This window comes from Vicia villosa, linkage group LG6 (genome assembly GCF_029867415.1).
Source record: "Vicia villosa cultivar HV-30 ecotype Madison, WI linkage group LG6, Vvil1.0, whole genome shotgun sequence".
Classification (NCBI taxonomy): domain Eukaryota; kingdom Viridiplantae; phylum Streptophyta; class Magnoliopsida; order Fabales; family Fabaceae; genus Vicia; species Vicia villosa.
Window position 1 is genome coordinate 163,762,737 of NC_081185.1, and position 66,517 is coordinate 163,829,253.

Sequence of the window (66,517 nt, forward strand, 5' to 3'; positions counted from 1 at the left end):
AGTTTGTTAAACTCTAATGACGATATATTATACAACCATTTCTCTGTGTAGTTTTGCACTAAAAATAAAATTAGCACTCCATTGTGTAATCAGAGTATTTAATACTAGTGAGCTCTGATAAATGTATAATCTATTTTTTATGTTGAATCAGTGGGAGTGCATGTGTACACAATTATATAATATGAAAACCTTTTAGATTATTATTCCCACATTGTCATTTATTTTTGCAGGCAGTATAAAATATGACATATTCTAAAAAGACTTCAAAATATACAATAATTTTAAGAAGTCTTATTCTATTATACCGAGATATATATATAATTCTCTTAATCTCAGGAATCATCATAACTTGATGTTTGGATCGATATTGAAAAGACACAATAATTCTTTAGCATGCAATAATATTGTGTTATTGTATCTTCAATAGTCCACTTTTTTCAGGTCATAATAAAAAAGTACAAGTAAATATCAATACTCCTATCGAGTATGATATTGTATTATGAATGTACTTATGGTTAAATGTAATTACTCTTGTAATAGGGTATGTCTATATGTAATTACTATTTGTAGACCTATGTTGATATTCTATGAACTATAATTTAAAACTCATTAGTATAATCACTACTCAAAGACCTATACACATGAGTAAGTCTTATGATATTTTTTGGGTTAGTGGGAGTTTATTATTAGCATATTTATATACTTTGGTCATTCTTTATAGCATATTACTCTTAACTTAAATATGTTACTCTAAATTCATCGTTGTTGATATAAGTTGTGAATTTTAACTTGTATGATTTGTCTTTCCTATCGGATACAATTTATGCAGCGTTGAAATTTACTTCTCTTTGGATTGATTAGTGTTTTGACCATTATTGATACTCTAATATTAGAATCAATATTTTTAATAATTAATTATTGTCATCCAAGTGGGAGATTGTTAGATTAATTATTTAATTAATCAAATATGGATTGAAATAATTAATTATTAATTATTATGTTATGATCAATATTATTAAACACTAATTATTGATGAATTATTTAATTGGGCTTTATGCCTGAATGGAACGTGATGGGTTGGACCATTCAGTTAAGCCCAATGAGAGGTCTCTGCCCTCACCTGTTTAGCTATTTAAGTGTTTCCCCATTAGACGATTAATACAATGTGAAAACCCTAAGCGGCAATGAGGATAGTAATCCTTTCATACTCTCTCCCCTCAAAGGCAATTTCATCAATCTTATAAGGTACACCATTCTTATTATTCTTGATTAATGATTGAATAAATAATATGCTATAATATGCCATCATGTTCATCAACACAACACACTTAGGGTAAAATCTAAACTAATGCTTACACCATAAGTCATTCTCATGCCTTCTTGTCCACCTTTTTGGTTATGTCATCTTTTTCTCCCAAGATGGAAAATAGTTTTGACTGCCCCCATCAAAAGATCTTTCACTGTAGTTCCACCACCAAACTTATTAAAGAGAATGGTAAAATGTTGTTCTATTTTATTCCTCAGCTCCAGGCTAGTTTATATAGTGGGAATACCATAAATTATATTAATTTTTTCTTTAATGGAGAATAATGGAAAATAAAAGAAAATAAACGGAAATAATAAAATGAGAAAATAAAATATTTTCCAACACCCCTCCCCCCCCCCCCCCCCCCCTCAAGTTGGTGCATAGATATCTATCATGCCCAACTTGTCTATCAAATGCTCAAAGGTAGGACTTGCCAAACTTTTGGTCAGAATATCCGCAGTTTACTGACTTGGAGTCACAAAAGGTAATCATATGATTTCAGCATCTAACGTCTCCTTTATGAAGTGTCGATCAATCTCAATATGCTTGGTTTTGTCATGTTGAACTGGGTTATAAGCTATGCTAATAGAAACTTTACTATCAGAGTATAATTTTAATGGAAACTCAATTTCCATCTTAAGTTCTTCTAGAACTATAAGGATCCATAATCCTTCACAAATACCTTGAGACATAGCTCTAAACTCGGCTTCTGCACTACTTTTTGCTACAACTCCTTGTTTCTTGATCCTCCATGTCACAAGATTACCCCAAACATAGGTACAATATCCAGTGGTTGATCTTCTATCTGTGACTGATCCTTCCCAATTAGCATCGGTGAAGATAGACACATTTCTTTCACTAGTCTTCTTAAAAAAATTAGCCTTTTCCAAGATTTCCCTTCAAATATCTCAGTATCCTATTGACAGCCTCAAGATGTTCCTCAAAAGGGGAATGCATAAATTGACATACTACACTAACTGAGAAAGCAATATTAAGTCGGGTGTGTGACAAGTAAATTAGTTTCCCAACAAATCTTTGATATCTTCCAGTATCAACAAGAACATTAACATTAGGATCCATAAGGGTGTCTGCAAGATGGCATCCACTCGTTCATATTTCTTTCAATAAGTCTATAATGTATTTCTACTGTGAAACCACAATACCATTATTTGACCGAGCAACCTCCATACCAAGAAAATATCCCATGAATCCCAAGTCCTTGATTTCAAAGTCTACTTCCAATTTCTCTTTTGCTCTTGCCATTTCCATCGTATTGTTTCCAAAAAGGACAATATCATCAACATAAACAACCAGGGCAGCAACTTTCCCATCGTGGGAGAACTTTGTGAACAAGGTGTGGTTTTGTCTGTCCTTGAATGTATCCTTGTTTCTTCATAGACTGAGTGAATTTATCAAACCAAGCTCTAGGGGACTGTTTTAATCCATACAAATACTTATTTATCTTGTATACATTTGATCCAAATTTGTTTTTAAAGCTAGGAGGAATATCCATATTTACAAAGTTTGTTACTCATAACAGGAGTAGGATCAGATAAAGAATCATGGCCATTTTTTATTGGTGCAGAAGTATAAGTCTCAGAACTTTGTTGTATAGGCAAAGATAAATTATTTAACAAACTCATGTCCTCGACTTGAAATGAGTCTTCCTTTATATCCCCCTTGAAGATGAGTGTCATAAAAAAAAGGTTTATTTACAAAGAATGTAACATCCATAATGACAAACATTTTTTATGTTTTTTGGATCAAAACATTTATACCCTTTTTGGGTTGGGGAGTATCCAACAAAAACACATTTTATAGCACATGGTTTAAGTTTTCCAATATTTTTATGTTCATGAACAAAAGCTGTCCAACCAAAGATTTTTAATGTCAAGTCAGTTAAAATACGACTACTAGGAAAACATTCTTTGAAGGTATTAATTGGAGTTTGAAAATTGAGAATTTTTGAAGGCATTCTATTAATTAAATAGGAAGATGTTAAAATAGCTTCGTCCCACAAATAGTTTGATACTTTATTCGAGAAAAAAGTAGAGCTCTAGCAACCTCCAATAAATGTCTATTTTTCCTTTCGGCAACTCCATTTTGTTGAGGAGTATTAGGACATGAACTTTAATGTACAATCCTATTTTTTAGATAAAATCATCTAGGATAGTATTAAAATATTCTTTGCCATTATCACTTCTAAAGACTTGGATATTTGTTTGAAATTGGTTCTGCACCATTGTAAAAAAATTCTTTACAGCCTAAAAAACATTTAATTCCCCTTTAACAAGTACACCCAACATACTCTTGTATGGTCATCTATAAATGTGATAAACTACTTTTTGAGAGAGAAAGAGAGAGAGAGAGAGAGAGAGAGAGAGTACTTGTATGGTTAGGGATCCAAACATCACTGTGAATAATAGAAAAAGGTTTTTATGGTTTGGTTGTATTCAAAATTGGGAGCGATGATGCTTTGCAAACTCACATGCTTCACATTTAAACGAAGAAAAGTTATATTATGAAATAACTTAGGAAACAAATGTTTTAAGTAACGTAAACTAGGATGACCTAATCTTAAATGCCAAACCATAATGTGTCATCTTTATTATTCAAAACAGAAAAGGACTCAAAGTAGGAACTTATTATTTTTGAAGGTAGTTGTGATGCAGATCCAATGTCAAGGTAGTAGAGTCCTCCACTCTCCATAGCACTGTCAATCATCTTCCCCGAATTCAAATCCTGAAAGGCACAATGAGATAGGAAAAAAATAGTTTGACAATTTATATCTTGGGCTGATTTCCTAACGGATATTAAATTACATGATAAATTTGGAACATAAAGGACATTTTTAAGAGTTAACATTGGAGACAACACAACTGACCATTTACATGCAATAATGGCTGAAAAAGAGCCATATGCAATTTTTATTTTTTGATTAAGTGCACATGAACTATAAGAAGAGAACAAAGTAGATTCACCTGTCATGTGATCAGAGGCACCTGAATCTACTATCCAAGTATGATTGGGACTGACATTAAAAACTGCAAAATTACCTTTTGTTGCTATAGAGCAAGAAAGAGTTAGAGACTCGAGGAGTTTGTACAATCTATCTAGTTATTCTATAGTGAGTGGAAGTTGACGCGAAAAGACTTGCTTCCCTTGATCAAAATTACAAGACTGAAGCGACGACAACCTTTCTTCTTCTAGTTAGGAGGTTTGCCTTTGAGCTTCCAACAAGTTTCACGCGTATGTCATTCGTGTTTGCAGTGATCACACCAAGGAACTTTGTCTAACCTTTTTCCCTCGTCAAGGTTCCTAGTAGCCAAAGTTGTGTATTCAGATTCTGAGCTTCTTGGTGACTTGCCCATCATAATACCTTGTCGTGCCTCCTCCCTTCTTATTTCTGCAAAATTTTCACGAAGAGTTGCCAATGTTATTTTTCCTAAAACTTTACCTCTTACCTCATCAAAGTCTTTATTGAGCTCGGCGAGAAACATGAAGACACGGTCATTTTCTTGCCTCTTGAGAAACAAAACACTATCTTTTGTACACCTCAAATCGTCATCATAACAGAGATCCAACTCTTGCCACAGGGTCAACAACTCATTATAATAAGCAGTTACATTCCCATCACCTTGATTCGCATGCCATAACTTTGATTTTAAACCAATAATTTATGAGGAGTTTTGAATTTCAGAGTATGTTTCCTTAACAGCTTCCCATACATCCTTTGCAGAAGGAAAAAACATATAAGGCTTACCAATTCCAATTTTCATAGAGCTTACCAACCACACAATAATCAAGGAGTTTTCAAATTTCCATTGTTTGTAACGAGGGTCTCCTCCTGCCGGTTCAGTTACTGCTCTAGTTTAAAAATAAGCTTCTCTTTACTATCTAATACCAGAAGAACAATTTGGGCTCATTCATTATAGCTATTCTCATTCATCTTAGGAATATTGACCTTAAGGGAGTATGAGGAACCCTCTTGGTCATTGCCGCCTATATTGGAAGTGACCATCAATAAATCTTCTAGTATGCCATCTCCCCGACAACCGTTGTCGCCTCTGCCGCTGCCATTTCTGCGGTTGCCACCCGACTCTTGTGGTGTTTGTTCGCCTTGGTTGGATCCGGTGTAGGCCTGTGCTGGAGAGGGTCGCATGCTATTGTGATTTGCCAAAGGAGGTTAAATAGGCTTGTGAAACGGATCGGGTAAGAAAGCAAGGCAAACAAATAGCGGGTTTGGCCTCTAGGGCTTACACTAACAATCTCCCACTAGTATTGGCCTTTAAAGCTTACACCAATCATCTTCCACTAGTAGTGGAGAGCGTTACAGTAAACCTAGTATTGGCCTTTACGGCTTACACCAACAATCTCCCACTAGTTGTGGAAAGATTTACAGTAACCCTAACCTAGTGCTCTTAATACCATATTAAAGAGAATGGTACGTAAAATGTTGTTCTATTTTATTCCTCAGCTCCAGGCTGATTTATATAGTGGGAATACCATAAATTACATTAATTTTTTCCTTAATGGAAAATAAAGAGAAATAAAAGAAAATAAACGGAAATAATAAAATGGGGAAATAAAATAGTTTCCAACAAAACTTCTTGAAATTGGCATACAAATGTCTTAGAAATAATCTATGTTCCATTTCTTCAAATATCTTTTCAAAAACACTCATAAGTCCTTGAAACTTAAGCAAACAATAAGTCATTAAAACTGTACCTTTTGGTTTTCTGAGATAAAGACATATTTTCTTTTTGAACTATTATCTTCAATAAGTAGTTGTAAAAACCATCTCCAACTTTCTTTTGTTTCTATCTCTACCACACGAAAAGCCAAAGAGTAGTACTGGTCATTTATATCCCTAGCCACAAACACCAATAATTTCCTACCATATTTTATTTTTAAGTGACACCCATCTACTCCAATAAAATGTCTACATCTTTTATTCTTTGTTTTAAGCATTTAATTTTATTTTGAAGAACTAGGGTTCTTCACGTTTTCTGCAAAATTCTCTTCACTCAGAACAAATAAATTGTTCATGAATGAAGAGACATGAACGATGAAGGAATGTGAAGCTTACATGATGTTTGTTTAGGCTTAAGATTCCAGTTCACGAGACCCCTACAAAATGGATTGGACGGAGGTTGAAGATGAAGGTCATCGTGCGCTTTGGAGCGAAATTAAAATGTTCCAGGCAATGACGCGCTGACACCTCACTTGACAGTTGCCACTTAATTTTATTTTTCTATTTTATTCCTTTTAATTTCCTTTTCTTTCAAAATTAATTAAAAATTGCTCCTAAATGTTTTTTTTACTCCATTCTTTCTATAATTTCCTAAAAATATTTTCAACCACATATGTTTTTTCAAAATTTAAAAATAATTTTAAATATTTTTTTAGTATTTTTCCATTATTTTATTTTTAATTCATTTTAAACAAATTATTTCTCCATCATTTTCAAATATTTAATATCCAACTTTCAAGATATTGTTTTTCATAATTTTCTTGACTTTCCATAATTTTCTTGATCATTTATTTGATCATCTGATATTTGTTTTAAATTTTCCTTTTCATTTCCATTTTATTTCATTTAAAAATCTTTTAAAAAAAATTTTAATCTTTTTCTTTTGATTTTAATTGGTTGTTTGCTTCTAACTTTTGGTTGACTTGGTCAATATTGGTTGGTTGAAGTTTCATCTTGTTCAATTGGCTTTGGATCAATCCTTGATGAACTTTCATCATTTCAAATCTACTATTAAGTGATCATTTTTAGTATTTTGGATTGATGATAAGTTTGTCTCATGGGATCATAAAGAGGTTTGGTTGAAGTAATGATCTCATCTCGTTTTTCTTAGTGCTTAATCAATTCTCCATTATCTTCACTTCTTCTTCACCTCTTTCTTTTGATTTTGTTTTGACTTGTGCTACTTATTTTAGGAGAATGATCTCTATCATTTCTATAAAAAGTATGATCAGTATTTTAAAAACCGGACTAGGCATCAAATCGGTGAGGGTACTGGATCACTAGTTTATTGGTCGAATCACTGGGTCACTAGTCGAACCGCGTGACTAAACCAGATAACTCGGTTGAATAGACCGGTCGTTAACAAAATTATATAGGTATAAAACCTAATCTAAATTTAGGTATCATGTCATAAATAAATTCACAAGTTCATAATTTAAATTCAAAATTTAAACATATGTATCGCACATAACAAAATAGTGCAAAATTACAAAGTATAATTGCAAACAAAATTTAATTGCAACATAATCTAATTGAATAATTTATAACAAAATAATTTCATTTTCTACTAAATTTAATTTCAAGGAAGGAAAAATTATTTCAATGTTGGTATCTCCTTAAATATCAAAATCATCTGCAACAAAATCAATCGAATGTACAACATTTTTATTTATATTTTCAATTTTCTATTTTTTTCTTTTATTTGTTTATTTTAATTTTTATTAAAATACTCAAAACGACGTCGTTTTAATTTTTTAAAATAAAAAATAAAATAAAATGCATTTAAACCGCCGATTTTTCCAATTTTAGCGGTTTACACTGGTTCAATAATATATCTGATCCAACAATTGAACCAGACTGATTACCTGGTCGGTTCTCGATTCGACCGACTGGTCCGATTTTTAAAACACATAGTATGGTATATAAATTTTTATTGACCAACCTCTTATAGGTGCTACTTCTACATAAGTACACTTACGATTGCTTAACATAGTGTTAAATTGTCCCGAATCGGTTGATTGATCATTAATGACTAACATTGACCTATAATTGTGATAACTTTACTTTTATGCACTTTATCTTTTAATATCATTTACATTAATGTCATTTATCATTTTTCCATTTACATATCATGTCATTTGTTTCTTGTGATTATGTTTATTGCTTCTTGTCTTTATTGCTTTATTATTGCTTATCAAAAGACCAAAAACATTTAAATATAACAAAACCCTAAAAAGATTCTTAATAATGTTTTGTGGACTTGATGTTACTTTCTCATGCTTATGGAGTTTGAAATTTGGACTTAGACTTAGAATGTTTTCCCCGTGTTTGGAGATTCATCTGACACTTTAATTCATCTGGACCTTGAACTTTCATCTAAGAACTTGGCTCTTATCTTGATAAATAGTTGAACCTTTGAATTTGGGATTTCATTTGGTGTTCTGTGATCTTAATGTTCCTCTAATACACTTGTGATCTTGAATTTCATCTGATGTTTGATTCATCTGAGGCTTTAGATTCATCTGATCATATTGATTTGCATGATTGTTGCTTCTTATGGTTAAACTCCAAAGAGAAAGAAATGCTTATTTGGACCAATATCAAATGCTTGCTCCATCTTGTGATTAGTTCACTTGCACACACTGTGACGCTCGTAATATATATTTAATTATTTCGCTTATTTTGAATTATATAGTGAAATTAGGAATTCTTGGTGTTTTATATAATTATTTTATGTTTTAATAATAATAATAATAATAATAATAATAATAATAATAATAATAATAATAATAAGAGAGTAGTAGATAAATAGTAATTGGGCCGTGAACGTGAGTTAGCATGAGAATGTGGGGAGTGTAAGTGTTAAGCCCAAATAAAGGGAAATACTTAGTGAAAGATTAATAAAAGGAGGGAAATAGGGAGAGTTAGTGAAGAACAGGACTTTTGAAGAGAACGTAGAATAAAGAGAAAGAGGAGAAGAGAAGAAAGTACAACCTATAACGAAAGAATTTTCCGGTTGAAGGTTTAGAATCACCAAACAAAGTAAGGGTGGGGTTCTAACCTTATAAAGGGTTGTATAATGGTGGGGAATGGTAGAAATTAGGTTATGTGAATTGTATGCCATAAGTTCTCATTATTTGTCTTATGAATCTTTGAGGTTGTTGATTATGATGTCGATAATTGCATTGAAAAACTATGAATTTTGAAGATTTTCGTATGGGAAAATATGGATTTTTGGGGGCTTGAGGGATGAAGGTTCGTAGCAGCAAAAACAATCATTTTTGGGTCTGCTACATCGGGAACCGGGTTCCCAAATAGGGGAACCAAGTTCCCAGACTCTCTGTAGCATAAAAATTGAACTTTTAACAGGGGGAACCGGGTTCCAAAATGAGGGAACCGAGTTCTCATGAAACAGAGGGTGTGGGGAACCGGGTTCTCAAATAGGGGAACCGGGTTCCACTGAGTTGAAATGATTTTTTTTCTAAACTTCAAAGAGCCATAACTTTTGACTCGGGTGTCCGTTTGACGCGCCGTTTCGACCATTGAGAAGCTAAAACTATTTTCTAAATGATAAAAATCAGTTTGATGACAGTAGCTCAGTATTTTACGGGTAGGGATGTGGTTTATTACTTGGGTTGCAGTGTTATGTTGGCAGTGATGTGGTTTATTACTTGAGTTGTAGTGTTATGTTGTCACATGTAGACGATGCATACTTTGCATTAATTATGACGACGACGTGGCCTGGATTGGCAAAGTGACGTGAGCTTTGGCTCGATTATGCCCAAAATTGGCAAAGTGATGTGGGCTGATGCCCTAGGTACCACATGCATATTAGGAAGTCGGTCTCATTACATCATCATTGTTATTACTATCGGTTTGATAATCGTGATTATTTGATGTGGATGTATATGTATTGGTAGGTTGTAATATTTTATGACGAATGTAGTAAACAAATGGAATAACATGGATTATGATCATGTGAACTTGTATTTCGATCTGCTTATTATGTTACGATATCTCACCCCTTCTGTTTGAATGTTACCTTATGTTGGTAATGTGTAGATAATCCGCAGTAGCTTGAAGAGGCGTTTAGCGGAGGAATTTCCTTGCTTTGCGTAGTTGGGTCGGTGTCGCTCTGATATGTAACACTTGGGGTTTTTCGTGTTTGTTTTGTATTTTTGGGAGTGAAACTTTATAAATCCATTGCTGAATTTTTCTATTGATACTTTATGTTGGTACTTATTCTAAAGACGATGTTGTCAATTTATGTTTTAAGTTTGATGCTGGAAATTCGTGAATGATTCATACTATAATTTTCCGCTGCGATTAAGAGAAAAGAATTTCAGACATGATTAAATTGTGTTATGTGTTGCGTACCTACTTTACGAGCTTTTGTGGAATTATGAAGGTAGCATCCTAAATGTATTTTGAAATTACATTTTAGTTACTATTAATTTCCTATATATTGACGTGGGGCGATTTAGGGTGTTACACACACAAAGGCTTTTTTTTGTGATACCACTACAACAAAATTGAGCAGAATTACAAATACTTTGACTTCCCTATTGCACAGAAGAGATATGTAGGCATAAGATGTGACGTTTTACCGAACACTAAAAAGTCAAACATTTTTTTCTCATCCCATCAATATTTTTGCAAACTTTAATCCTTTAGTCTAAAAACACATATTTTCAAAAAGTTCTCATGAAATATCATTAATATGAAAGGTGCTAATACATTCCCCTTCCCCTTGTAACAACAGTAATAACTATATAACAAGAAAGAGAAAGGATTTTTCTCTTGTTTTGTGCAATTGATTATTCCATTGCTTAATCGTGTCACCTCCACTAAAATTAACCCTGCAAGAAGTTTCATTAGTTATATTCCAAACTTAGCACAAAGCATGCGTCTTGATAACATCAGCTACCACTAAACCCTTACTTTTCTCCAATAATTATATATATCATGTTTCTTTACTCTCAAGAGCTGCCAATAGCGAAGCTTCAATCCAGATTTTTTAAATTGCTGTTTTGCCATCAAACTTTAAGTGTTAAAATACAATTTGCCCTCTACCCAATTGCATCTTTTTATATCTTGATGATGACTAAATTAACTAGTTTTATATTTTCTCAAGTGGTCCACCACTGCCTATATAAACTACACAGTGCCAAATTATTTTTTTGAAAAATCAGAAAGCAATATTCTGAAAATTTTATATTTATTATTGAAATTTAAATATGATAGCAACATTTCTGAAACGTATTCGTTACATGCAACATAAGAATTAGAGTTGCCTCAAGTTTTGTGAAACACTTGTAAATAGGCCCGGTCTTGCGGAGGAGTAAGAGACTCTGTAAAGAGGATCTCAAAAGGGCCCTCAAATTTTAAAAAGTTCAATTTCTTTTACATTAATATTAATAAATAGAGATAATAGTTATTTTGCCCCCTGTTATAGGAGTGAGGTTTAAAAAACTCCCTATAAAAAAAAGTTTGGATTCGCTCCAAACATGAAGATTTCTCTGTTTTGCCCCTTCAAGAAATTCAATCATCAGAATTATTGACGTGGCAACCTTTTTTTATATTTTCAATTTTTTCAATATTTTTAGTGATGTGGCAGGTTTAGTTGGAATTTTTTATTTTTTAAATTATTTTTAATGGCGTGGCAGACTTAGTTAGAATATATATATATATATATATATATATATATATATATATATATATATATATATATATATATATATATATATATATATATATATATATATATATATATATATATATATTATAATAATTTCTAAAAACATGTTTACTAAATATTTATTTAGATCCTTATGTTTTAAAATATATTTTATTATAATTATTAACTAATAATGTTTTATTAACTAATATATTAAGTAATTTATTTTTTAATATATTAGTTAATTATTGTTAACGTTATTAATTAATATATTAATTAATTAAATTATTAAATAAATTAGTTAATATATTATTTAATTAAATTATAAAATATATAAGTTTAAATATAATAGTTATATTATAGTTATTAGTTAATATTAGTTAACATTATTATTAGTTAATACTGTTACAATTAATATTTATTTTACTGTTAAAGGTAATTACATTATAAAATATAAACTAAATTAAATTAAAGTTAATTAAATTATAAAATATAAAATAAATTAATTTAGTTTTAATTTAAATTAGTTTAATTTAGTTTTAATTTAGTTTATTTTTAATTACATAAACTAATTTAAAAAATACTTAACCAAATTAATTTAGTTATGTTTTATAGGCTATGTTTTATAAACTAATTTAAAAAATACTGAACCAAATTAATTTAATCATGTTTTATAGGCTATGTTTTAAAAAATACTGTTAGTCATATTTTATAGGCTATGTTTTAATAAAAGAACGTAGCTTTTAAATTAATGTAATAAACTAATTTAAACTAATTTATTAACATTATTTTAAATAATAATTTAAATATTTAAATTTATTTAAATATTAACATTTTTAAATATCAATGGTATTTAATATTTTTTAAATATTTATGTTATAATAGTTTAAATATTAACGTTAAATATGCAATTCATGTAATAAATATTTAGTAAATACTTTTTCAGAAATTATTATAATATATATTTAATGCAAGAATTAATACAAAAGAAGCAAATAGTCTAGTGGTTTGTGGTGCCCCCTTGCAATTATTAAAAATTCCAACTAAACTTGTCACGTCATTAAAAATAATTAAAAAAATAAAAAAATTCCAACTGCCACGTCATTAAAAATAATTTTAAAAAAATGAAAATATATAAAAAAAGTTGTCACGTCAATAATTCTGATTATTGAATTTCTTGAAGGGGCAAAACAGGGAAATCTTCATATGTCAGGGGACGAATCCAAACTTCTTTTTTATAGGGATTTTTTCAAACCCCGTCCATATGCTAGGGGAAAAAATAGCTATTATCCCTAATAAATATATAAATTAATATAAAAAAATTTAATAAATAAAAAATTTTAGAATAAAAATTCAATACAATTAAAAAATGAGATTGATAAAAGTCTAAATAATTATAATTAAATTTATTTTTTAATACATTATTATATTTTATATGTGCTATTTTTATTTATCATAATTGTATTTTTTTTTTTAAATTTGAACCCATTTTTTAATTTAGAACGGGACTTTTTGCTTGATTGGGTCAGGCCTGCTTGTAAATTAGTTGCAATTTAACCAGAGCCAACTTAGTGCAGATGCAGGTTGTGCTATCGCACTGGCTCCAAATCTTGAAGAGCCTAATGATTTTTTTTAATCACTAAATTAATATATTTTATGCCTCTTTTTAAAAATACATATAAAATTATAATTTATTTTAAAAATCTATTTTACACTTCTTTATTTGTAAAATTATAATTTAGTTTTAAAATCTATGATTTTATACTGTTTTTAAAAACAAAAATTGGTATAAACTATACTTTTTAAATTTATTTTTTAAATTAAAACATAGTTTCAAAATTAATTGGGTCGGTCTTGAGTTTAATCATTACAAAGCAAATGAAAATCTTATATAATTATAATTTAAATGTGATAAATATTTTATAAAATCTCTATTTATTCACAAATAAATTTTAGATCATATGCGGTTGTCAGTGATACGGTTGTCAGTGATACACTAAATCAAAATCAACAATGACTCTAATACTTAATAGGGTCATTCATTATCTTGTCAAATATGACTCTAATACTTAATAGGGTCATTCATTATCTTCTTTCATTAAAGAAGATAAAGAGAGGGTATTGCTTGAATTTAGTATTTAAAATGAGGATTCCATGAGGTAATCTAAAGAGTACAAAACAAACTCATATACAAAAACTAAACAGTAGTCAAAAAAGCAAAGCATTGCTTTATGCATTCAATAGCACAAATGCATCAATCAACAAAAAGAAATATACCTTGTACACCACCTACTCTTGTCTTAAACCGGGACCAAGATATAACTATAAAGTGGTCCAAGAAACATATCAAATTAAAAATAGAGGAGTTTCTAAATTTATCATCTTATATTGCTTTTAGGGATGAATATTGAAAAAATCTCATAAAAGTTATATAATAGCACTTTAAAATAGATCTCATAAATGTTTTTATAAAAGCTTTAAAAGGCTAAAAAGATAACACAAAGTTGCCCTTTCTAGAGATCAAATTCAATATTACTCCTACTTCTATAAAAATGTATCCCTTATGGAAAAGATGGATTAGGAATCAGATAATCAATGTGGCATATTACTTGGTCAACACAACAAAATCTTTGTAGTGCACACAACACAAGTAGTCAAACACTTGAGCTTTTGAGGGGCCCACACCATCCAACATGCTCTTATTATGACAATGATACATTCAGGCCATAACCCACTCACTCTCTCAACATTTACAACCGCCCAGGATAGTGACATATTGACTCCAACTTGATTCACTTCACAACCATTCCACACTTCAAAATAAGACAAAAAATTAGGTCTTTTTGTAATATTTAAAAATACCACAAGGGTACTTTCAATAACCAAGTGGTTTATATATTGCACAAAACTTGCACCTAATTCATTTACAAATAAACTATTAACCATATTATCTTTTCTATCAAGCAAACCCACTAAAGAAAAAAAACATGGGAAATTGCTTGGTGCTGCAACAAATTAATATGATGAAGATCATAAAAACTGATAGGAAAGTTCTTGAATTCAAAGTACCAATCAAAGTTGAAGAGGTTTTGCCACTTCCACCTCCAGCATCACCAAAAGGGGTCAAGAAGGTGAGGTTTGCAAATCCAGAAGTTCAAGATGTACATAAAAGTAGTGTGGTTAGGATTAAGCTTGTTATTAGTAAGCAAAAACTGCAAGATATGTTGGATAATGGAGGGATTTCAGTTGACAAGATGTTATCTCTTGTTCATGGTGAAAAGGGAGTGGATGGTGAAGATTTGTGTAAAGAAAATAATGATGATTCTCTAGGAGAATGGAAACCGGTATTGAAAAGCATACCTGAAGTAATCTAGCAGTAGGCTTCAAGTTACAATATTTTTGTTTCTTTCTTATACTGTTTAAGTGTTAGAGTTTTCCTTTTTCTAATATGTACTATACAATAGTGTAATAAAAGAAGTAATAATCATGGTTTTAAATTGCGGTCGCGGATGCGGTTGCGGGAGTTGCTGTTGCGGCCAATGCAATTGCTGCGATGCGCATTGCGGCCGTTGCGGCGTGAATTTTGATCGGAAGATATTTGAAAAACACCATTAAAAAACTCTTAAAGTTAATATTTTACATTACAAATCACATGTAAATTGAGTTTTTTGGGTTCTCAAATGTTGAGTTATGATGAAAATATGTTAAGAAACATGGGTGAAAGTGTTTGATGCGAATTTTAGTGTTGTCGGATGTGTGATTTCAAATCACAACGCAATTGCGGCCTGATGCGGAGACTACCACGTGCGCGCATCAGCAATATTGCGGCTGCAATTGCGATTGTGGATCGCAATTTAAAACCATGATATAAATAGAGGATACCAAAGAAATATTCTGACTTCAAGTTCAGCATATATTCTTTTCTAGGCTAACATTTGTATTTTGCGTGAATCAATTGGCCGGCCGAAAAACACTCGTATCACATTAAATTTTGATTCTTATAGCACATTTTCTATTAGTTATGAGTCTCACATCGGACAATATATGACCTGAACATGTGTTCAAAAGTAGGGGCGATTTTCGCCTTACTAGCCGATTTTATAGGGTTGAGTTAGGCATAATCATATTTCCTAACATGATATGACAGCCTCGTTTAAGATTCAATGAGCTTATAAGTGGGGGTAATCCTCACCCTACTAGTTGATTTTGTAGAGTTGAATATTTATACTTCCACAAATCTTCATACTTCTAAGTCATGTCATCATAGTTTTAACATCCTCATTCAAGTTATACTAGGATTTGCAGGTTAGAAGACTTAAGAAAATTCAAGCCTCGACCATGATTGTGCTTCAATCTCATACTTTGTTGACATAATTCTTCTCAACGCTCACCACACCAATTTATTGTGAAATTAATGCCAAGAACAAAGCATAATAGGTTTATTTTCTTGGTAAGAAACCCACAAGGGTAGGAAAGAGGGAAGCAAGCAAGAACACAATGAAATTGGCTATAAACGGTTATTCTTTACTTTCTCTTTGAAACAAGATTACAAGTGTTACAAAATAACAAATAACCTTCTCACCCTAATTAGAATTTATAGTATGCAATGATGAGAGACTAATATGCTATTCATAATAAAACTAACACACTAAACTAATGAGCTTCTACACACATACCTATTACACAAGCTAACTTAGGGAACAAACTAACTTAAACAATTAGGCTTAACAAACAGGCTCAATTCGATATGTTAACAATCCTAGTATACTTCGAGTACAACATGAGAATAGACTTCGACGACATGCTATGATTTTGTCGAATTGTTGAACCAAGAAGCTACCATTCGATCATACTAGAGTTTGATCCAATATCTCACAATTCTCCACCTTGGAACAAACTCTATAACATCAAGGGAACAAACTAGCTTTCTTCTTGCAGCTTTATCAACTGCAATTGCGCAAGGTATTGGTGCTCATATCAGCAACATTATGATCTTTAGAAATCTTTAGCATTTGGACTTCTCCACGCTCGATTACCCCTCTGAAGAAATGCAGCCTTACATCAATGTGCTTGATCCGCTCATGATAGGCTAAATTTTTCTACAGGTGTATTGCACTTTGAATATCACATTTAACAGTGATAACTCGACCTTGAAGTTTCAGCTCTTTAACAATACCTTCAAGTCACAATTCTTCTTTCACAACTTCACTGAGGAAAATATATTCTTCTTCAGTGGTTGATAAGGCAACAACCTTATGAAGTGTTACTTTCCAACTGGTTGTTGTCCCAAACATAGTGAACACATATCCAGAAATAGATTTCCTAGAATCCATACAACTTGCATAATCAGAGTCGACATACCCTTTGATTACTGTTTTACTATCTTCACCACATGCTCCACCAGAAATTAGGACTCTGTTTAGAGACCCATTTATGTACCTTGGAATTCACTTCAATGCTTGCCATTGAGCCTTTCCAGGATTCACCATGTACCTGCTTACAAGACTTGCTGCATATGTTATGTCGGGTCTAGTACAAACCATTGCAAACATCAAAGAACCTACTATGTTAGCATATGGGATGATATTCATATATATAAGCTCTTTCAACCTCGGTACTGGGACACTGATTTATACTTAGCTTGAACTGAGGATTTGTTAGTGTCACAACATGCTTTGAATTCGACATACCAAATTTGTTGAGAATCTTCTTCAGGTGTGTCTCTTGAGATAAGCATAATCTCAACTGTTTTCTATCTCTTCGGATGTTAATCTCAAGAATCCTGGATGCAAGTCCCAGATTCATGTCGAACTCCTTTTTGAGTTCAACCTTCAGCTTCATCACATCCTCGATATTGTTGCTTGCTATGAGAATATCATCCACATAAAGCAACAAAATAACAAATGAATTTCCATGTCAAAATTTGAAGTAAACATGGTGGTCGAACTGACTTCTAATGAAACCTATGTGTGCCATTAACTTATCAAATCTTGTATTCCATTGTCGAGGAGAGTGTTTTAGTTCATGAAAGATATATTCAATTTGCACACATGATCTTCCTTTCCCTTTTTCTGTATACCCTTCAAGTTGCTTCATTAGGATTTTTTCATCTAGATCTTCATACAAGAAGAAAGTCTTCACATCCATCTGTTCAAGTTCTAGGTCGAACTTCGCCACCATAACTAACAACATTCTGATGGAGATATGCTTTACAATAGGTGAGAACACATTATTGGAATCAACACCTTCTTTTTTAGTAACCTCCTTACGACCAATGTTGTCTTGTATCTTTTTGACATCGCTCCTTCAATTCCTTCCTTAATCTTGAAAATCCACTTACAGCTAATTAACCTGACCCCTTTAGATTTCTCGATCAGCTTCCATGTGTTAATATCATGAAGAGATTTCATCTCATCATTCATGGCTTTCAGCCATTCAGTCTTATTTCGACTCCTTATAACTTCCTTATAGTCTTTAGGTTCTTCATCTAGAACCTCACTTGCAGATATTAAACCATAAGGTATGAGATCTTCATACCCAAGTCTCTGAGGTGGTTTGATGACTCTTCTCGGCCTATCTCTTGCTAACAGGTAATCATCAATAGTTTCCTCATCTTCCTCGGTATCTTCAGCATCTTGTGGTTCTTCTTTGACTTCATCTGGGATATACAATTTAGCATCGACATGCTCCACCTTAACAAGAATCTCTCCCTGTTCCAACTCTTCAGACATTTCTGCGTTTCGACCAACGTCGTGAGTTTTCTTGAAAGTCATTTCAGCTTCATTGAAAACTACATCTCGACTAGGGATACAACTATTTTGACCTGACTCTAGGCACCATACCCTATAAGCTTTGACTCCTTCAAGGTATCCCATGAACATGCATCTCAGATTTCTAGGTTCGACTTTGTCTTGCCTAATGTAAGCATAGGCTGTGCAACCAAATACTCTAAGTTTGTCAAGATATGGTGAATGTCCCGACCAAACTTCTTTAGGTGTCTTCATATCTAGCACAGTCGAAGGACATCTGTTTATCAGATATGTTATTTTCGAAACAACATCTACCTAAATCACCTTCTTTAACCCAACACTAGTCAATATGCATCTACAAATCAAAGAAGGATTAAAATATTTATCAAACTATATTAAATATAAAACATACGACAAAGTAGAACTACAAAAAAGAATCAAATCAAATCTTCCATAGTCACAAGAGTAAGGATACTAGTCTTACCTATACTAAAAAGAAATATTAATTTTTTTGATTAAATGTGGTGTGAAAAACGATGTCAAGAACAAAGTATAATGGAAAATTATGGAAGACAAGCAGAACAACAAGGATTGGTTATAACTGCTATTCTTTTACTTTCTCTTCAAACAAGATTACAAGTGTTACAAGAATAACAAATAACCATCTCCCCCTAAATTAGGATTTGCAGTATGCAATGATGAGAGACTAGTATGTTATTTATAATAAAAACTAATATATTAAACTAATGAGCTTTTTCACAAATACTCATTACAAGCCTACTTAGGGTACAAGCTAACTTAAATAATCGGACATAACAAACAGACCCAATTCGAAATACTAACAACCCTAGCATTTCAACACCCACATACTAGAACACACTTCGACTATAATATGTAGGTGTTCGACACAATCTCTGTCAAACCAGAAGCTACCCTTCGACACACTAGAGTTCGATCCAATTCTCACAAAATGTTTAATAGTAATTCGATCTAACTCTCTAAACATAAAAAGTAAAATTAATATTTTGTTAATAAATTTAATTGGTATACACCGACAAAGTAAAACAATTTTATACTATCATTTAATTGTGACAGTCATATTTCTGAATGATTGTGATGCATTGACTGTGTAAAAAAAATTTTAGAAAGACATTGTATTACAATTAATCTCTTTGTTAATATATCTAAGAAATTAATATTTTAGCTTGTAACCATACAAGAATATTCATTAAAAGAAATGAATTAGTGGATGAAAAATTTGCTTGTTCTAATGATGGAACAAGAGTAATAACTATATAACTAGAAAGACAGATGCATTATCTCTGTTTTGTGCAATGGACTATTCCATTGCTTAATTGTGTGTTTCCTAACTCCACTAAAATTAACTATGCAAGAAGTTTCATTAATTAAATTCCAAAGCTAGCACAAAACATGCGTATTGATAACATCAGCCACCACTAAGGCCTTTCTTTTCTCCAAGTACTCCTCCAATAATTATTTTGTCTTCTTTGCATTTCCCTTTCAGGGTCATGCTAACGAGTGCCCCAGAGACACTGGTTAAGGATTCCAAAAATAAAAGTATTCTATAAATAAATAAAATATTTTAGTTTACAATGCATTGAATACAAGTAGTTTTAAGAAAACATACCTTTTATTTCTTAGAAAAGTCAATTATTTCCATTTTCATTATATTGAATACAAGTCTTTAATAATCTAAACATACCTTTTTAAATCCTTAACCAGTGCCCTTGGGGCACTCGTTAGCATTTCCCTTTCATTAAATATATAATATACTCCCTCCGTTTTTTATTATAAGTCGTTTTAGACTTTTCACACAGTTTAAGAAAAATAATAATTGTTGTATGAAAATGAGAAATTATGAAGGTTTTTACAAAATTATCCTTCATTAATGACATATGGAAGATAAATTTATATAATTGAAAGGAGAGAGAATAATAAATATTTAAGGATATAATAGGAAAAGTAGCATTAATTATTCATTGGAATTGTAAAGCGACTTATATTTAAATACAATTTTTTTTTCTAAAACGACTTATAATAAAAAACGGAGGGAGTGCTTTTTACTCTCAAGAGCTACCAATAGCTAAGCTTCAATCCAGGTTTTATAAATTGTTGTTTTGCCATCAACCTTTTTAAGTGTTAAAATACAATTTGCACTCTACCCAATTGCATCTTTTTAAACCTTGGTGATGACTAAATTAACTTGTTTCATATTTTTCTCAACCGGACCACCACTGGCCTATATAACGACATAATGCCAAACTATCTTTTGGAAAAATCACACCACATCCAATAGGAGCCATTCATTATCACCTTTCACTAAAGAAGATAAAGAGAGCATATTGATTAAATTTCATATTTAAAATGAGGATTCCATGAGGTAATCTAAAGAGTGAAAAAACAAACTCATATACAAAAGACTAAACAGTAGTCAGATTAGCAAAGCATTGCTTTATGCATTTATTTTTTTTTTATAATGATAACGAGATATAATTATAAAGTAGTCTTTAAAAAAACTATTGAATTAAAATTAGGTGTTTCTGAATTTTTTTTTTTTTGGGTTGAAAGTTTCACCACAAACTACACCAATTTTTTTATTAGCATCATTACCTACGAGACGAGTTTTATATCGTTCAAAAAAGATATCATATTTCTTTTCATTTTCAATAAGAGAATATATTCTTCCGCGTGATCGTTTTTTAGTTACGGTCATTTAATGTATTAATTGGATTGGTAGGTTAAAGAGAGGCGGAATTGGGTGTGAAATTATGATTGTTGAATAGGGTACGAGGTTTAAAAATTCTATGTTGTATTTGGGTGACCATTTGAGAATAATGAGGTGAGATTTTTGATGAAATTGTTTTGATTGTAGGGGTAAGATTTTGATCAATAGATTGATTTGAGATAGTAGAAGATGTAGGTGTTGGTGAAGAGGTAGATGATGATGGATTTTGAGAGGTAGCATAAAGTGTGTTTTTGGCCATTGAAACTTGATTTTGTTTAGGGGTGGGATAGGTTGTTTGGGTCTCATGTGTAGATGTGATTTGAGTTAGTTCATGTGTGTTGAAGGGAATTTCTTATTGCATCCTTAGTAGTGCTCACACACTTTTGTGAGAATACAAAAATGCCTCTAAAAAATGGAGATACATCTTCGGACGCACCAAAATCGCATAATAAGTTTGAAACTGTATATATGGAAATTGTTGTGATTGGAATACCAGAAACATATGCATAATGGGAATAACAATATAAATTAACATCAAACATTGTTATGACATACATTAAAAATTTAGTATTACATAGATAATCGTAAACGTAAATCTAACATTATCTTTCATCATTAATAGATGGTTGAGAAAATTTCAACATCTTTAGATTATATTATGTTGATCTCGCAATCTTTGCATCCACCTCGATCAGACCTTTTATTTTGTATTGGTGAAATGTACTCCACATAACAGTTAAATCTTCATTCATCTTTAGCTTAAACTTGTTGAGTTGTATCTTTTTTTTTGTCAATCGAAGGGTGAACGATAATAGAGCTTCACAACTCTTTGATTGCCAAGGTAGTGTAACAGATTCTCTAGTGTAGATTTTAGATCGACAAGAAAGGTAATCTCTATGAACCTAAATTCAAGAGAGGCATTTGGTCGTTGAAGTAGACAAAAGTGAGATATAAATATTGAGACTATGTGTGTGATTTTGCTAACAACGTGAAGGATACCCATGTCTATACAAATTTTAGATAAATATGGGCCTTAAAAATCCAATCTTATCTCAGTGGATATTCAGGTGATGTACTTCGGGATTAACCTTGTTACGTTTAGTAAATTAGGGTGAATACAAAAATGTAGTTATGAATTAACCCTTATTAGAATTTTTTAGAAAACATGGTGCGTCTGGAAGTACATTTCTAAATTTATCTCTCATAGTAACAAATCCTGATATGGAAATAGCAACTGTTATGAAACACAAAAATTTAGAAAAATAGATTATATTAAATGTATCAAAATGTTTCCAGTTTACATCGTTAATATCAATCCAACGTTACATATAGAAAACAAGTCACCACTTAAATAAATTGTTAGATAAAACTAAAATGTATCATAATACGTGCCACCACCTATATCTATATTTGTGGGTTGTTCCGCATTTGACTTTTTCTTATTTGATTCTTTTTCAATCTCGCTCAACTTGGTGAATTCTTCTATCCTATCCAAAAATTTATGTGGTCTGATTTCAGCTTTCTTTATTGAATGAGTTTTCCACTTCGATGATGTATGTCGTATAGGACATCCCGATTTTCAAATAAACTAGAAAAAATGTAGTGATTTTGAAAGTCTCCCAATACAATAATGTGTCTGGTTGGATTTTGAGGTGCACCACTCCGAAGTGAAAAAAAAATTTCGAGTAGCCATATCTTGTCATATTAATACACACCCTATTATATGCATTTGCTATAAGATGACTCATCTCAGGAACGCATGTCCATTTTTCCTCTGGTGTCAAACCGCTAACACAAGGAATAAGACATGCATGAATTGTATTGAAATGTTTTTTTCCTTGTATAGTGTTGTGTATGATACCTTAGGCATCTTCAACTCTGATAAGTTGTTGATGAGTAAGTGTATTATTCTCCTCTTTTTTACCAAACAAATATGAAACAATGTGATAACTACACTTACCATAACCCTTAATATCTACACTTTGCTCAATGTATTGTGCATTAAAATCGACATCTCTTCAATGTGTATCGTTTTTGGTAAAGGTGGTGAAGGAGATGGTTTGCTAATGCGAGCACCTTTGAAAACACTTTTTTTTTAGATTTTGAAGTTGAAAAATCTAGAAAATATGTGTCAACATATTTGAAATAGAATGAGACCACGTCGTTGAATTCTCACTCTGTGTTGGATTGATCTTCTTAGGAGCACCCTTTGTTTTTATTGATTATGAGGGTGGTTTCAAATATGTGGCTTCAAGATATGCAATCTTCCTCATTTGCTCTTAGATGTGCAATTTAATGATGTCGTCAGCTTACAAAAAATCTCTCTTGAGTCACTTCCCATTCAGTCACGATAGATATGTTCAATTTACTATCCTTCATCACATCATCATCATCGTCATCATCATCAAATCAGATCCTTCTCCAATACATGTAAACCTCATCCATTTGTATGGGTCTATCCATTTTCTTCTTTGAAATTAAACGAGAACATGGAAGACGATATGTCTTCTTAAGTACACAACCACATTTTGAGTCATTTGAACCTACTTTCTCTGTTTGTTTGACATTGTGATAAATAAAATTCATCCTCGATTAAGATATATTATACATTAACTGTGAATAAAGATTGTTGTCTCTGAATCTGTGTTCGAATATTATAATGTTGCAACCAAATGATGTTTGCATCTCGTTATGCTGATTTTGGATCATTTGGTTCACGGTATCTCAATCTCTATACAAATTACCTTTACTATTTCCTAACCAATTATGTAATATAGCATTAGCAGATTCAACTATGTTAGTTGTTGTATTTCTAAAGTATTTTAGTTGATCGATCCAAGAACATATAACTCTTCCGTAGAAAATTTTACTATAAAATTGCAGGCATTTATTGTGCATTCCAATATCACACAAGCTTTAATCATTTTCCCATCTTCATCCTTAATACGTTTGGTCCCTCCTGCAAGCATAAAAGTCTACTATTCTCACATTTATTGTTATGTGATACCTAAAAAGTAATGCATAATATGTAGGAAATACCTTTGCAATCAAATTCATCATTGTGGTATCGCGATCGGTGACAATGACATTTGACATATTTTTTTGGTCCTTCAACATAGCCTGACACACTTCTAAATCCCGAGTATCATTATCCTCTTTTTCACTTCCAATAATGCAACCCAACTGAAAAAGTTATCTTCGTAGAAGTAACACTAACAATTTCCAAATGTGGAAGCTTGTACTTATTGGTCTTATATGTAGAATCAATAATGAGTACAGTGGAAATCTGTAGAACAACTTGATGGAATCAGGATGATTCCAAAATATATCTCAAATAATTTCTACATCCTCACACACTTTATACTTAGATACATAATGGTCATAATCCAAAATCTTTAACAGTTGTGCATTTCAGTTCTTGGACCTCTTATCGCCTTAATATTTGAGACATTTTGAGGTATGTTCCATTTCAAAGTTGTAAGTATGTTTTTTCAACTGCACTACTACAAAAAAAACACATATAACAACGGTCGTGAAAGGCCTATAATAACGGTTGAACAATCATTTTTAGGTAGTGAGTGGTTGTAAGTGGATTATTTACAATCACAGTATGTTACTCATGGCAGTAAATTGGATAGCGTGCTACATATAACCACGGTTATATTAAAATTGTTGTTGTATGTCTTTTAATAAAATTAATAAATGCAGCAGTAGAACAACAACAACAACAAGAAGAAGAAGAAGAACAACAACAACAACAACAACAACATGAAGAACAACAACAAAAACAACCACAACAACAAGAACAATAAGAACAACAATAATAACAACAACAACAACAACAAGAATAACAACAACAAAAAGATCAACAACAACAACAACAACTAAGATTGCTAACTTGAATCCATACTTTCCTTGTCTCATTCAAGTTGGAGAAGAGATGATGGAGTTCTGAAATTTGTTAATGAAAGAAATGATATTTTCGAATTTTGTTTATGAAAGAAATGATGTTTTCGAGTTTGGTTTAGTGGAGAAATAGAGTGTCGTAAATGAAAGATGGCGTTTGGTGGTAGAAGATGAAGTTTGTCTAAATTGGAAGTTCGTCTAAGTTTTAGGTTTCACGTGGATCACTAATATTAGGGTCTTGAGCGTTTATAATCAATAAATAGACGGTCAAGATTTGTTTAAGGACACTGAAGAAACTTAATAAGCGTGCTACATACAACAACGGTTATATTAAATAACAGCTGTTTTATGTCTTTTGATAAAATATATAAAATGCAGCAGTAGAATAACAACAATAAGATTCGAACTCATGACAATGTGTTACATACAACAACAGTTGTATTAAACAAAAATTGTTGTATGTCTTTTGATAAAATATAAAAAATGCAATAGTAGAACAATAACAACACCGATTCGAACTCATGACCAAAGTGCCACCTTTACCACTGTTGGAACTTCCAACTGTGATGAAAAGTGGCTTAAAAGCAAATAAAAAACAAACTTGTAGGTACTAGGATTCGAACTCATGACCATGTGCCACTTTTCACCACGGTTGGAAGTTCCAACAATGGTGAAAAGTGGGTTTAAAATGTAAATAAAAGAAAAGCACCTAATTGAATAGATTCTACCACGGTGGATCTTTTGGCCATGGTGAAGTAAAATTCGGTGGCGTTACGAAAGGAACTTTTTGTAGTAGTGTCCATCATGTTCAATGTCTTGGCAGAAACAGGTTCTTTCTCTTCATGATTAAGACAACTTGCATTGGGATGATCGTCTAACTTAAACACATCATGATTATGTATATCACAAATCATATTAAATGTTCATGTATTATTCGCCATAAGTTACCCGCGCAACTTAAAATAACACTCACATCTCCTCGAACCAGTGTCATCATGTTTCAACTTACATATATGTTTTGTGTATCTGCCACTTTTTCGCGTCTTAGTCTCACAATGTTTGTCTTCTATCAAAATCATTATCTGACCCCCCCCCCCCCTTATTACTACGCAATTTGAGAGCCTCAGTGTGGATCCATTGAAACATATGTTCACGAACAGCAAACTCATGTTCATTTGTAAATTGCTTACCCTACCTTAACATCAACCAGTTTAACATCCATAGATATAATAGCTTTGAGGACAACATTAGGGTGCACCATATCTAAGGCCAATCATAACTGGAAAAAATTAAAAACTCACCAAATTCAACATTGACTTAATCCTGAAATACAATTCAGTATGACATTCAACAACAATCCAGAAATACAATTTTGGATGCAACGTTCATTTTTTAGAGCAAAAATCATATTCTAGCAAGTAATGAGGAAGAAAATACATGTACATTAGCTTAATTTTCAGCTTCTTTTACTCCTTTTGATATGAAAAAAAAAAAGGTAAATATTGTTTTGAAATAGAAAATTTGACTGAGTGTGGAAAGAGGTTTTGGTAGGGATTGAAGAAGAAATGGTGGTATTGGTGGTATGATCATGAGTGAAGCCTACATGAAAGGTGGTGTTTTATTAAATTTCTTGCTTGACAAATCTGAAAATGCACTTCCAAAATAGTCATTGAGTTATGTAATAAACAAAATCATTGTATGGATGAATACGGAGAAACACGTTCGGCTAGTTTTTGAAAAAATGACGGTGCGTCTTACTTAGAACGTGTTTTTGTGTGGAATCGGTACATCTATAGAAGTGCTTATGGAATTACAGAAGGGCATTTTTTAGCTTCATTAGGATGATTCTCCATCCTGTTAAGGATGGGAAGAGCAATCCCGTGTTAAATATGGGAGGTTTAAGTCTCGTGTGCATTAACAATTTGGTGAGGTGATGGAAGAAAATGTAGCAATTTTTCATCTAATAAAATTATACTTGATGTTGTGGGAGCATTTAAATTAGAAATAAATATTTTGTAACCCTTATGATTTGATAGATATGTCAAGAATACCCATGGTGTTGATGAGCTTGTCATTTATTTGTAGAAGACGATGAGATAAGGGGATATCAAAGACACTAAAAAACTTTAGGATGAGAATATGATAGATTTTTTTGGTAGCAAAATTTAGTGGATATTTTGGAGGAAAAGCTTTTTATTTAAAAGGTTTTGTGTAGTTAAGAGGTTTTTTTTTAGTGCATGATACTAAAATAATGATGGTAGAGAGAGGCATGTACAAGAAAGGATCGAATGATATTTGTGGTCTAAATTTGTCTTTCAAATTGTATTTTAACTAAGTTAACAGACAAATTCAATATTTCTCCTACTTCTGTAAAAATGTAACCCTTCGAGGAAAGATGAATTAGGATCAGATAATCAATGTGGCATATGACTTAGTCAACACAACACAATCTTTGTAGTGCACACAACACAAGTAGTCAACCACTTGAGCTTTTAAGGGCCCCACACCATCCAACATGCTCTTATTATGACAATGACACATTTTGGCCATAACCCACTCACTCTCCCCCCAACAATACAACCGCCCAGCATAATGAATGATTGACTTCAACTAGATTCACTTCACAACCATTCCACACTTCAAAATGAGACAAAATTTGGTCTTTTTGTAATATTTCAATCACCACAAGGGCATTTTCAATAACTAAGTGGTTTATATATTGCACGAAACTTGCACCTAATTCACTTGCAAATAAACTATTAACCATATCATCTTTTCTATCAAGCAAACCCACTAAAGAGAAAAACATGGGTAATTGCTTGGTGCTGCAACAGATTAACATGATGAAGATCATGAAAACCGATGTCAAAGCTCTTGAATACAAAACACCAATCAAAGTTGAAGATGTTTTACCTCTTCCACCACCAGCATCACCAAAAGGTGTCAAGAAGGTGAGGTTTGCAAATCCAGAAGTTCAAGATGTACATAAGAGTAGTGTTGTTAGGATTAAGCTTGTTATTAGTAAGCAAAAACTGCAAGATATGTTGGATAATGGAGGGATTTCAGTTGACAAGATGTTATCTCTTGCTCATGGTGAAAAGGAAATGGATGATGAAGATTTGTGTAAAGAAAATGATGATGATTCTCTAGGAGAGTGGAAACCAGTATTGAAAAGCATACCTGAAGTAATCTAGCAGTATGTTACAAGTTACAATACTTGTGTTTCTTTCTTATATTGCTTAGGTATTAGAGTTTTCCTTTTTCAAACATGTATTATGTACAGTTGTATAATACCTAAGAAGTGATATAAATACAGGATTAGAAAGAAATATTCACTCTTCAAGTTCAGCATATACTCTCTTCTAGGCTAGCTTTGAATTTCCATGAATCACTTGACCAAAAAACAATTGGATTACATTAAATTTTGATTCTAACAACATAGTTAAGATGATTTAAAGTGAGTTGAACAAATTCAAATATGCCAAACAAGCGTTATGGAAAATAAAGTATGATAATACTTGTTTTAAAACATGTTGTCTAGATATGTCAGTGAAATAATACATGTTCAAGCAAGTTTTATTTGAAGCTACCTTTGATAAAAGTTATCCAACTTCATGTTTTTTATATAAAAGTTGTGTTTGTATGTATGTTTAGAGAAATAAGTGTTGATTTCCAGTGTGAATAAAATGTCACATATATACAAGATTCATATATTGAAATTTTTAAAATTTTGGAATGAGATGTGTAGTCACACTCTTTTGTAGTATTTTGTAGTATTGGAGTCGGTCCGGCATGATGTGGGAACCGAAAGTGAATCTTGTTGGGTTTAAGTTTGAGTAATTAAGTCTCATATTTGACTATGAAAAAAAAAAAAAAAAACTTGATGGTTGATTTAGGGTTAAATATGAATAATTCTTTAAAAAATTCACTACTCAACTGAAATTAACTTCAGCTTTTTACACAATGCCTCTCCAAAGTTTGAGACAACTCTGGTTGCATCATGCACAGCTTCTGACAACAATTGGATTAACCAAACACATAAACTTGATGGTGGACCATCCATAGTGAATCATTACCCTCAGCAGTCACCACCATAAATCAACATCAGATTTTCCCCTGTTCCTCTGGTCATGGTGCCCACCACTTCCATGCTATGTAGTGTGTTCAACAGTGATCCTTCCTTGCTCACATCATCATGCATCAGTATGAGATATTTTTAGAATAACTAACAAAATGAACATCAGCCAATTATAACATCCATTGTTGCAAATGTGAGGGGGATGTCACGAATGCTCCATGTCTCACGATAGGGAGGAATTGAGAAAGATAGTGAGAGATGAAGATAGTGCTATTGAGGTCGCCATCTGAAAAAAAGGACTGGAGGGGAAACGCACAACTGCACAACAACTGAAGGCATTGCTCTTGGGAGGTTTGATTTACATCGAGGAAATTTTGGTGTGGATGGGTACACCATCAAAACCATGAGTTCACACAATCTAACGCTCTATAAAACTTGTGCACTGTAAACCGTGCACAAGTTTTATGGTACATGATATTAATAATACAATATATGGGTTCAATATAAATCACGTTTTGAAGTTATTTCATGAGCTATCATCTTCAACTAACACTTTAGGTAAAGTATGCATTCACATGAATCTTTCAAATGCTAATACAACCTCCCCATAAAAAATAATAATGGAGAAAGTATAATTATGCTTGCCATTCACACTTGGGTTAATGGAGAAAATATGATTATAATGATGTTAATATACTGCTCTTACGAGAGGTCAATTTCCTATTATTATGACTACTATTTACTCCATATATAATTTGACGAGACAGGTAACCTCTAGCACAACGTCTATATTAAGATTTAATCTCATCGTGAAAAAGAAGAAAAGAAGTGGGTGGGTAAGGTTAATGAGCCATCTATTTTGACATAATCTAACCAAAAGAGTTTTTGAGATAAATTACTATCAGGGGAATGTAAGGTGCACTTTCCTTGAGGGAAAGAAGAGGGAGGGGGGATTGTAGGATAAAAGTGAGAAATTTAACATAGAAATAAATCAATAGAACTTGAAGACTAGTAGCCTCAAGTGATCGATCACTTGTCAATAGTGAATATCTGAATTTACATAAAATAAAACATTCGAGATTAACGATTTGGATAGAAGCATCGTCGTGGATAGAATATTATAGCGGAAGATGATTCATGTAGCCGACCTCATTTAGTGAGATAAGGCTGTGTTGTTGTTGTTGTGCATCCAACCCTCCCTAACTGATATACAAGAAACATAAAAAGAAAAGCGAGCAAAGAAATCTAGTAGCAGAATAACTTGATATGATCATCTTGCGTTTTTATAATCTCCTGCCAAAGAGGTTTTTTTTAAATATAATTAGGGGTTCCTATCAACAATCGAGAAATTTGTCTATAGATAAAAGACCCGGATCGGAAAAAGAGCTTATCGAGTGCAGGAGCAGGTCGCCTCATGTAAACCGCCATTACTTATGGGAGCAGTATAAGGTGAACAACTTTAAAAATGAACTTTAAAAATGATGCACCTATAGTCCAACTACATATCAATCCTTTCTATTTGTAACCTACAGCAATCGTTTCATCCTTGTTATTCTGGGCTGGAGAGATTATCCATATTCAACATCAGAACTCGTTGCCGAGGAGAGGCTGAGATACTGTGTTTAGCAATTAGCATTTGATATCGAGAAGGAGGTGCTTTGAACTAGTAGGCAGTAAAAGTTAGAGAAACTGATGGTTTCAACAAGGTCTAAGATTTCAAGGGAGGGAGAAAAGGAAATAAGAATTCTGAACCATTGCAGCAGAGGAAAGCCTTGAAAATCATGATACAATGATTTTGATATGGCCATTTCCTCGGTCTCCATAATCTCAAACAAGATGATAGTCGCCCATTAGTTAAAAGAGTGTATGTAAGACAATAAAAAGGCTTGAGAGGAATTAATAATTTTAACAACTGTTATTACGGCAGCAATAGGATAGAGACTGTTATTACAGCAGCTTACCATCTTACAATTGTGGTTGGACCTAACACAACCTTACAAAACAGTATATGGTAGGTGGCCTGAGAGCGTAAATTTGATAGCAAGTGGCCCAATGGATCTTGGATAGACTCTGATATCAACTTAGAATTGTGGTTGGGCATTACTTTACAAAATTGGCTTGTAAGGTGAAGATTGTCTCACTTATAAACATATTTCCAGACCATATCCCATTGGATGTGGGACTCTATAACAGAGAGCAACTATTCCTCAACCAATTTTTTGTTCAGAATTAGTTAAACTAGCAGGCACAGAATTGAAGTTTAGTACTGCATATCAGCCTCAAACAGATAGAAATCCTAAATTGATGTTTAGAAACATACTTGCAATGCATGATAGGCTAAGACAATGGCCAAAACTCCTCAGTTGGGCTGAATTTTGGCACAGCAGTAGTAACTTTCACAGCTCAAATAAACACAATCATTCAAGGCTCTATATGGTTGTGATCCTTCTACCCTACTTTTCCATGCTGCTATCCTTTTGGAATTCAAAGATGTTAACCAAAAGTTTGAAGAGAGAGATCAACTATTGGACGAGTTGAGAAACAGTTTCGTGAAGGTATGAGATAGAATGAAACTGCAAGCTAACAGGAAGATAAAAAAGTATGACTTTAAGGAGGGAAACGTGGTGTACTTAAAATTACAACTCTATAGCTGCAGGTCTTTGGTTAGATAAGTGAATAAAAAGCTAAGTTACGATCCTATGGGACATTTTCCAATTCTGAAGAGAGTGGGGAAAATGGCATATTAACTGAGAGATCATAGTTGGATAAATCAAGTTTTTTATGTCTCATTACTGAAGGCAGCCATCTCACCAAATACTCAAGCACAGCCTCTGCCTCCTATGTTGACTGCAGGGTTAAGATTAGAAGTACAACCAGAAGATGTGGTTTCGAGACGATAATATTGGCGACCAACTAGTACTCCTCAAATGGCAAGATCTGCCATAGTTTGAGAATTCATTGCTCAACTATGGACTATGTTCAGTGTTCCCACCACCAAAGAGGTCTTTTTTATCACATAATATGAGTAGGGGTTCTTATCTATAAACAAATGCAGGTAGCCTCATGTAAACCGCTATTACTAATAACTAATAAGAGCAGTATAAGGGGGACAACTTTTGAGGTAATTCACCTGTAGACCAATTATATATCAATCCTTTCTATTTGTAACCTGAAGCAACTGTTTCATCCTAATCATTCTCATAAGTTCCTCTGCTACAGAAATGCATCCATCATAGCACAAGATGGGGGCATATTCTGGGCTGGAGATCATATCCATATGCAACCGCAAGAACTCGTTACCAAGGAGAGGATGGGATGAGGATACTATGTTTAGAAACTACCATTTGATATTGGAATGGAGTTGCTTTTAACTAGTAGGCAGTCAAAGTAGGAGAAACTGATGGCATAGTGGAAGGTTTCAAGGGAGGGAGGAAGGCAATCAGAATTCTAAACCATTGCAGCAGAGGAAAACCCTGAAAATCATGAGACATGTGATTTTGATGCGGTCACCGCCTCAGTCTCCATACACTCAAACAAGATGACAGTCTCCCATTAATTAAAAGAGTGTTTGTTAGACCAAAAAAAAGGAATTAAGGGGAATTAATAATTGTAACAGCTGTTAGCAGCAACAGGATAGAGACCATTAGCTATTCCTCGGCTGTTTTTGGTCATAAATCAGAATTGTTCAAACCAGGAGACACGGCATTGAAGCTCAATACTGCATATCCCCCTAAGCAAGATGGACAAACAGAAGTCATAAATCGATGTTTAGAAACATGTGATGTATGACAGGTTCTCAGCCAAGACTACCCAGTTGAGCTGAATTTTGGTACAATACAACTTTCACAGTTCAACTAAACTCACAATTCAAGGCTCTGTATGCCTGTGACCCTCCCATCCTACTTCGCCATGCTACTATCCATTCGACAGTTGAAGATGTTAACCTGATGTTTGAAGAGAGAGATCAACTATTGGACAAGTTGAAAAACAATTTAGTGAAGGCCAGTGATAGAATGAAACTGCAAGCTGACAAGAAGAGAAGAAAGAGATAGAATGAAACTGCAAGCTGACAAGAAGAGAAGAAAGTTGGAGCTTAAGGAGCGAGATATGGTGTACTTAAAATTACAGCCATACCACTGCAAGTCTTTGAATAGAAGAGTGAATAAAAAGCTAAGCCCTCGGTTCTATGGACCATTTCCGATTCTGAGAGAGTGTGGAAAATGGCAAATAAACTGAGAGATCGTAGTCAGATACATCGAATTTTTCATGTCTCATTGTTAAAGGCAGCCATCTCACCTAATACTCAAGCACAGCCTCTGCCTCCTATGTTGGCTAAAGGATTAAGAAAAGAAGTACAGCCAGAAGATCTGGTTTCAAGAAGATGATAATGGCAACAAACCAGTACTCCTCAAATGGTAGAATCAGCTACCTTTTGAGAATTCATGGGAAACTACGGACTACACTCAATTAGAAAAGGTTAAATAGGAATCAGTTAGGAGTGATAAATTAAACCATTTCTAGTGAATAATTCAATTAATTAAATTCAGTGAAGTTCCAGTTCTAACACAAGATATACCTCGTTTTTAATTCCCTTTTATCTCAATGGCCTTTCTAGATTTTAACATTAAGCCCCTCTCAAATTTTCTATTGTTAGGTCATTTTAGTCTTAGGGCAGTCTTGTTTCTGAAGTTTAGTGCTTTTGTTTCTCTGTGTTGTTGGGTTTTGCACTATTTTACGTAATAAACTCGTTATTTCTTTGTTAAGATCTATCTATTTTGGGATATGATATATTTGTAATGGGGCCATCATGACAGTAAGTTCTCATGGCAATGCTATCAAAGAAACATGTTCCAAGACAAAATGTAGATGGCTGCTTCTACGAAATTAAGTAGGCTACATTGCTGTGAGGATATTGTTGCTAAAATTTATAGATGAGGGGTTCATATCACTTGTACATGGTGTATCAATATTTGATAGACCATTGAAAAGTAATCTACTGTATGATTTCTCTTACTCTTTTTCTTTTCAGATTCAGCTATACATTGGTAAATTCTTTGGGGGAAAATGTAATTTCCATATAACGCCATACTTTTACCATGCTAGATTTACACGCACATTATAGCCAAACTGATTACACATACAAACACGTATGTCTACATACATATATCAAACATCAACATTGAGTACAAGACCTATTTACAAAATAGACAAACATCAATATTGAGCACATGACCTATTTACAAAAATTAAAAAGACAAGCATCAATAATGAGTATGAAATATCTTGTATAGTTGTATTGGAGTGAAACTTCAAAAGAACAGGTATCTTTTGCAGCTTAGAGTGAAATGATGAAACTTCAGAAGTACCTTGAGACTGTATATTGGCAAATACTGCCCCTACTGATTTTTCCACTCCACTTCCAATGCAATCTCGTTACGGCGTTGAAATGGAAGAGCAAATGGGGGATTGTACTGAAACAAAATAAAAAAGTAAGTATCATCTGAAGAAGAGATCGATGAGAGTGTCTTAGAGACCTTTAACCGAAAGATTGCATTAAGGATTTAACCTGCGCAATTTCTACTGAAGTTCCCTCTTTAATTTTGAATTGTCTGTCATTTTTCAAAGCTTCTCTCAATTTCAGTTCACGCCGCTTAACTTCTTCATCATTTACAAAACCTGATGCAGTATAGAGGAAAGAGAAGAATATATTTGGTTTAAGACTTTAAATGAATTTTCAGTAAATATTATATCCACTTGTAAATAAATATTTAGATTTGTTACTCATCCAATTACCCAACACGTGCACCAAAAAAGAGAAAATGGGACACATCCAAATGTGTGTAATAAATAAGGAGGGATCAACTTAAGTCAAAATCTAAGAGTAACTCTGATTTGAGTTACTCCGCTTAATAGCTCATTATAAATATCATATTTCTCTAATCTAACAGTTGAATTGAAAGTTTATATTGAGTAGATCAAGTGCACAAATTCTTATAAAATTTCAAAATTATTTGATACTTCATCTAATAGCTACTATTGGACGTATAGTATGGTTTTTTAAAATACAAGTAAATGTCTACTATTCCATTACATAGTTATAAATGTTGAAATTTTATTAAAAATTATGCAATTCTTCTACTCAAAAAGAATTTTAGCGGTTGGATTAGTGAAATGTAATGTTTATAATAAGTTATTATGCATAGTTATTAAATGTAGAGTTACTTCTAGAGTAAGTTGATCTCTCATACACACATAAATACATAGAAATTTGCTAAATTGTGTGGGACTACAAATATATACATAGAAATACTCGAAGTATATTATAATTGTATGACATTCATACTAGATCATGCTGGTCTCATTTCCTATTTTGAGGTTCCCTCATGAATTTCACTTGATAATATCGAGAATATTGAAAAAATGTGTTGCTATCATTCTTCTGCATACGAATATGGAATAAACCAAATCGTGTGTTATATGTGCTATCCCTGTAATAATTACTTTAAAATTTTAATCCAATAAACCCCACTAAATAACCAAATGAATTAAATAAAATTTGTATAGAAACTATATACAAAGTATTAAGGCAAGAGCACACCTGAAAAGGCAACTACAGCAACTATTTTTGTAGCCACTTCTTTAATTGTCACAGAGGAATCGTTAGGCAGTGGCAAGTTAGAACCGTACTTTGAAGGCAAGACGAAAGACATTTTCCATTTATCTTGATCTCCCGTCTAAGATAATACCATCAACGAATTAGAACATCATAAAACAAACATATGTTTAAGAAAAATCACCCAATTCAATACTAGAATTAAATGTGGAACTTCAAAATATATAATGACATGCAATTGGGATAGATATGGTTGATTCCTAAGATGAAGAACAGTATCAACTTATCCAAACTGCAAACCAATGTTTGAAATTTAGGGCTTGAACTATACATATTACTGTCCCATATCTAAAGAACCTATGAACTCAAAAGAGTTTCAGGTGCTAAGTAGTCATAAAATGTCTGCTTGACAAAATATTCCAGGATAGTAGATCAAAAGACAAACTGTGATAATTAGTATTTCGCTTCCATTATTGAAGAATATAGAATAAGTTAGGTGAGATTATTTCTCTCCGATTGTTTTTCTTATATATACCACTTTCAAAACCGTTGATGATGAAATGAATTTATAATAAATAAATCAAATAAAGAATATATTGAAGTAACTTTGCTGCAAATTCATATGAGATATTTAACAAAAAAGTCCATGAAAAAGAATCATAATACCTTTGTTGTTAACACAGGAGTTGTCATATCCATTTTAACCCCGTCGGATTGATTCTTACTGGTAAAAACGGGTGTAGTCATTTCCATTTTTTCCTTCGTTGTATTCTACCATCAGAACAACACAGCACACATCTATAACTTCTTCCAAAATAGAAAGGGAAGACCGAGAAATACAGCAACCAAATGCAACCCAGTAAAATAAATTTTAAATGCACAAATGTGAGTTGGTTCTAAAATGTATTACTACCTTACCGAAAAGGTATTCAGCAAGAACATTAAATGACTGAGAAGCACCGCCGAAATCAAACCCATTCTTCCCAGGCATTGTAGCCTCTGCTACAAAGTAAGGCTGCAAAGATAATCCAGTCAATGTGGGTGAGATTGATAGGAACTAACTGGTATTATTACAAAAAAACGAGAAAGAATTCCTTTGATTGCTTAACAACGGCAAAACACAACTTCAAAGGTTTGCCCACCTCCCAATCCCAATGCCAAACGGCCTTAAATCACTCGATTAATAAGATGATCCCCTCTCTAATCTCTCCTTTCTACTATAGGCAACATGCTTTATTGGGCCTAACTATCGCCCTAACACACCCGCTAAGTAATCCATTAATTATTAACTAACTACTTATCAAGGGGTTACCTATCAAACACATTCCTAAGACCAAATGGTTTGCTGGTGATAGCAAAGCACTGGCCAATTACCATTGGAGGGAGATGTTAAGCCAGCACTTGCAACTTGTAAGTATCTTGGCATAAAGGGACATATGTAGCATATCAATTCAACTAACTAAAAAAATGAAGTATACTTACACTACCCGTCAACCACAATCCTTCAACTCCAGGTTTGTGACAGCTACAAATTGAACGAGGAGGCATAATACATATGATATTTCAATATTAGAATCCAGTCTGAATTTGCTTCAGGTTAACAAGTGTTTTTCCATTGAAATAAACATTTAGTTCTTAACTAAGAAAAAACTCTTACAAAGGAAAGCACCAGTGCAGTTTACATGCAAATACCCAAGTGAAAACATGAAGGAATCACTTGGAAATAAAGAGAAAAAAACAAATTGAACTGATAAATTATATATAATCATACCGAAATATAACTCAAAAAGCATAACAAATATTGAATAAATCAATAATCATATTATATACCTCAATTTCCCTAATCTCATACCGATCCTTTCTACTCAGAACTTTGAACTTGATAGTCTCAAGATCCGGAACTACATCAAAATAATTAAATTAATATGCAAGAAAAAGTAACAAATTATCTATAAATTATTTATAAAGCACAGACACTGAAAACATGATACCGACACCCGTAATAATTTGAAATTTGAAAAAAAATAATCAGAGCAAATTATATAAATAATAATCAGAAATTCTTGCATAATAGAGAAGGAAAATTAAGCACCTGTCATCAATGCTTCTTCGAGAGTTTGACTCTCAAATCTTTTTGGAAACAAGTATTTAGCAGTCTCGTTAGCCAAATCAGCAACAACTACATCAAGTAAATAAATCAATAGAACAAAAGAGATAAAAAAACACGAAAAGCTTAGAAAGTATAAGTAGTAGATTTACGTCGTTGGGAGAGAGATGTGGATTGCGAAGCGAGAGCGAAGATGAGTGAGATTCGAGCTTCAAATGCTGAGATAGTTCTTCGCTGGGTGCTTATTCTGTTTTCGGAAGATGCAGAGTTGGTGATTGAGATTATTTTCTTGTTAGGTTTTCCGTGAATTGAGACCGATTGAAGTGAAAGAGAAGGGTTGCAAAGAGAAATTAACATTTTTACTTTTCGAGAATTGAATATGCCAATATGGATTTGTTTGGTTCACTATTACTGCAACTGAATATTGTTATGGATTTTGAATTTCTGTTTGATTTTGGTTTACTGGTGGTTATGGTTTTCCCGGCACATTATATATAAGTTTTATTTCAGATATTTTCTTTTCGGTATTAGATACAGTGCTTTCTTTGAACCGATCCGATTTAAAGCGGTTTAATTTCGTGGAGAAATATGAACCGCGAGTTAGGTTGAAACTCAATTTGAACGTCTTTGTATGTAAACGTCGCTGTTTCGAAGGCTCTCTCCATTGTTGACATGAAGAAACATTTTCTAAAATCAATAACAAAACCACCACCACCGATCCTCAACCCACCACAACCACCACCGCAACCAAACCCATCTTTCTTCCCTCCCACACTCTCCCCCACCCAACACTACACCCACTTCCTCCACTTCCTCAACACTCACCTCACCCCTCCCCTCACCCCACAAACCCTAACCCATTTCCTCAAATCAAAGCTCCACCACCACCCTTCTTTCACTCACTACGATTTCCATCTCTTCAATTGGGCTTCATCCCTCGACACATTCTCTCACAATCACACTTCATATGAATGGATGACACAAACCCTCGCTCTCTCTCATCGTTTCTCCCTCCTCCGTACCCTCCTTAACTTCATCTCCTCCAACCCCTGCACCTGCTCCCACGCCATTTTCTCTTGCCCCAAAACTGAATCCATTTTCCGTTTCGCAATTCATGCTTACTGTAAAGCTTCCAAATTCGATGATGCACTTTTTGCATATAATTGTATGCGGAGGTTAATCGATGGAAAACCGAGTGTTTCTATATGTAATATTTTGATTCATGGGTTTGTTAAATCTGGGAGATTTGATAGAGCTTTTGAGTTTTACAATGAGATGGTTAGGGATAGAGTTAAGCCGGATGTTTTTACTTTTAATATTTTGATTAGTGGTTATTGTAGGAATTTTAAGTTTAGTTCTGCATTGGAGATGTTTGATGAAATGCGGAAAATGGGGTGTCATCCAAATGTTGTTACTTTTAATACTTTGATTAAAGGGTTGTTTAGGGAACGTAGAGTTGATGAAGGGATTGGGATGGTTTATGAAATGATTGAATTGGGGTGTCAACTTTCAAATGTCACTTGTGAGATTTTGGTTGATGGGCTTTGTAAGGAAGGTCAGGTTTCGAAGGCGTGTGAGTTGTTAATGGAGTTATCTAAGAGAGAGGTTTTGCCTAAAGGGTATGATTATTTTGTTTTGGTGGAAGTTTTGTGTGGGAATGGAAATGCTTTAAAAGCTTTGGAGGTTATTTATGAGTTGTGGAGTAAAGGTTGTGTTCCTAGCTTGATTTCTTGTATTGTGATGATTGATGGTTTGAGGGGATTAGGAAAGACGGAAGAAGCAAAGAGATTGGTGGAAAAAATGCTTAAAGAGGAGGGCATGGTACTTGATATTGTGACTTTTAATTCTGTTCTTCAAGATCTTTGCGATGCGAGAAGGACCGAAGAGGCCAATAGGTTAAGATTACTTGCTTTGAGCAAGGGTTTGGAACCCGATGGCATGACTTATAAAATTCTGGTTATTGGGTACAGAGGAGAGGGAAATCGAATGGATGGAGAGTTAGTGATAAATGAAATGTTGGATAAGGGGTTTATACCTGATCTTGCTTCATATAATAAGTTAATGGATGGACTATCGAATTGTCAACGACCGGGGCGTTATCATGTGAGCAAAACTGACAGCTGAAAATGCAAACAAGATGAGATTTAACTTGGTTTTCAAGTATGACTCTTGCTTGGGCTGAGATGATTGTGGAATGATTGAGATGTGAGCCTGTAAAAAAATCAGATGATAAAAAATACCAGTTGTTTTGCACAACAATGAAGATAGCTTGCAAGTTCACTTTGAAGATGGTTGGTGCTTTAAATTCCCGTCTTTTAAAAATCATTTAATTATCAAGATTATGTTTTCCTGATGCTAGTGAACATTGTTATAGTAAGGATTCCAATTGAATTGAGTTCGTGATTGGTATCATGGCGGGTTTCCCAAAATCACAGGGAGCCACCGTGAAACCAAACGTGCAATGAAACTGATACACAAAGTATGTGTCTTATGTTTAATTTGAGTTAAGACATCATTTATATGTTATCAATATTTAACATCAATCTTAAGCTTGGCGTTATCTATAGCTTCATTGTAATATTTTTTGTGTTTTTGTTCTTTCTTTTCCTTTACAATTTCTCAGTTTCATCAGTTCTAATTCCCCCTACCCATAACCACAGCTCCTTGATAAAGACCAGGAGAGATATCGTTTGAGCCATGCACGTTATTTTGTGGCCTTTATTTGCAAAAGTAATGCTGAAGTTGAAGTATCTGATGAATATTTTGATATACCCTATTGAGGCGAAGGTATCATATTTGTGTTTTAGATATTTACGGATTTAAAGGACATGTGTTAGTCATTGTAATCTAGTTTTACATTGACATCCAATAAAACGGTGATTACAGTATCGTATTGGCATCTTCCGAAACCATTTTGCCGTGGCCGTTTTTGCAGTCGCGGACCGTTTTTTAAAACCCTGGATGTTAGTGTAAAACTATTATATATTGACAGTATATGCTCATTAAACTCATATTCTTTTGCATGGTCAATTTAGAGACAACATTGTTTGAGCTATCATTTGCTACTGAGTGTTCTCTAGGTGTAGGATCTGAGTACGTGATCCTCAATTTTTAACTGCTGCAGCTTATGTGCCTTTATTTTCCTGAGTTTATGTGTTAATTTGTTGCTAAGTATCCTGTTTCCTCTGAACTCGAGTGCCCCTCGTTGGAGTTGCTTTTTGTTGTTGAACCTGAGAGGTGTCCATTTGTTGACATAGGCTGACCTGTTCTTGCTGGTGTGCATTAGTTGGCTTCATTCCCTTAGCTTGAGTGACAGGGTTTTGCATTGTGTCCTGTTTCCTCTGAAATGGGAGAGGTGTTTATTTGTTGACTTAGGCTGACCTGTTCTTGCTGGTGTGCATTAGTTGGCTTCATCCCCTTAGCTTGAGTGACAGGGTTTTGCATTGTGTCCTGTTTCCTCTGAAATGGAGTGTCCATGATTTGAATTGCATTTTGATGCTAAACCTTAGTTTAATCCACTTGTTGAATCATGTTCGAATGTTCTTGCTGCTTGAGTGCATTAGTTGAGTTCATTCCATTAGCTTGGTAATCATTTTGCTACCTGGTGTCCTTGTTTCTATTAGCTGAAATGTCCTGCATTTGAGGTGATATTTGATGTTAAACCTGCATTGCTTCCCGTTGCATTGCAGGTGATGTTTGACTTCTGCTTCCTATTTGTTTTTGTGCCTTCATTTCCATAGATGATTCTAGATACTGAGATTTTGTGCAATGATCACCCATTATAACTTGTTGTTGCTTCTGTGTCTTTATGGCATGAATTGATTTCAGATGTTGGTGCTGTTGAATTGGTTCAATCATTTGGTAATTTAATTCAATACTCATACATGAGAATTTTTATTACTAATGTATGATTAAATTAAAGAATCAGATACACTGTCATAATTTAACAGCGTCTTATACCAAAGTAGTATGAAAATTTTATATGCATTTGTGCACTATTGAATTAAAGTGTAGCTTAGAAGCTTTGTAGCCTATAGAGACATTATGCTTATGTGCTTAATTTTCTATTATATGACATAAAGTGATTAAATTAAATACAACATGGCATCACTGAGTGTTGAAGATTTCAGTAATGATATAGCATTTTAATTAGAGTATTGGAGAGAAGAAAATTAATACCTTTTGTAAAAGCATTTTAATTAGTTAAGAGATCAATTCCTTACCAATCTGCCAAAAGAAAGTTATGCTTAAAAGAATTCATCCCCATGTATGCATATTTTAGGATATATGTTCAGTGACTACAATTATATAAGCTACAACAATCAGTTTCGATACTGATGTATACTGATGTATGTTTATTTAGTAGATTTATACTGATGTATCATGTATGCACACATTATACTGATGTACAACAATTATATATTTTAGGATATATGTTTATTTAGTAGATTTATACTGATGTATGCACACATTAATGTGGATGCTTTTGTTACAAAATTTGTCTTCTTAGAACTCAATCAAGTGTAGATATCTTCTCTTGGAGTATAAGCTAAAGAACAACACAGAGAAATGGTTCCTGTCATTCCTTCCAATGAAAAATAGGCTCAAGAGAGTTGAAGGTTTGAATGCATTGGGGCTAGTTGTTGCAGCTGTAATGTCAGTTATTTATATAAGCTATCATTTGTGAGTATATAATTCTTTTGTAAAAGTTTTGAAAGTGACCCCTGGTTGTACTTGTCTTTGTTACATTCAACCGATTACATACTCTTCCATTTCCATAGAAGGTCATAATTTTGGTTATGCTGTAATAGAGATTGTGGTGCTCTGATAATCAAAGTTTTGCTGCTTCTGCATTCTGGTTCTGGCGACTTGATTGGTTTATTTCAAGATTTTAAGGCTTTTGGTTCTTGGTTCATTTTGAATACTTTGTTCATATGCTAATTTTAATTTTGTTTTGTTTAGATAACATAGCCAGCATATGTTAATCTTGACGATGAAGAAGACTTTACAAGTTGAAGGAGTTTCAAAACACCCTAGTTCGATTGAATTTTATTTTGCAAAATGAGTGTTGGTTGGTGGTAACCTTTTTGTTTGAAAGTTGTAATTAGATACTATACCTCTTAGTAGTTGAGTAATTTATAACTTTGATTTGTATTGATTTACGTTTTTGATTGTCAAAGTAAAATAAAATAATGATTGTTTTTAGAAAAAAATCATCTAAAACTTCATATTAGAAAAATGTTTATCAACAAAAAATATGCTCAAAAGAAATTTAAAATAATTTTTTATTAAAAAAAATTCAAAAACTAGCTTATTATAGTTTGGTTTGGTTTTCACACTGAAGGATAACCTTTTATGCTAGTAAGTGTATGAAAATCTAACATAACTCTTAATTATAAAGTACAACTATATCCTAAAATTAAAAGAAAATCTTAAAATTACATAAGACTATTAGACATTTAGACCAGTAAGCCAGTGTTTGAGTGCTTAAATTCACGAGTCAGTATTGGTGGTGAATGAAAAATTAATACAAAATAGAAGTTTGTAATCTTGTTTTTTCAATTCAAATGATTAAAACAAAAATCACTACTGTCTCATCAATAAGTTGCCACTGTTAAGCTGCTGGAAAAATTTGCCACTGGAGTAGCATCTAATACTTCTTTTACTTAAGCTTGAATATTTTTGCTAAAATCAAAGAAGAACTTTGGTCAAAAAAAAAAATCAAAGAAGAACTGACAAAGAAGAACACAACATCAACAATTTGAGAAAACAAACTATTAAATGTAACAATGGTATCGAACATCAACCATGCCTTCCAAAGACATCAAACACACTTTCTTCAACAGAATCAGCACATGAGAAATAAAACAAACTCATAAGCTAATAAAAAACAGAGAATCAATCAACCAAAATACAGAGCCATTTGAACATCCTTCTGCTTAAACCCACACTTCTCATAAAACACCGCATTCTCAACCGTGCAATCAAGAATAACCTTATAGCACCCAACAGAACGAGCATGCTCAGTGAGAAACTCAACCACTTTCTTCCCCAATTGCTTCCCACGAGCACTCGAATCAACAACAACATCTTCAATATGCCCAACTTTACCACAATTCCTTATAAATTTCTTCTCAATAAACACACACCCCGTCGCAATTATCTTTCCAGTAACATCATCTTCAATAACACCAATAACATGATCATCTCCAAGCGAATCAACCTCGCGAAATCGATCCTCGAATTCCTTCTCAGAAACTGAATCGCAAACTGTAAGCTGTTGCAGTAACTCTATGAATCCTTTTTTCTTATCTGTAATCTCTAATCTTCGGATTCTAAACTTTTGTTCATCACTGTTTTGCATCTTCTTCTCTAATAAATAAAAATCAAAGAAAGTTGAAATTTAAAATTAAAATTAAAAAAAATATGAAAATCGCATGCAATGTTTAGGATTTACAGTTCAATGAAACTCAGATCTGAAACTGAAACAGAGAGATTCAAGAATTTTACACTTACTTTTGAGTTTCACGATGGAGGAATTTCCGATGGATACGACGCCGTTTGAGGAAAGGTAATTTCGCGTTATAACTTCATATATATTCAGAAATTATAGTGAAACCTGAGCCGTTGATATTTCTTATGATGAGGTGGCGAAATATGGACCGTGAGTTAGGTTGAAATTCGATTTTGAGGTTTTTGTAAGGAAAAAAAAAATACGAATCAGAGAGAAGATCATAGCGAGAGAGATGCAAACGACGCTGTTTCGACGGCTCGCTCCATCGTTGGCAGCACGATTTCAACGCAACGAGAATCTTCTAACCTCTTTCTCTTCTTTATCTTCTTCTTCTTCTTCCGTTCTTCACCATGTCACGTCTTCGTCGTCGTCTTCTGCTGACGTTGAACCTGTTCACATAACCGAAAACTGCGTTCGAGTATGTTCTTTGTTCTCTCAATTGCTTACTTTTCAATTTTTCCCTTCTGATTTTGTATATTACTGATTATGTGGCCTAATTGCATGTTCATGAAATTTACATTAGGTTTTTATTGATGGACTATATTTATGTGATATATAACTCAGGAACTATGTGTATCATTACATGTAATTGATTTGAATTTTGAATGTGTAACAGAGAATTAAGGAATTGGATTCTAATGAACCATCAACTGCTGGAAAAATGCTTCGATTGAGTGTAGAAACGGGCGGGTGTTCGGGGTTTCAGTATGCTTTTAATCTGGACGACAGAGTTAACTCGGACGATAGGTATTACTTCTTGGATAGTCGAATATCAATGTTGATATGCTTGCCATATGTTGATGAACACTTGTATTTTATGAATTACAACTTAGTTTTACTTTAATGTATTGACAGAGTTTTCGAGAAGGAAGGAGTTAAATTGGTTGTTGACAATATTTCGTATGACTTTGTCAAAGGCGCGACTGTTGATTATGTCGAGGAGCTAATTCGTTCGGCTTTCATAGTAAGTCATGCATATTTGTGAGTTTGAACCATGAATAGACTGGTGTTTATTGAAAATTGATAATTTTACTATCTTCAAATTCTTTCTGTTCCAATTCACATTAACTACAATACAACATGGAAATAATCAGGGAAGAAATTGTTTTGACTGTGTTTTTGTTGGAAGTTTTTCTGGGAACTATAGTAGCAATTCCCATTCACATCCTGTTATCAAGTTAAATCATGAAACATTTGAGAACTTCTGATAGAGCTAGATATGAGAATTGGGATGTTGATGATGTGTCTAGTCATCCACATGCTGTTCACAGATTATGGAGGGTGTTTGTTAGGAAATATAGTAAGAAAGGAGAGAATGATGAGCCGGCAGTAAAGGGGTGTGATGCGTGACTCGATTCTATTTTATTGGGTTGGGTAGATTAGAGAGAAGGCGTTATGGAGAATCTAAGAAATTAGTTGCAGAGAATTAAGGAATTTTCTGAGTCAGTGAGCATAGCTCTCAGGAGTAGCAGGAAGTTTGTTTCTTGTACTCATTTCCTTTCTATCATTCATCAGCCTTAGCCTGACCGCTTAATGCAAGATCATAGCCTCTCTGATCTAGTAATTAAAGTCCCTGCTCCAATAATAGAAAGTTGAACAGAACAAGGTTGAATTGGTATGTGTAATTTTAAGAGTGGGTAAAGTTATCCATGAGCATACACTTAATAATTTTATCTTTTCTGAAAGATGAATGATATAAAACATCCAACCATATTCAGGTTCAGATTTGAATCCAAAGTTGTATATTTTCAGGATGGACCTGCTCTATATAGAGGTGACTTCTTTCGTCATCATCCAAGCAGTGCATTTAGATTTTAGATGCATTTGGAGTCTATATAGCTTATACATAAATACTTAATTAATTTATTCATCAAAAACAGGCCTTAGTCTTGCGCCTTATCCACTTTGGTTGCATATTATGTTGTGACCTATTTTGAGAACTGCAGACCTGCATGTTTCATTTCATGTCATGTGGATGATGCAGTTTCTCTCCTGACAAAGCTTTTGCTTTGAATTCCTCTCTCCCAAAACTATTCATAGGCACACCTCCTTCCGGTTCAAACAAAATAAAGCTACCATTCAGATATGTGTGGAAAATGTAGCATTAGAATAAAATTGTTCATGCAAAATAGTGGCCGGGAGGAGCAAGTGTAGCACTGCAACCTAAACCAAGCCCACATGTCAGTTTTTGTAATTTGCTAAAGAACTTTAAAGCATGATGTGCTCCTAAAATACGTGTAGCGCCAAAGATACTTCCAATCTTAAGGTGCATCATTCCATGGACTTTGAGTAAAGAATGTTAATAGTATACTATTTGACAATTTTTTGTTGGCACTTTCTTCATCGTTGGGTGATATCACATGTTACTCAAACTAAATAACCTTAGCCCGGTCTCTATATGTGAGATTGGTAAGAGATTTTAATAATAATAACCTCAGACCTTGAGAGGAACACACTCTGAAAACCCAAGCCTTCACCAACCGGCCAACTTTTGAGGTTTCAATGATGTTGTCTTTTATATTTGATGGCATCGCTTTCGTTATAGAAGAAGACGCATTTACACATCATTAAAAGTTGTATGTGCTTTTCGAACCAAGTTCAAAGTCCCTAGATTGTATGTAAATGTGAATTGTGTGGAGTGTGGACAGAAAAGTGTTGATGTAATTGTGCCTACATCTGCTCCTTTATAACATTGAATGTCATTCTTAAGACATTTAAACAAAGCCGAATTTACATTTATTTACTGATATTTCATATTCAGGTGACTGAGAACCCCAGTGCAGTTGGCGGTTGTAGCTGTAAAAGTTCCTTCATGGTGAAACAGTAGTTAGCTATCTTGGGACTCCCCTCCTCAATTTCCTCCACTGCTCAGATATATACTCGGTGAACAAGATTATTATATTATGAATACAATTTTTGTAACTCAAAAAACAATTGACTAAATTGAAGATTAAATTATTGTTTGTATAATGATATCAATGTTACATACAGTTGGTTTACTGGTAATAAATTATCAGGCATTTCAGTCTAGTCTGTACTAATAATGTATATTACTGATAGTTCAAATATTAAATGAGGCTTGCAAATGTATTTACAATTTGCAGCAACAAGTTGCTTGTTTAATGTCATATAATGACAAGGGCATTACTTCTTACACTTAAGTGGTGGAGAACACCTGTAGAAATTCGAAAATATTTTCCTAAATTTGGAAGTATATCTATGGACGGACCCATTTTATATCAAAACACATTTTAAGTGTGACACCCTTTCAAAATTAGTCCAAAAGAAATCTTCAAACAAACCCTTTCAATGATTTTGAACATTTAACAACTCTGATAAATCCAGAAGTGTAGTTTCAAATTTGTCAAGCGGAAATTTGAAAAAATATCACATTGCATGTACTTTTCAACTAAGTGACTATTCAGGAAGTGCATTTTCAAAAATGTAAAGTGGGAAATTTAATAAAACACCATCTTAATGTTTGCTTCACTCATGATAATTTCACCATTTATTTTTCAAACCCTACCAAAACCTCCTTTCATACTCAATCAACCTTTTTACCGCAAAACAACATATTTCTCTGTTTTCTAAGAAGTTAAAATTTAAGGTAATGTACATGTATTTCCTTCCTCGTTATTTACATTAATTTGGTTTTCTGTCTGAAAAAATGAATGTTGCGTCCGAAAATATATTTTCGAATTTTTGTTGAATGTCATCTGAAATTGTATTTCCGAATTAGCTCAGAGTTGAATTTGATCTGTTTTTAATACTTTCTATTATGATTGGCCTTAGATATAATGCACCCTGATGTTGTCCTCAAACCTATTGTGTCTATGGATGTCAAACTGGTTGATGTTAAGGTATATGTTGGCAAATAATTTATAAATGAACATAAGTTTGTTGTTCATGATCATATGCTCCAATGGATCCGTACGGAGCTTGTCAATTGGGGTTCAACGTTGTAATTGGAAGGTCGGATAATGTTTCAGATAGAAGACAAACATTTGTGACACTGAGATGCATCAGAAGTGACAAATACAGGGTTGTTCAAAAAATCCATAGAACTGTATTGAACCACAGAACCGAACCGAACTGTTGTTAAAAAATTGAACCGTTCTCTTTGGTTTATGAACTGAATCACAGTTTATCAAACAGTTCGATAACGGAACTGAACCGTTAACTGAACCAAAACTAACCAAACTGAATTGTTATTAATTAACCATGCATGTTTATGTTTAATTAACCATGCAGTTTCTCATTGGTATGGCATGGTTATTAGAACTTTGGTTAAGTGATATTTTCTCCAAATTAATCTTTTCATATTAAACTTTATTTTAATTATGAAAAAAATAGTTTTTTTTTTTAAAATAAATTTTTGTAATAATAATATTTAATATTAAAATTTTTATATAGGTAATTCGTTAAAAACATCCTGAAAGTTTAAAGTAAAGAAAAATTGTTTTTCATGTGAATATTACTGTTTCTCATAATGCATTTAACATCTCTATCTTATTGGTAAATTTTGATATATACTATTAGATTATATATCAAGCATAATTATAACAATACTGGTAGTTTATATAGTTTATATATTGTTTTTCTTTAGGCAATCAGCACAAGCATAATAATACTTTTAGTTTATATATATATGGATAAATTTTAAAAAATTAATCTGAACAATATTACTTTTAATATATAATTTTTAATTTGTAAATTTTATTATATATTATTGATAAATATATTTATAAAAATGGTTTTAAAAAATCTAAAATAATTTTTATTAAAAAATTCATAAAATGTATCGGTTTTATCACCATAATCATAACAACAAGTATGTAACGGTTCTATTCATCATAACCCTAAAGTTCTCTTAAAAAATGGTTACTAATAGTTTGGTACGGTTCAGGATTAAGAATCGGTATATCGAACCAAATGTTTGGTTCAGTTTGGTTTTAAAACAAAATTAAACGGTTTGGTTCGGTTCTTGCAAACTGTTATCATGGTTCAGTTTGGTACAGTTTGGTTCTCTTAGTAAACTATACCGTGAAGAGCCCTAGACAAGTACACAAATCCTATTCAACAGTTGAAATTGGATGACACTAGTTCAAGCAAATGTGAGTGTCCTTTTAAATTGCGCAAATATCTTATGGCGAATAATACATGAAGATTTAATGTGATTTGTGGTATACATAATCATGACATGTGTCGTAAGTTAGTCGGTCATCTCATTGCATATTTCCTTAAGGCTGGAGAGAAGGAAATTGTTTCTGACATGACATTAAACATGGTACAACTCAAAAATATACTTACAACTTTGAAACAAAAAATATTTCAAAATATCATAGAGCAGGTTGCTGGTGATGATGAGTGGGTTGTGTATCATAAAGCATACGCATTGAGAGCATACTTCTTATACTTGATTGACACGTATATTTTTGTAGACAAAAGTGACACTTATGTGGTTGTGGTATACCTGAAATACTTCACTGACTTGGATCGAATCCATGAGTACAATTGGGGGCTGCTTGTTTGGTCTACTTGTACTCCAAGTTAGCTGAAGGTTGTATGTGGAAGACCAAACAGATGACAGACAGCATCACACTATTGACAATAATATTTCTGCATCTTTTAATGTTTGTGTGTCACTTTCATAACACTTTTGCTACGCCATTACTAATGATTCATATGTACCACTGACTTCGATCCTCCAGCACTTCCCATGCATATTCGGTTGGTCATGTGTTCCGACATACACTGAGGATATGCTACTTGCTTTTGTATTCATCCCGCTCATATGGACTCAAGCGACGGAGTTATTCAGAGTGTATCTTGACCATTTGGTAGCAAATACACTTTCATGCATATGTAGATTACTGTGAGACGTGTCACGTATGTTGTATCCACATCGGCTTGAGCATCTCATGCAGCAATTTAGCTACATGAAGTTTGTTCCTAGAGACCCCTTTGATGTTGTTCCTCCCACTATTCTATTGAGAGATGTACATGCCATGTTTGATTATTACCTTAATCATCTGGTGTCAGATGAGCCACAGAGTATCATAGCTTCTAACGACTGGAGTGGTGCACATGGCTACATCCAGTGGTATTTTAGGAAGCCACATACTTGTATGACGTCAGATACTCTGGGAGATCCACCTACGTCAACTCATCAAAAGATACTATATGAGTAGCAAGCTAGATCAGATCATGTTGTTGATGTGTTGCCTAGATTTCAAAATAAATGACGAAGATTATGTGTCATTCTTTTTTTCTCTCTCATTTATTATTAAAATAAATGATGGAGGAGAGATATTGATATCATTAAGTTGAACATCGTCATCCGAATTAAATCGAAATCTTTTAATTGTGTGGGAGTTTAAGATTATTATTATTATCACTTCATATATAATTTCAGTAATAAGTATAAGAAAATTCATGGTAGTGAAGTGAATATATAACACAGGAACCCATTTGGCAGAAATTCAGTTACTTAAAAAAAATATTTTAAGAGATAACTAAAAAAGAATGATCCTTAAGGGTCTCTTTGAAAGTTTGGATGAGAATAGAGGGGAGAGTATTGAAAAAAGAAAATGATTAAATAAAATTAATTGAAGGATTTTGATTGGGAGTGTTTTAAAGAGTTTGTTTTTATTCATAACATCGAAAACTTATTAATTTAGAGAAACTCAAAATATGTATTGAATAAAGATTTTGAAGGGTTTCTAGAATAATTACATAAATTTTTCAAATATATTTTATGTTGTTAAAGTATTATGAAAATAAAAAAATATAGAGAAATGATTAAGTGTATGTTTGGTTTTGCTTTGAGGAGAATTGATTCCGAGTGAATTGATTTTGTATAATTGATTTTAACTAAAAGTGAATAGGAAGTGAGTTATATTTGAATTTGTTTATGTAAATGTGAGTTGAACAACTAATTTCAATGTAAAAATCACATTTAAGCTCAAATTCTACAAATTGTACCTTCAAGTAGAATCAATTCAAAAGACAATATCAATTTTACTTTAAAAGAACCAAACACCTTAAAATCATTACAGAATCAATTGTACACCTCTAAAATTACTTATACCTCTTCCAAAAACTAAACAAAACATACATTTAAAACTCTTTTATCAATCTATACAAAATCATTCTTTGAAAAAATATCAAATATTTTCTTATTTTTTTAAAATTTTATTTTTCAAAAATCTTCTATTTCCCACCCCTTCAAACTCGCAAACAAAATTTAAAAGAACCAAATTAAAGATCTATTCATGTTAGGAGAACCTCGTCAGCAGGAAGATAAATACAGCCAAAAGATTACTTTATCTAATGTAAATCATTAAAATATTAACAAGGATCGGCAAGTTATTTTAGAAATTTAAAAGTAATACAAAAACAAAGACAGTACAAAACAATATTACAGATACAAATAATTAAAATCTTTACGATGTTATATTGTTATTTTCAAGATAAAAGTGTGATACGCGTCCCACATTATTTACCCTGTCATTGCATATGGCATATTCCATTTTCTATTTTAAAAGTTAGAACACCTATATTGAAGAGTATCATATATCATTAAATGTAGATACATGGAGCCTATGCTCAGAAATCCTACTCATTCCAGCTACAGTTACGGATACATACTTTGTTCTTCACAGAATTTTCTATATTAGATTCTTTTTTTTCTTTTCCTGATAAACAACAGAGCCATACAATGAATATACAAGCGAATATCCGAAGAACTAGGCTTGGGAAAACAAACCTGCAGGAACACGAAACAGAAGATTCAGTTTCTAAGGTTACATGGCTTTTCTCAAATGAGTTAGGTCATTTATCACAATAAAACTTGACTCTTGAATTGCGTCTCTCATTCACCAACAATTACAAAACATTATTGGTTACATTATTTACAAGAAAATTACACAAGTACTATTCAGTTGTTTAAGTGATTATAGCAACCCCTCACACAAGCTGTCCATTCGTATGTAAAGCAAATTGTAAGTTTGAACCCAAAACTCGAATGGAACTACATATCAATTGAAGCCGGGTTCATGAAATTATCAATCGTCTTTCTGATGCAAAACACTAGGCAGGCTATTATTACCATTGAGAGCAGCATGATAAACTCGTTTTTCAGCTAGCCCAATATCAGAAAGTGTCAAATTACCCTGCAAGCAGAACATACAACCGATAACAAGGTATCAGCGGCAGTGTGCAGAACATACAATAAATAACAAGTATCAGCAGCAGTCACACTATAATTCATACATTAACATGGAGGTAACTAACTTAGGCTATAGTATTAGGTTATATATACAAGTATGACACTGAAATAAACACTATTATTATGTCTATGATAACTTTCCGGCGAAACAAAAAATTTTGAGAAAATTGTGCATTAGATGCAAACCATTAACACCTATTATGGCAATCCAAGTTTAGTGCTAGTACAACTGGCACCAACCCTGCCAACGAGCAAGACTACTGAGTTAACATTAGACACCTAAAACATTGGATCCTAATATCCAAACATCCTCTTGAAAAGTTTTTAAGAAATCCATGGTTCAATAATGGCCAGATTTATCAAAACAAATCTAAGTGACGAATTATTGAATCTAGGTGCCATCTTATAGTATGTTAATTTATACACGTGTCTAATGATACGATCAACTCCAACAATAGAATACACTATCCCCATATCCTTCCAAACTATGTATATACTTCTAGTGTAAAGGTTGATGAAAAAAACCTCTAAAGAAATATGGGGTCTATTTTCACTGAGTAAACAGAATAAATACCTCAGTAGCCATCAACCTTCTAACATTATCAGCATACAATTTGGGATCATCCATTTCTTGTTGTGAGGGATAGTAAAGGGGTAATTGTATCGCCTCCATATTATTTACAAACTGACAAAGGAGAAATATCACATGGCGCACCTGCCAACATTAATATCAATGTAAGAATAAAATAAACATAATTAAGTAAGATGGCAATTTCTCCAATTAAATAAGCAGAAAGACGTAAACATAAAATCATAAGTTGTAGCTTTCCTAGGGTTCATCAATTTATCAAAGACACATCAGTGTCATCGGGCCAAATTGTCAAAACATTATGGTATACCATATAATGCAGGTTAGGTAACAAGAGGAAAAAAAAACAACTTTAATTGAACTCGCAAGCATCATACAATGCGAACTTTGAAATTTTAAATATATATACCTGTATCACAAGTACTTCACATCCATGTGTATTACACACTTTTAATAGTTGTCATTCTTAGAGAAGGAGATAGTTGCAGAATATCTCAATAATCAGTTTTAAGGTAAAGTTTTGCAATCATAAAGCGTAAAAGTCTCGAGTCTACCAGACAGAACAAACATATACCAGAAGTGGAATTCTTGAGTCTACATATCAAAGTCTAGATCAAAGTAAGCCAACCACTCCAAAATGATATGACTATATGACCTTCTATACGTGAACATGTAAATTTTGGTGTACTGTAAGCACCAAGTATCTTTTTGCCAATTGTGTTATGGTGCAGCAGCAACAGCAACAACAACCAAGTCTTATACCACTAAGTGAGATTGGTTACATGGATCAAACTACGTCATTATGTTTTATCAAAAACTATGCTTCTATCCAACTCATTAAACTCAAGATCTTTCTTAGTAGGATTACTTTCACACCGACGCAACATTACAATGGCCAAAACTGATATATGGCAGAGAAGGAAACGAAAAAGGCACTCTATGTGGAGTCTAAAAAACACAAAAAACCCGAATTTAAGAAATCAATTCAAAATCATACCAGTAAGGGTTGTTATAAAAGAGGTTGTAAAATACAAAAATAAATATGCCTCACAATTCAGACACATACCCAAGGTGTTTTGAAATAAGACTAGAAGGGATGAAATCAATGATTCAAAATTGATTTGCATCACAAGCAAATAGAGAAGATACAAACAAAAATGGTTGTAATCAGCAGGAGATAATGAAGTGTTGTTGGTCAAGGCACAAAAAAAGGAGCGACAATGCGCCAATGGCAGAAGTTATGGCGGTGTGCCGGATCTGCAAAGAGGTGCTGGCATAAGCATCGGCAATGGTGGTTTTAGTGGGAGAACAAAGAACGTGAGTGAATTCCCTGTTGAAACGTCAAAAGTGGCCTGGAGATTGGATTTGTTTGGTCAAACCTTAAAAGGGGGGATGCACATTAGTAACTTAAATAAAAGGCACTCTAAACATATGAAGCAAACGAGAATGCTCTTGAGCAGAGAAGGAAACGAAAATATACACTTTCGTTTCCTTTCCTTTTTGGGAAAGCGTATCATCAGAAACAGAGAAGGGAGTGAGGGAGTCACGGGAGACGGCAGCACAAGAAATAGATAAAGGAATGGAATAAGGTGGCTGCATCGCAATCTTTGGCAAAAAGGGGGCATTGCGTAACAGTAACAACCATAGTTGGTGATGGAGTAGAATTTTCTGCCAAGAACCGGGCCCAGTTCAGAAAAAAAACACATGTGCCGAATTCGTGATTCCGCGAGTTGATAGTGATTATTGAGAATATGCGGCAATCTTTAGCCATCTGATCCTATGTGCATCGCAGCAAGAACAGGGGTGCTTGGACCGCAGGATTGTGTGATCCTACGGGTTTACTAGCGATCTTACCAGCACTGCTTATCACAAAGGATACCTCTCCCCCATATCTTATATTTCAAAGTTAATAAATCGAAGTTACTAGAGGGAATCTTCAGTTCATCACATTATGCAACAAAACATCATCATTGCAGCTAGTAGAATATCATCAACACATAAGAGCAAAATTATGAATTTGTTTACACCAACCATCATATAAACACTCTGATAAAAAGTACAGGATGCACGTTGACATATTTACCAAAAAAATTGTCAATATGTATATATTATATTTACGAGAACAAAGCACAGCTTTGAAGTTGGGTACAGGATTATGTTTTATAATCAGAAATTATTGAAAACCATGAAACTTAATTACTATAATAATACTTACCCCAGATATTGAATCCCAGGCAGGGCTAAATCTTTGGTAATGGTATTTTAGAATTACAGGAAGTACTGGTGCCTTTGCCAAAAAACCACCAGTCTTGAATGGAAGGAGGAAATCTCCATTTGTTGTTGTACCTTCTGTAGAATACCGAATAGCATGAAATGAATTATTAAGAAAACATTGATTTGAGAAACATGAATAATTTGGATATTCAGGGGTCACTTTTGATAATTTACAGACTGTTGCAACGAACAAATAGAGAAATATTGCCAAATATCTATAATATGAAGTGCTACCATGTGTGACAAATAATAATTCAAATACTAGAAACAGAATGGATAAATAAATGCGAAGAACCTTGAGGAATTGAGTTGTATTTGAAGATAAAGAAAATGAGAGATGAAGTCAAAGGGAAATGGATCTAACAAATGAATGATTATGTTGAAATAAGAATTTTAAAACAAATACAATGGGTCAAAAACTTCAAAAATAAATACTGCAGTTGAGAACAAGGATGCAGTATATGCTTATTAAATAGGATAAAATAAGTAAAGAAATGCAGCAACTTTAGCCATCAAATTAGTTTGAAAAAATTCAAGAATTGGAAGTATAAAATTTGTATCGCCGATCTTATATGCTAGCTTGTTAATAAAATCAATTCATGTTTCACTTAAAAGGAAGGATGATAACCTGGAAATAACATCATTAGTGGAGCAGATTCATTCTGATGTGCTTCTCGAATTCTTTCGGTGACAACAGCTGCAAGAAGAAAGTTCACAGGTTAGCCGCCAGTTGCAACGAACACATTAATATGTCAAAAGGGAAAACCACTAGGGCACCTCTAATTGGGCACAAACAGCATGAATCTAACTAGAAGCCAAAAAAGGAAATTCAAATACTGCACGAAATTAATTAAATTAAGAAAAATGAAAATTATTTACTTTAGTCTATTTCCAAAGCGGAAAATTTAAGAATCCAACTAACCACATGATGCTACCAAACAGACTTGATGAAATATTTATGGTAAGTCAAGTAACTTAATTAATATCAACAATTGGGCACTCTTAACAAATAGAATATATAATTTTGCATTGACAGGTTCAATGTATATAACTCACAATATAACAAACAAGAGGTAACACCTATACCAAAAAATTATAAATTAAAGATGCAAAATACCTCATGCAATTAGTATACAATTGAAAATATGAAAACAACAACACAAGGAAGAAAATGATGGAAACAAGGATTTATATACACTTTTTAGTTCATTTAGATTGTGTACACATGATTATTAAAGAGTGACATATACAATCATCTATGTAGTATGCACCTGAAACACCCTTGAAGTCCGATGATTTTGATTCCCGCTGAACATAGATGCAACCAAGGCACTTGCTGTCACAAAAATGTGTCTATATATAAGCACTAGGTTCTAAAAAATATCTTACAGGGAAAAGATAATGCACATTGAATCATGTGAAATGAAGCATTCTCGCTAACTATACATTGATCACTATTCATGTAAAAGTTAACTTTTGAAATGAGACTTGAAAAAAAATAAAGAGCAGAAAGCCTCAAGAACTACAGAATTCAAATGAAGAAATAAGTTTACAATGACCAACGAAAGCCACAGAATTAAACCAGGAGGAACTGATAAAAGAAAGACAACAAACCTGATGAGACCAACAAGAGGAAGCTTGGCCACTGATCTCTTCATTGATTAAATCCAAGATTTTAACAGAACATTTGGGATGAAAAATGTCAGCAACATACATATATACAAATACATACACCATTTTGGAAGATAAAAAAAGTCATATGACAAACCTTAGCAACAAAACTTGGGAAAGAGGAAGACATATGATACAAAATATCCAAGTAAGACACATGATTTGATATTATTACACCAGGCCTTTCCGTCTTTTCAGGCTGAGGTTTGTCTTCCTAGTTAAAATGAAGCAGACAGAACAAATTTAACAAATGCAAAAGAAGAACAATTCAACTGCAAAAGTATAATGATAATGATATACAAGCTGGCCGGATGTAACCACTAAGATACATCCAATACAATAATCCTTTGAGCAATGACAAAGTAGATAGAGGCAAAAATGAGTAAATAAATGTATTAGAAAGAGCCAGTTTTGATAAGCTTAACTTTAAACATTTATTGAATAATAACCATCATTAGTGTCATATGTTAAAATTAACTTTTACACATAGTTCTAAATTATTGTAACTACAAATGCAGCTGCAATATAAAGCCTTTAGAGGGATCTACATCTGGATCACAACTACAATTGCAGCTGCAATATCAAGACTTTAAAGGTCTCTGCAACAACATCACTACTGCAATTGCAGCATATTCGTCCATATTTTGTCACCATATCAAGGTTCACAAATAAACAACAACGCAGCCCCAACCTCAATTTTGAACCATTTTGACTCTCATTTTTACCCTCCAAATTTACTTCTTCATAATGATAAACTATCTAGCACCAACACCTCTGAAAACAAGTGTGTGTCCGTGTCGGAGACCGACAGTGACACAATACTGACACTTGTGATAACATTCAATTTATTTGTTTTTTTCATATTATTCGTGGTGTCGACGCGTCAGTGTCGTGTTCGGTGTGCGTGTCAATGTCCGTGCTTCATAGATGATAAAAATCCATCGTAAAATTATAAAGAGCTTTTCACAAGTAAAAACGGCTAAACTTATCATAATCAAAATTTTAAAACGGTTTGCGACCGCGGAAATGGCCGCGACAAAACGGTATCGGAAAGGGCTATGCCAATATCGTTATCACTGTTTTATATGTTAAAAGAACAAATTATGGTTAATTCACGTCGCGACAACCGCAATACCGACCGAAATCGTGAATGCCTTAACGCAAAGTTTTTTAAACCGTGATCATAATCAAGTCAAAAACAATTAACATATTTAAACTAAGCAGTTCTTGAAAAATTGAAATTGAACATAAAAAAAAAAGTAGAAGTAGAAATGAAACCTGATTGATAGAGGTAGTAGACTCAGGAATCCAATAAAATCCAAAAACGAAAAGCATAACTCTAGAAAGAGCCTTCCCACACCGAACAATAACGTTCCTTCTCCACCCTCCCATATGAGCATAATCCTCTTGTTCATCTTCCCGATTCGGACTCAAAAACAATGTACAAACCCTACAAATCACGTAATAAACCACCAAAACAATCGCAGCAAGAATCACTCTAATCGGAAGAAGCGTAACAAGCGCGAAACCAAGAAACAGTTTCTCCTTAGCTGCTAACTCTCCTCTCCCCAAGGTTCCATAAACATCGCGGCGAACATACGCCGCGAATTTCTTCTCAAGCTCTTCTAGCTCCGCCGCGGTGGTTGCGGTGGTTGTGGTGGTGGAGGTGGTGGAGGATGCTGAATCCGATTTGAGAAGAGGACGATCGTCGCGAACGGTGTTGTTTGCATTTGATTTCGCGGCTTTGGAATTCAAGTCTTTCAGTTCAGACTCCATCCCCTTCATCATTGTTGTTCATAGATTGTTGCTTCGCTTTCATATATACGAACCCTAGGTAATTAATTAATCATTAATTAGGGTTTAATTTTGTGATTAGAGATAAAAAGTGAGATTAGCTTAGCATCACCCAAAGCTTGCTTGCTTTTGCTTTCCCAGATCTGCACGCTTTTTTTTTATCAATTTCTCTCTTATTCGTGCAGTTTCACCGTGACTGTAATTATTTAAAAAATTGTAGTGGATTGCAGATTCTAATCACATTATCTACAATAAAAATAAAAAAATATTTCTTATTAAATAAAATTACGACATGAAGGAGAAAAGTTGATTAGGTGTTGTTGCAACTGTTCTCCAATAGAGTTGTGACAAGTGGAATACTTAATCTAATCTAAACGATTAATCTTTGTTAAACCAACAAAATACTAGTATTAGACCCGTGCGAGGCACGGGTTAAATGTTTTATAATATTTAAAAAATACTTAAAATTAAAATTTATTATTTATTATTACCTATTAAAAATTTATTGTAAGCAAATAACTTTAAAACTATAACAATGATTAGTTATCATAAAAATATTAATGCTATAAAAAATTAGTATTTACATGAGTAAAAGACGAAAGAAAAATAGCAAGACATAATTCACACGTGTTAAATTTAATATTTGATTGTTATAACTAAAAGACAATCTAATAATTTCAAAATGGTTTTTTTTATTATTTTAAATAAAAAACAAAAGACCAAATACATATCTATTATGTTTGTTTTTTTTAATAATTACAATTTATTAACAAAATTAAATAAAATGAATTAAAAATAAATAAAAATATAGAATTAAAAAATATATATAAATATAGAATCAATTCTACTTGGAATTCCTCTATTTAATAATCTTTTTATAGAAACTAAATAATCCAACTCTATTTAATGATTTCTTTCTATAAACTAAATGATCCAACTGTATTATTTTTTACTTTTAAATTTAGCGTCCGTGAAATATTAAAAATAAAATCATACCATTTATAACTCTAATATTTTTACTATAACTGTAATATTTTTAATACATAAATCATTTAATAATGGTATTAAATATATAGTATATTAACAATTGAAGAATTAAAACCAAATTCATTTCAAATAATCTTTGTAACTTATATTTTAAGAAGAAAATAAATAAATCAATTTCATTAAATACGTATTAAAGACAATATAGTAGACCTAAATAATGAATTGATGAACAATATCATTCAGACGTGTTAAATTAAATATTTGATTGTTATAAGTGAAAAACAATATGATATAATTTTAAAAATGTTTGTTTATTATTTTTTTTAAAAAGCAAACAAAAGACCAAATACACATCTATTATGTTTGTTTTTTTAATAATTAAAATTTACTAACAAAATAAAATCAAATGAATAAGAAATAAATATAATAAAATAAAAAATTGTCCTACAAAAGTGAAAGGAGCGCCTATTTTTTGAATATTTTTTAAAATTTGTTTAACCAAATTTTTAAAAACATCAAATAAACTAAAAAGAATTGAAATATATATTTTATTCAAAATGATGAAATACAAAATTAACAACAATATTATTATAGATAACATATTTACAAATACCGAAAAGAAAAGTGTAATATCTTAGGGGAAATTAGAGTTGAGATCCTCTCCATTTCTTCCAAGAAATGGAAAGTGCAATTACCAATGTTTGCATTGTATAAATATCACAGTATATAAAATATATGTCACACTTATAAATAATATAAATGTATTATTTTTTAAAACTTTAGTAATGGCAACCTCCATTTCTTTTGAGAAATGGAGAGGATCTCTACTCGGGAAATTAAAGGTCAGAAATTTGACTGGCCATGGATTCATGAACTTAAATACCAAGCTTATATCTTATCTTTTACTTTAATACGAAAAACGTTATTAAAATTCAGATAACTAATAAACGATTTATTTTTGAATTACATTAATGCATGATTTAATTGATTCTAATATGACATTTTAATTACATTAATGCATGATTTAATATTTTAATTGATAAACAATTTATTTTTGATAATTTTCTTAAGATAATAGTCCTATAATATAAGATTTCTTTAAATAGTAACAAATTTATAACAATCTCGCTGTGAAAGAATTATTACCAGAATATATTTCCATATTATTCTCTGAGTTATGAAATAAACACCACAATAAATTCAAAATGTTTGTAGAACTATTACGAAAATATTCATACATACATCTCTAAACTATTTTATTTTATTAAACTATTTTATTTAAGATGTGTACGCAAATATTCAAATTTGAGTTTTAAAAATAAATACTCTTCACCACTAATAAAGATAAAAACAACTTCCTTATAGCATATATATGTGATTGAAAAGGACTTTAAGGTGGGTGTAATGTGAGTGAAAAAGACTTTAAGGTGGGCCTCATTAGATTATTTCTTTTCTTTACCAAAAGAGTTCTTAATAAAAGAAATGTCTTGATTTTTCAACTTCATTTTTTCTTTTATATTATAATAATTAATACAATTGCTTTAATAAAGTCAAAATTCTAAATTAATTAATGACAAAATATTGCCAGATTGCAACGGCAAAAAAATAATTGATACAATAAATTAATTAATGACAAAATATTGCCAGATTGCAACGGCAAAAAAATAATTGATACAATAAATTAATTAATGACAAATAATTTAGAGCACATGAGTATTGAGTGTTGTCAACAGAACATTACAACTTACAAATGAACTGGAAAAACAGACAAAACAATGAGCACCACCGACCTCTAAAACACCAAGAAGGAAAAATATGACAAAAAGACATTTTTCTCCTTTATATTTCTCTTTTATATGTGAAAAATGCCATAACTTGTTTAACAGTGCAAAACTCTACATTAAATTTACCATATATGTAAAAATTCAAACAGTAATATATAATGTAAGGTACTTGGGTAGTAAAACTACCCTCTTCTGGAACTGCCATTCATGTTTTGTTTGTTTAAACCTTTTAACTTGCAATGGGTTCTTGAATGGCTTCTGCATATGTCCTGTGCTGATAGGTAAGTGTCGATTCAAACAGGTCCCAGAGGGAAGTCTTTGGATTCCATCATGCAAAGACAACAACCATTCACAGGTAAATTAACTTGAAATCAGATAAACAAATGCCGACGAAACGGAAACCAGAACCTACACTTACCGAGCTGTTTGTTGATTATGGTTATGTCAGGAATTCTCTTATCAGTGTCATCATATCCTTCATCGTAAAACTCTTTCGAGCTTACATCAATTGTAGATTTTTCAGGAGGTTGTTCTCCACTTACCTTTGAATAGACCTGTAGAATGTAGAAGGGAACATAACAACAATGGTAGTTAAGTCCCAATGAGCTTTAAATTTTAATGTTATAACCGATTAATAATTACTATAATCGTTTTATCTGGATCATCATTTCGGCAAGCTGCCTAACTCTAACCTCATTGTTTGGGTTACCTACATTGAAGATGTGGCCATTGGCTCTGGCAGGGTTTTCCTCTCAACAAAAATGTCGCATGATGTTCAATGATCGAACCAACAACAATAATAAGTAATAGAGGAACACAAGATTATATCAAATAACCTACAATCATCAATAGGACAGCTTCAATGTCATCTTTGATGTAAACAAAAGTTCTCTGGGGGAAAAGGAATTAGACAATATTTTAACAATTACTCAAACATTCAGCTAAAAAATCTTGAAAATTAAAGAAAACCGAAAGTGAAAGTGAAATGGAACCGACATTGCTGAAGCATGCAAGAACCCGAGGAACACCCTCACTTGGACCGTCAATGCCGGGAATGAAGTCCATTCTGAGTCCAATCCAATTAAAGGGCCTCACAATAGTAACCTTCAAGCCATTTTCAGCACCCTCAGCTGTCAAAGATCACATAGGTCAATATTGAAAAAACAAAATCAGACTATACCAACAAAAAAGAGAAGCAAAATCAGCTCTTACCATAAACCAACCTCTCAATCAACTGCTTAGCACATGCATATGACCATCTTTGCTTTTCAATCTTCAGCTGCGGTGGCCTTGCACGGAGAAGATTTAATCGTGGTAATGGATGCAAGCAAGGCACGATACAGGTGAAGGCCAATGGCCTGGTGCCAAAATGAAGAGGGGTCGCGCGGTGTAGTCGTTGATTGGTTGTGGAGGCGTCGACGCCGCATGTCTGTTGAGATACTGCAGCTTTGTCGATTGAGGGAGATTTATCTGTCATGAAATCATCTTGCATCCATCACCGGAAATCGCAACCTTACATCCTCCAAATCACACAAAAACGCACAAATCTGCCGCCACCGAAAACCGCAACCTCACCACCTACAAATGAAATTGTAAGAAAAAAATGAGATGAAATCATAAAGAAGAACATATATTGATGTAACAACAAAAAATACCTTCTTTGATTTCACATATCTGAAAACATCGCTTATCTTTTTAATAGATCTAAACTACACCACTGATTTCACAGATTTGAAATATCATTGATATAAAATTCATATTTGTTCAAAACGATTCAGAAAATATATAAATAAAGGAAATCAGAGTTTAAAGATTGAAAGAAACATTTAAGTTTCAACATTGTTGTTGAAAATGCAGAAATGAATAGATAAGGGAGAGAAAAGAAACGTGGAAGAAAGAAGAGAGAAAACTATGAAAGAGAAAAAAGAAGAGAAAATGAAGAGAAAGTCTGTATCTTTGAAAAATTAAAGATAGATTGGATTATTATTATTATTATTATTATAACAAACTTGATGACTTTAGTGAATAAAGACCAAATAAAAATCATTTTGACGTGTTAAAAGAAAATCATATAAGAGTAGTTCAAGTTCCAATGTGTCTTTTGACTACTCTATGCATGGAGCATAGTGAAAATTCAAAATGGCATTGAAAGTTGGAAAGAAACATTTCAGTTTTTTGTTTTCCCACGATTTTGAGAAGTTAAATAGACACTTCTCAAAATAAAAATAAAAACAAATTAAAAATCAATTTGAAAAATGATTTTGATATTAATAGAAATATTTCCTTTTATAGAAGAAATATAAATAGAAGAAAGCATGAGAGAGTGCCAAGTGGCAAATTTGCCAAAGAACTCATCTTGCTTTATTATATTGTATGATTCTTAAAAAGAGTGGAGCAAATGCTACGAATAAACTGATTGCAGCTTTTTAAATTACTGTTGTAACCGTTGAAGAGAGATTTAACGGAAGCAAAGGTGATTTAAGGATAGATTAGTTGATAATGGGTTTGACGTGGGTGAAATAACTCACTTGTCATAATTTTGTTGAAAATCAGTTGCAACAGCAAGTAGGGAGAAATGTGTCTAAGCCTTGTTCTTGTATTAATATTTATATTTAATAAAAATTATAAATGTTAAAAATGTTAGAATAGTAAATTTATCTAAAATATAATTAAGATCACAAGATAAATAAATCTGAATCACAATATTTTAAAATAAATGGTGGAGATTATGTCTATATATATATATATATATATATATATATATATATATATATATATATATATATATATATATATATATATATATATATATATATATATATATATATATTGTTATGGAGTGGGCCAAGATTTAGTCCAATCTATTCTTGGCCCAAATCACCCCTAAGCCCATAAGGAGTAAACAGTGCCCGATTCTCGGGAGAACCAACGACATTAGAGCACTGTAGCGTGCGCTCGGCGAAAGGTGCCCCCGCGAGCATCCCATCTGACGAGCGTTTCGCCTATAGCCAAACATACTAAGCGCGCTCCCAGCGAGCGTTTCCCCCACCGAGGACCCTTCTCCTCGTGGCCCTATGTCGGGGACCCTCCTCCTCGTGAGGTTTCTTCACATCCAACCCCCCGAATAATACGGAGTACGCGTAGTCCCTAAAAGACTACGTCTCCCTTAAACTTCGGAGTGGTTGACCAGGACGGAGAGCACGCACGCACCTTTGATATTTCCGCCTAGGAATCCTGGCAGTCTCCTAATTGGGCCTGGGTATCTAGTCTAGTAGCGAAATCTTTGCCCAGCACTGGGGGCTATTAATACCCTCTTTCACTAGAGGGTCAGGTATTCATTCTCTTCTAACCTTTACCTTGTACTTGTGCTATGTTGTTCGTCTTCTTACTTTAGCATTGGAGTACCTTGCAGGTACACCCCCCCCCCCCCAAGTTCACTAAAGATCCAGTTCCTTGCAGGCCTTGAAGATCAATCTGATTAGGTAAGATCATATATATATATATATATATATATATATATATATATATATATATATATATATATATATATATATATAAATTGCTTCAAGCCGGATAAAGTTCCTATAAAATATTGTTCAACCATGTGATTTAATTAAGCTAAAGCGTTCCACTAATTAGCATATAGGTCAGGACCGTCTTTGAGGGTGTGTAAAGTGGGCTACCGCACCGGGCTTCAAAATTTCCAGGGTTAAACTATAGCTAAATAGGACCTCATAAAATATTTGGTAGGTTAAATCATGAGTACATATGGTCTCTATTAATTTTTTATGGTTTAACTATGGCTAATCTACACAGGGCCTCCAAAAACTTGAGACGACCTTGATCTAGGTGTAATTTAGTTTTGAAGCATCAATAAGTGCATGGCTTCTGATCTCATATCTACCATTATTATACATTTAATGAGTCAATCGTACTCTACAATCCAAGTTGAATCACACCAGACAATTCTAATTGTCATCATTATATGTCTCTCATGTCATACACATGTATTACTTATGCACACTTGCAATAGTTTCATCTTTCTCATTTACCGATTTAATTATTGGAGTGTTAATATTGCAAGTACCTCATCTTTAATCATTAAGAGATCATAACCACGCACCAGAAGGTGCTCTACAACAACAAAATTATACAACTCTCAATGTAAGTTTTTCACTTTTTCAATACTAAGGCAATGTATAATGAATAAAATTGATTTAAAAAGGAGAATGAGTGAGATACGAGAGTAGTAAATTCATAAAATATGTGATTTAGAATTGAGCACATCACTCCTTTATATAGATAATAATTTTAGCTAAAAAAGGCAATAATTTATAAGTTTGACCACTCTCTAATCGATTAGAAACGGCAAGTTAATCGATTAGACTCAACAAAAATAAGAAACCCTAATTCGGGTTTTCTCTTTGATCGATTAGGAGATGAATTCACTCCTTAATCAATTAGAAGAAATCTCTAATTTATTAGACATCGAATTTTGCTTTCCTAATTGATCAAAATCAATTCTTAATTGATTAAGCAGTTGTGAATATTGGTTTAGAAGAAATATGAAATAGATGAAGAGATTGAAATATTTCTAGTGTCTATGTGAAAACTTACAAAATAAGTAGATATTTTACCGGCTAATCTTAACAACGAAACAAAACTTTTATCAGGCTGAGTTCTAGAACCAAACAGAGTTTTTCACTTGTTTATCTCTAGAACAAAACAGATAACTTTTA

At 32.7% G+C, this 66,517-nt stretch overlaps 8 protein-coding genes across 16 annotated transcripts; 4 read left to right on the forward strand and 4 right to left on the reverse strand.

Annotated features, from left to right (window-relative positions):
• The first annotated feature begins 14,654 nt into the window (after window positions 1-14,654).
• Window positions 14,655-15,667, forward strand: LOC131613081 (uncharacterized). The gene has a single exon (XM_058884794.1). It carries the CDS (start codon window positions 14,724-14,726, stop codon window positions 15,108-15,110), a length of 387 nt encoding a protein of 128 aa, XP_058740777.1. The 5' UTR covers window positions 14,655-14,723; the 3' UTR covers window positions 15,111-15,667.
• Window positions 15,668-27,869: 12,202 nt separating this feature from the next.
• Window positions 27,870-28,485, forward strand: LOC131610967 (uncharacterized). The gene has a single exon (XM_058883074.1). The coding sequence runs from the start codon at window positions 27,945-27,947 to the stop codon at window positions 28,329-28,331; it is 387 nt and encodes a 128-aa protein (XP_058739057.1). The 5' UTR covers window positions 27,870-27,944; the 3' UTR covers window positions 28,332-28,485.
• Window positions 28,486-34,285: 5,800 nt separating this feature from the next.
• On the reverse strand, window positions 34,286-38,442 carry LOC131610963 (heme-binding-like protein At3g10130, chloroplastic). The gene is made up of 8 exons (XM_058883071.1): window positions 38,088-38,442; window positions 37,921-38,007; window positions 37,659-37,729; window positions 36,742-36,843; window positions 36,495-36,599; window positions 35,814-35,949; window positions 34,782-34,891; window positions 34,286-34,686 (listed from the first exon to the last, which is right to left on the reverse strand). Exons 1-8 carry the CDS (start codon window positions 38,290-38,292, stop codon window positions 34,612-34,614), a joined length of 891 nt encoding a protein of 296 aa, XP_058739054.1. The 5' UTR covers window positions 38,293-38,442; the 3' UTR covers window positions 34,286-34,611.
• A 12-nt stretch (window positions 38,443-38,454) lies between these two features.
• LOC131610962 (pentatricopeptide repeat-containing protein At2g36240-like) lies at window positions 38,455-44,396 on the forward strand. Of its 4 annotated transcripts, none has more exons than XM_058883068.1 (2): window positions 38,455-42,618; window positions 42,898-44,396. In XM_058883068.1, exon 1 carries the CDS (start codon window positions 38,608-38,610, stop codon window positions 40,057-40,059), a length of 1,452 nt encoding a protein of 483 aa, XP_058739051.1. In that variant the 5' UTR covers window positions 38,455-38,607; the 3' UTR covers window positions 40,060-42,618; window positions 42,898-44,396. The 4 variants fall into 4 exon arrangements, with proteins under 4 accessions (XP_058739051.1, XP_058739050.1, XP_058739049.1 ...); XM_058883067.1 differs by having other exon boundaries at window positions 38,455-40,722; window positions 42,446-44,396; XM_058883066.1 differs by having other exon boundaries at window positions 38,455-40,226; window positions 40,596-44,396.
• On the reverse strand, window positions 43,669-44,299 carry LOC131610965 (glucosamine 6-phosphate N-acetyltransferase). The gene has a single exon (XM_058883073.1). The coding sequence runs from the start codon at window positions 44,297-44,299 to the stop codon at window positions 43,838-43,840; it is 462 nt and encodes a 153-aa protein (XP_058739056.1). The 3' UTR covers window positions 43,669-43,837.
• Window positions 44,397-44,574: 178 nt separating the features above from the next.
• LOC131610964 (iron-sulfur assembly protein IscA-like 2, mitochondrial) lies at window positions 44,575-47,479 on the forward strand. The gene is made up of 4 exons (XM_058883072.1): window positions 44,575-44,867; window positions 45,066-45,196; window positions 45,305-45,413; window positions 47,211-47,479. Exons 1-4 carry the CDS (start codon window positions 44,682-44,684, stop codon window positions 47,274-47,276), a joined length of 492 nt encoding a protein of 163 aa, XP_058739055.1. The 5' UTR covers window positions 44,575-44,681; the 3' UTR covers window positions 47,277-47,479.
• A 4,378-nt stretch (window positions 47,480-51,857) lies between these two features.
• Window positions 51,858-59,202, reverse strand: LOC131610968 (lysophospholipid acyltransferase LPEAT1-like). 2 transcript variants are annotated; one of them, XM_058883076.1, is made up of 9 exons: window positions 58,492-59,202; window positions 57,311-57,427; window positions 57,157-57,194; window positions 56,814-56,878; window positions 56,171-56,239; window positions 55,484-55,617; window positions 53,254-53,394; window positions 52,560-52,623; window positions 51,858-52,217 (listed from the first exon to the last, which is right to left on the reverse strand). In XM_058883076.1, the coding sequence occupies exons 1-9, from the start codon at window positions 58,999-59,001 to the stop codon at window positions 52,198-52,200; spliced, it is 1,158 nt and encodes a 385-aa protein (XP_058739059.1). In that variant the 5' UTR covers window positions 59,002-59,202; the 3' UTR covers window positions 51,858-52,197. The 2 variants fall into 2 exon arrangements, with proteins under 2 accessions (XP_058739059.1, XP_058739058.1); XM_058883075.1 differs by lacking the exon at window positions 51,858-52,217 and having other exon boundaries at window positions 52,223-52,623; window positions 58,492-59,201.
• Window positions 59,203-61,718: 2,516 nt separating this feature from the next.
• Window positions 61,719-63,835, reverse strand: LOC131613083 (UDP-D-apiose/UDP-D-xylose synthase-like). Of its 5 annotated transcripts, XR_009287567.1 has the most exons (6): window positions 63,434-63,835; window positions 62,991-63,356; window positions 62,775-62,908; window positions 62,492-62,614; window positions 62,197-62,332; window positions 61,719-62,094 (listed from the first exon to the last, which is right to left on the reverse strand). XR_009287567.1 is itself a non-coding variant. In XM_058884795.1 (5 exons), the coding sequence occupies exons 2-5, from the start codon at window positions 63,268-63,270 to the stop codon at window positions 62,072-62,074; spliced, it is 573 nt and encodes a 190-aa protein (XP_058740778.1). In that variant the 5' UTR covers window positions 63,271-63,356; window positions 63,434-63,833; the 3' UTR covers window positions 61,719-62,071. The 5 variants fall into 5 exon arrangements, 1 of the variants encoding a protein (XP_058740778.1); XR_009287564.1 differs by having other exon boundaries at window positions 62,197-62,614; XR_009287566.1 differs by having other exon boundaries at window positions 62,492-62,908.
• Between the last annotated feature and the right edge of the window lie 2,682 nt (window positions 63,836-66,517).

What these genes read in the sequence shown, in the direction of transcription:
- LOC131613081 (XM_058884794.1), top strand. Translation starts at nt 14,724, where the DNA reads ATGGGAAATTGCTTGGTGCTGCAACAAATTAATATGATGAAGATCATA.
- LOC131610967 (XM_058883074.1), top strand. Translation starts at nt 27,945, where the DNA reads ATGGGTAATTGCTTGGTGCTGCAACAGATTAACATGATGAAGATCATG.
- LOC131610963 (XM_058883071.1), bottom strand. Translation starts at nt 38,292, where the DNA reads ATGTTAATTTCTCTTTGCAACCCTTCTCTTTCACTTCAATCGGTCTCA. An exon ending in CACATCTCTCTCCCAACGAC is followed by an intron (nt 38,008 to 38,087) that starts GTAAATCTACTA and finishes TACTTGATGTAG; the next exon opens with TTGTTGCTGATTTGGCTAAC. An exon ending in CTTCAGTAGAAATTGCGCAG is followed by an intron (nt 34,687 to 34,781) that starts GTTAAATCCTTA and finishes ATTTTGTTTCAG; the next exon opens with TACAATCCCCCATTTGCTCT.
- LOC131610962 (XM_058883068.1), top strand. Translation starts at nt 38,608, where the DNA reads ATGAAGAAACATTTTCTAAAATCAATAACAAAACCACCACCACCGATC.
- LOC131610965 (XM_058883073.1), bottom strand. Translation starts at nt 44,299, where the DNA reads ATGCAAAACAGTGATGAACAAAAGTTTAGAATCCGAAGATTAGAGATT.
- LOC131610964 (XM_058883072.1), top strand. Translation starts at nt 44,682, where the DNA reads ATGCAAACGACGCTGTTTCGACGGCTCGCTCCATCGTTGGCAGCACGA. An exon ending in TAACCGAAAACTGCGTTCGA is followed by an intron (nt 44,868 to 45,065) that starts GTATGTTCTTTG and finishes AATGTGTAACAG; the next exon opens with AGAATTAAGGAATTGGATTC. An exon ending in TAATTCGTTCGGCTTTCATA is followed by an intron (nt 45,414 to 47,210) that starts GTAAGTCATGCA and finishes TTTCATATTCAG; the next exon opens with GTGACTGAGAACCCCAGTGC.
- LOC131610968 (XM_058883075.1), bottom strand. Translation starts at nt 59,001, where the DNA reads ATGATGAAGGGGATGGAGTCTGAACTGAAAGACTTGAATTCCAAAGCC. An exon ending in CTACTACCTCTATCAATCAG is followed by an intron (nt 57,428 to 58,491) that starts GTTTCATTTCTA and finishes CATTTTAACTAG; the next exon opens with GAAGACAAACCTCAGCCTGA. An exon ending in CCTGGGATTCAATATCTGGG is followed by an intron (nt 53,395 to 55,483) that starts GTAAGTATTATT and finishes TAATGTTGGCAG; the next exon opens with GTGCGCCATGTGATATTTCT.
- LOC131613083 (XM_058884795.1), bottom strand. Translation starts at nt 63,270, where the DNA reads ATGCAAGATGATTTCATGACAGATAAATCTCCCTCAATCGACAAAGCT. An exon ending in TTCTTGCATGCTTCAGCAAT is followed by an intron (nt 62,333 to 62,774) that starts GTCGGTTCCATT and finishes TACATTCTACAG; the next exon opens with GTCTATTCAAAGGTAAGTGG. An exon ending in CATAATCAACAAACAGCTCG is followed by an intron (nt 62,095 to 62,196) that starts GTAAGTGTAGGT and finishes TGGAATCCAAAG; the next exon opens with ACTTCCCTCTGGGACCTGTT.